General features: G+C 35.3%; 5 protein-coding genes across 5 annotated transcripts; 2 read left to right on the top strand and 3 right to left on the bottom strand.

Annotated features, from left to right (window-relative positions):
• Positions 1 to 25,570: 25,570 nt before the first annotated feature.
• Positions 25,571 to 31,081, bottom strand: LOC127851579 (uncharacterized). Its single transcript, XM_052385417.1, has 3 exons — positions 30,926 to 31,081; positions 29,875 to 30,075; positions 25,571 to 25,732 (listed from the first exon to the last, which is right to left on the bottom strand). The coding sequence occupies exons 1-3, from the start codon at positions 31,074 to 31,076 to the stop codon at positions 25,647 to 25,649; spliced, it is 438 nt and encodes a 145-aa protein (XP_052241377.1). The 5' UTR covers positions 31,077 to 31,081; the 3' UTR covers positions 25,571 to 25,646.
• A 911-nt stretch (positions 31,082 to 31,992) lies between these two features.
• LOC127851211 (ganglioside GM2 activator-like) lies at positions 31,993 to 36,153 on the bottom strand. Its single transcript, XM_052384836.1, has 4 exons — positions 35,969 to 36,153; positions 33,201 to 33,399; positions 32,608 to 32,794; positions 31,993 to 32,215 (listed from the first exon to the last, which is right to left on the bottom strand). The coding sequence occupies exons 1-4, from the start codon at positions 36,042 to 36,044 to the stop codon at positions 32,042 to 32,044; spliced, it is 636 nt and encodes a 211-aa protein (XP_052240796.1). The 5' UTR covers positions 36,045 to 36,153; the 3' UTR covers positions 31,993 to 32,041.
• A 2,289-nt stretch (positions 36,154 to 38,442) lies between these two features.
• On the top strand, positions 38,443 to 42,859 carry LOC127850530 (ganglioside GM2 activator-like). The gene is made up of 4 exons (XM_052383639.1): positions 38,443 to 38,607; positions 40,560 to 40,767; positions 42,140 to 42,329; positions 42,611 to 42,859. Exons 1-4 carry the CDS (start codon positions 38,496 to 38,498, stop codon positions 42,743 to 42,745), a joined length of 645 nt encoding a protein of 214 aa, XP_052239599.1. The 5' UTR covers positions 38,443 to 38,495; the 3' UTR covers positions 42,746 to 42,859.
• Positions 42,860 to 43,558: 699 nt separating this feature from the next.
• LOC127851366 (ganglioside GM2 activator-like) lies at positions 43,559 to 53,127 on the bottom strand. The gene is made up of 4 exons (XM_052385100.1): positions 52,887 to 53,127; positions 52,168 to 52,366; positions 49,853 to 50,021; positions 43,559 to 43,728 (listed from the first exon to the last, which is right to left on the bottom strand). Exons 1-4 carry the CDS (start codon positions 52,975 to 52,977, stop codon positions 43,603 to 43,605), a joined length of 585 nt encoding a protein of 194 aa, XP_052241060.1. The 5' UTR covers positions 52,978 to 53,127; the 3' UTR covers positions 43,559 to 43,602.
• A 7,297-nt stretch (positions 53,128 to 60,424) lies between these two features.
• LOC127849655 (GATA zinc finger domain-containing protein 16-like) lies at positions 60,425 to 63,451 on the top strand. Its single transcript, XM_052382401.1, has 5 exons — positions 60,425 to 60,436; positions 61,250 to 61,300; positions 61,862 to 62,081; positions 62,581 to 63,010; positions 63,244 to 63,451. The coding sequence occupies exons 1-5, from the start codon at positions 60,425 to 60,427 to the stop codon at positions 63,449 to 63,451; spliced, it is 921 nt and encodes a 306-aa protein (XP_052238361.1).
• Positions 63,452 to 72,089: the final 8,638 nt, after the last annotated feature.

Raw genomic sequence — 72,089 nt, 5'->3', positions numbered from 1 at the left:
TAAACTGAATAACAACACTTAAGACATGTATCTTTTAGAAAATCAAACACTTCGCAAAAAACGTAAAGCTTTTCATTAAAGTAAGACAGAATATCGCAATCGAATAGTCCAAAATTCCTTTGGCGCAATGTTTGGAATACTCCTAAACTGACAATTCTTGCAGTAATTTCCATATTACTTCGTAATTATGCTTTTTGATGGTATAAATGCCTTCGCCACTTTCTTTTCAAAGTGTTATACAACTAATTCACAATTGAGTGTGCATTTTTAATAGAAATTTAAAGAAATTGTCTTCGGATAACAATATTAATGTTTTCCTTTCATTTTGGATAACTAACTATATGTATTTAAAAAACGCTTTTTCATTGTTTAGATCTTCATTGCATAAACTATCAAGCCAATCATGTTGAACCTTACATTACTGTACATCGTGCATACACAACCATAAGATGTGTTTACATTGATTCAACAATTATCTGTGGCCTATCAAACAATGTACAGATTGCTAAATTTCTCTTATATTATTAAATTGTGAAACAATATTTTTCAAATTTTAGTTTCGCACCTGTGTCCGAGATCGAACATATCACTGTTTTTCATGAAACTATCGTAACTGATCCAATAACAATTTTAGAATCCAAAATATAACTTTTAACGACTGTTGGGTGTATTCCTTACAATAAATAACAATGCATTTATTTTAACCTTGCTTAACATTAACCATTTCATTTTTAATTTAAATAAAAACTTATTAAAAATGTGTTTATAAATCTGTTCATAAACACTTTAACTGCAATTTACAAAATTGTTTTCTAAAAGATAAGTGTTCTTGCATGTTTCTTTTCCGTTGTTGTTGTTTTTTTTGGAGGGGGGGGGGGGGGGGTATTGCTTTTGGAAAAATGTATGAAGTACACACAAAGCATACATATACGCCAACCATTAATAGAGATCAGTAGCCAATTGTAAAAATGTGAATAACTGTTGGTTATCTTCAATTTTAGGTTATCTTATTTTGTTAGCAAAAAAATAGATATCTGAACAGGTGCACGTTTTGGTTTAGTTTTGAATAAGAATTAGCCTAGGTATTAGACTTCGGTTATCTTTATCCGAATACGGTTATATTTTGGATTGGTTATTAAAGTTATCCATATTTCCGCGCTCCCACCACCCGAACCTTTTTGCACCAAAATGTCACCATGCATTTTGTGGATCCGTTTTCGCACCTCTTTCGAAATTAATATCAAGGCATATACAGCTTTCGAAATGTTGTTATATACGGGTTTGTATATATCGATGTGACTCTATACTATTAAAACAGACTTAAATTACCGATTGGCGTTTATTTTGTTGGCATAGTCCCCGTTTAATCATCTGAATTTTATACGACATCAAGCACAAAATCGTCTCGCATAAATATGATGCTGAGTAATCAACTTATAATCATATTTGACACGAATGCGACACATCCAGTTATTTGTCGTGGCAAATATGATCTGAAAGTCACACAGCGGGCCTATGTTCATAAATATTTCAAACAGTATGAGCAGAATAATTTATCAAAGATCTATATGAAGAATATCGGCAAATGTGCGAGACGAATAGAACGATAAGACCCTCCGACGAGCCAGATAATCATTCTCCATCCACGTCACCAACCTATTATTCTATTTATCATGTCACATTTTTTTATGCTTTTTTTTCACCGTTTATTTACACTGTGAAAGAGTTTAACTGGAGAGTTTTGCTGGAATAATGACGTCATTTCGTCGGAAAAATGACGTCATTTCACAGTAAAACAGAGCGCCTGACGGATATTCGAGGTCACGTGGTCATCTAGCCTTATATATTTTGGGATATTAGGTTACCTGGTTACCGGGCTGATTTAAAGGCATGTGACAGGATAAAGATCGGTATGGTACATACGTATGCCATTGCATGATTTGTGAGTACTTTTACCTTCACATATTTGCGAATGTTAACGAAAGCGCCAAATGAAAACCTGGCTTACGGCGTAAATATGTGCATCGATTTCAACAAAGGAAACACACATGATACGGATTTATTATGTTTTATACCAATGTCACGCCGAATGAATGTACATGTATACATTAATTACCTGACTACTTAAATAGTATGTGTAATCGGGAAATGTTCAACGCGTCGGTCGTACTATAATACTGTAAAAGCAGAAATAATTATATCACAGTATAGATTGCTGATATTATCTGCGTTTTCATAAAAAATGTAATTAGATCGGTACACACAGATTCATATAAACAACATTTCATTTTATTCATGGCTCGTAATGTAGATATCTATTTCAGCCAGACAATACATTTCACCAGATGCCAATAGTGTTTGTTTAAAACAGAGCAACATAAATATTTAATATAAGATAATAAGGTAATAAATTAACGCAATTATAAAGCTGAATATAGCAACGGGCATGTAGAGGCATTTACAGGTGAATATATCGAAGACGCTGATTTAACTCATTTTCGCGATTGTTGCTTGTGTTCCTTACAATAAATAACAAAACATTTAGTTTAATTTTCTAAACATGAACCATTACATTTTTTTAACGTGTTTCTGCTGAAATACGTTTGACACTGTTAAGTTTGTTTTGTATTTGTGATGAGGATCATGTAAGAACATAACTGATTTTTATTCCAATCATCATCGAATTAATTAGAAATTATGTCAAATACACAAACCAGCGACATCAAAAGCCCTAAGGAGATGGTTTATAACAGAAATATATATCATTCACAATGATACAAAAAAAGCAGAAATTAGTGAAAATAGTTATTGATGATTTGATTATAGCTTGGAGGTTATCGATCTTAAAACAGGATGGGTTAGAAAATTTATCCTTCACGAAAGCATACAAGAATTCAAGAGTGCTTTCATCAAATAATTGGCACTGCTTTTTATACTTTCGTAAAGTGTATTTCAGGACAAACACTAACGATCAGCTTCAGTCCATGTAATAAAGCTTGTGTTACTAAATAAAGAAATGGAATAAAACTGACATTTTGGGAGTTGTGTTGACATTAGATATAGTGGAATTCTGTTTGTTATTTTTATGTATATAATTTAAACAGCGCCAAAAGGTAAATTAGTACATTCTAATAAAAAATAAAGTTACAAGAGTATGTGTAAACCTGGTCGTACTAATAAATGACAAATGTCTTATCTCAATCACACATTTATGTACCATATTCCAGTTATCCTTATACTTATATAATTATGATGATTAAACTTTGTTTCATTCAACGTTTTGTGTGTTAAGTAAAAGCAACAACAAATAATCATGCTATGGCCATGTGTGTATCGCCAATAACCCACCAACTCGATGGAGATCCAGAGAATATTAAGTTGTAAAATTCTAATTATTTATTAAAATACATACAAAGGGGAACTCCATTTAAGTTCGTAGAAGATATATTCGCTGCGCTCTGGTAAAACTGTACTAACACAGTCATATTAAAAAAAACAATAATAGGGATAACGTGATAAATGACGTTAAAATATTTGTTATGTAATCTTTATCGTTGGTCATCAAAAGGTGGCTCAATCTTATAAGAGAGTTTCGATGTATCTAATTTTAGCACCAGGGTTGAACATAACATTTCCCCAAAATATGCAATCAGAAAAAAAATAAAGTTACAAAATAAAGTTTAATCATACAATAAATGATTGTTGAGCATATGCAATTGTACGTTAAATGAATATAACTGACGGACCAACCTACAACAAGCAAGCACATTATCGTAAAATACATCTTATTGATACAAATGTAAAAAAAATAAACTTTTATGTTTCTTTATTCAACTAGTTTGCAAACAGAACATCACATTGCGACTTTTGAAATTTGTTAGTTTATCGAATATAAACACCATGGTTTCAATTAATGACGTCAAACATGCAATCTTGTGTAAATAAGAATCACATCATTTTGAGAACTATTGAATACATTTAAGTAAGCATTCCTACACAAGAATGTTCATCATTTATTTGCAATAAATAGTAAGCTGAAATACTGTCATAGAGAATTATTAATCTAATTGTGACGAAGTTATATTGCCTGAGATGAGTTGAATGAACAAATAATGAATTTTAATGACTGTCATCAATCAGCATTATGCAAACGTTGTTTCACCTCAAATGTTGTACAACTTCAATGTAACAATATATGTATTGCTTCGTTTTTTTAATGGTATATATTCTCTTTATGTGTAACAAGAATATAAGCTTTACTCAAAATAAGTGTTGTACTATGGTTTTAATAAAAATATATCATTGTCGAATGTATACATTACTCATTAACACTGAAATACAGTATAACCTAAAGAAGATATTATCATACTTATTTTGTAATCAAAGCATGCCAAGTTTTGGCACAAACTTGACGAAGCCAATTATTTCCTTTCCAATAAATAATCTTTCGGCTGAAAGCTGAACGTCTGTTCATAAATATGTCATCCGCCATCGGTTAATGTCTCAAATAGTTCTGCGTAAACATTGACTCTCGTAAAAAATCAATACATTTGATGTCTTGTTCCGAGACAGTATTTCATAACGATTTAGTATACAGACGTTGCTTGTACTTTTAATGTTGCTCACTGTATGCGTTAATATGAGGTATACTAGTATGTGTAACATACGTGTGTCTCAAAACAATCAACAAGAGGACCCTGATGATTGAAACTTAATACGCCTCCTACATAAATCCAAAATAACTTGTTAGTTATTCTTTCGCGGTTTGTTGCCAGGCAACTGAGCGAGGAGATCAAATCCCACAGGAAACCTATGGCATCGGGAACTCAAATGACGCAGTATGCACATAGACCAAATGCGTTATGTACACATTTAATTATGAAGTATAAAGTATACATGTTAAGCTCATTGATTAAAACCAGTGCTATGATTCAATATTTCTGAATTGTGTTTTCAAATACCAACTTGCCGCGATGAATGAATTCTTGTGGTTTAACAGCTCTTATTAGTTAATATACATTTTATAATACGGTTGTAAATTCACTGATAGTTTCCGGCAATTAATAATCGGAATCTTACATATACAAATAATACTCGTATACTGATCGAAAGCGCACTTTTGTTTTTCCAAACACATCATTCTTCCAACTACGATATCTGTACTTAATTAACTTTTTTTAGTTTGATAATAGTTTCTATTGTGTTAAATCTTGCCGTAATCTCCATTCAAACAGTTTTGAACTTTGTATGCAATATAACAATGCTGCACAAACATCATATTGTATACCTTACCCATACCTGGTTTATTAACCATGCACTTGTTACATTATTTTGTCTAATTAATGACAAGCCCTTTCGCCTGTGTTGACAACTTTTCCAAATGCGCTAAATGTATAAAGATAATCGATAACCGTCACAAAAACATACCTAGGACCCCGGTCTCTGTCATATACTAAATCATTTGTTTGTCAGACAATAGATTTCCTCCGCATTTCCTTTGGATAAGGTATATTCAAGAACGCAAGGATCAAGACAATTATTTATCGACTAAAACGAACCCATTGTGTACACACCGGTCTTACTGACCTGTATACTAACGCGAAAGGAATTGTGGGTAGCACTTCTTTTACGAGTGAAAAGTGAAAGCAAAAGTAGGTCAGGTAATCGTGCTTCTGATTATCGCTATCAGTCTTTATAGAGAATTAAAATCACATTTAAACATGATTTAATAACATTTCTTTAAACAACATTCCGTTTTAAAAACACAATAAAAAACGATTTTTCTTTCATTATTAACATTTTCATTCATACGCAGAACTACTTTGGCGGAAGCAAAATTCCCCAAACCAGTGGAATGTGATGCTGACAATAACGTAGTGACGTCACCATCTATGTATAGAACGAAACGAACCCATATTACTGTGTCTTACATGTCTGATTGCCATCGATGTTAAGCAGACGAAATTTTGTGAATATGCAAAATAAAATCAAAGCATTTTGGTAAAAATCTGATCAATTACTTATGCTAAATCGGCAGTATGAATCATATGGCTTGAAAGAGACAGTTTTATGGCATACGGTTTGGATTATTTTTTTCAAAATATTGCATCGACGTGCCGATATTCATCAGAAACAAGTTGTTCATTTTGTTTTCTTAGACAACCTAAATGTATTATTGAATATCTTACATACTATTCTAAAGAAACAGCAAATGCAACAATACAATTGTGTAATACACAATATAATACTGTTCTTTAGTGAATATAGTATTCAATTCAAACAAGAGAGCTTCATGAGATAAATCTGTACAAAGCATCATGTAGCCAACATATGTTGTTATTGAATTTCAGACAATTCCTAGACAAATATTGACAAAGTCAATAAGGCTTCTTGTGGTAATCTGATTACAGAGGGAGTGTGGGAATTTTATTGAATACAAAGACAAGCCAACATGTAATGTGTGTATACCTCGATAAGTGATTTCATTTAGATTGTTAAAGCTGCATTGTGTAGAGTACGATTATATTAAATATTTATTGATACTTAAATTAATTACGCAATCATGATAGTCGACCTAAAACGATACCCCTATTATATTTAAACATGTTTTTACTGTGTTTTCCTTCGTTACGGTTTCCCTCCTAATAATGGTTCCGATTATTCTTAAGTCCCATTATTTTTATATTCAAATATGTTTACACATACATTTCAAAGTGAATACGATTACTTTACGAAATAAACGAGCTTGTTTTAAAACACATGCATAACTAGTCTGAATAATACATCGTCATCAGCTAAGTTATATTGCTAGTTTTCAACCACATTCCCTCTAGTCTAGGACATTTCATACACTTTACGACATCTCCTGCAGTCAATGGCATCCCCTCACTTTACGACATCTACTGCAGTCAATGGCGTTCCATCAAGTCAACGACTTTCCTTCAACCAAATTAAATTCAATGAAGTCAATGACATTATCTCCAGTCCAATGCTTTCTTAAGAGCGGTTTTGAGCCTAATCACTTATATATCATTCTACGAATATGTGTTGGCTGAATAATGTTGTTGTGCACTAAGCATGCTATTTGGTCAATGACTTCTTCTTTTCACTCATTGGCAATGTTCATTTTGCAGGGCAACTTTGGCAGCGATTATTTGAAAATTTATAACAAACATGTTCATAACAAAATGCGAATTATTCCAACTGAAGTATAAATTTACTTGCAATAAATATATACTCAAATATAAATAGAAATAATATGTATATAACAATAGAATTAACGCAGTAGTCAATGTAATGCTGATAACTAAGACTACTACGTCTTTAAATATTCTTTACAACCTTGGCAATTTAACACATAATCATATCATAAACGTAAAAATATATGCGACATGATGATTGTGTCTTTCTGCGGCACACACAATGGAAATTACACACGCTCTATACATCATAACGCGCTGATCTCTCGGTCGCAATGGTATTTTTATGATAAAGCATTGCATTGTTCAAGGGCGAAGAATGCCATTAAGGACATGACGCATGCTTATAAAGTGCACATATCGACGAAAATATTGATTTACGCGCAAGCGTGTTTTTTATATAGAAAATATAGTTTAAATAAATGTTATATAAGAAATAGAAACAGTAATTCCCTAACATATGTGCGATTTAATTAAAAGAAAACTTTAAAATACCCTCTTCTCGTTATTTTGTGTGACATCTAAAAATGTTTATGCGATAGTACAATTTTTCAATAATATACAATCAAACCTCTTTTAAGACAAACAGCAGAAATAGTTTGATAAACCCTTAGTTTATGCTGTTTCGCTCTAAAACTATAATTTTGAAAATAAACTAATATATTTCATATAGTATATGCCTTTGAATAGAAAGCTTGTTTGTGTTAGCTTTTATTGTGAAGCAAATGAGGACGGTTAAAACAGCTCGCTTTCCGCGATTTTTCAATTAATTGTCTGGGCCTCATTTATTAATACGTCGTAATCGAGTGAATTTTTTGTTGATTGCATGCATCATAACGCATCCGCCAAACATTTTGCTTGCAACGTATTGTCATGGGATTCTGCTAAGCACAGTGTGTCTGTGTTAAACATCGCTAGTAATGCAACAGGAACTAGTTGCGTGGCAACAATCTTGACTGGCCAAGTCACACAGAAAACCGTTTTTACACTGCAAACGTATCTACAATCATGTTATTTCCACAAGTTTTAAGTCATGTTTTAAGTAGTGTGATTATGCCGCAGCAACAGTCATATGCCATACATTTTGGCACTGACCAACTATATAAAGAATTTAGCCACCAAATCAATCAATCTTAGACTTAAATTATGTTTTGAATTCAACGAATATATGCGGGCTTAAAAATAGAGTTGTTCACGGAACATTCTATATGGACCATCATTTCTTCGCCCAAAATACGGCAATGGTAAATTATCAGGAAACACATTCTTTCAGATACGGAAAGGAATATGAACTATGATAATTAAGTGTATCGGCGGAAGGATAGATTTAAGTTATTAAATAAGCACCAAGTATTATTTCAAATGATAAAGTAGTCAACGTATTAGATACATTATTTTATTCACATGTATGATTAATTAAAAGCAAATTTTAGAACTTTCTGCTAATCTTAGTCCCATGTGATCGCTTAAATATGTGTTATTTTGCTCAATTTTTATTGTATGTCGTTGTCTGGTTCTGATAATAAACAAAATGTTTTATACTTTATGCTATTGAATTAAACTGTGTCTTGTGTGTTTGCTTTCATTTTGAAGCAATATAGCGTTTTGAAATATAAATTAAAAACAACGTTTAAAAGGTGTATTTTTGGCAATATGTTTTTATCGGTTTCATTTCTTTCTCCACTGAGATTGAGTAATTTTGGTTAACTGCGTGAACATAATGCGTCTATATATTTTCCTTGCGGTCTATAAAAGGAGATTCGTTTCCGCACAATCTATCAGTATAATATCCCCATTGACATCAAACGGAAATAAGTTGCCTTGAAACAAATGATGAGCGCACAAAAACTCTCACTCTCTGATAACATATATACAAAAGAAAGACTCTCACTTGTACTAGGGTTACATTCATGTTTTCAGCAGAGATGTTGAGTTCAGAACGTGAATTTACTTCCAGTTGTACATTAATATGTGCAAAAATGAATTTAGTACCAAATCAACTGTACATAATTAAATCATTTTTTAAATGGCACACCTTGAAGAAAAAGAAGATTATTTTTCAAAAATACATTTTGTGTGTAAAAAAAATATGTTAAATAATAATAAACTAGTACTTCGAAGATTTGAGTACTTTAATGAATGTTTGATACTATTAAGTATACTTTCTTAATGTACTCCTTTGTCAGAACCAAGTTAATCGTGTGTATGAACATTGAACGATTTAAAATTACGAAGCGATACACTATAACTGATTCCATGGGTTTACTTTGGTAGAAAAGATATTCATTTTAATCGATTTCTGCAAAGTATATTTGGGATTGGCGATTGAAGGTTATGTGATACAGAATACAGTCTTCGAATTCTGGACGTGTAAAGAAGATGTTTGATTATTATGGTTTCCACGTATTTTTGTTCCATTGTATTGCGGCCAGATAATGACCAGCTTCTTTAACAGACACGCGACGTTAACATTTTACGCGCTTATTTCTGAATATGCTAGCGCTACACTTATGTAATTGATAACCTTAGAGAGAACTTTTGGCCGTGGTTACACGGAACCTCGCGAAATTCTTTGGTCATTAGACGGGGAAACTTTATACTATATTCCCTATGGGAAATGCATATTTAAGAACCCGATTATCAGGACAGCTGCGTATTGACCGAACTCGGAGTCATGTGTAGTCCACTTCTAACAGATCTGGTTACCAATGATCTCGTTGAATCTTTATCTAAATAGTGTATACCCATGTACACGAGATGTATCTTTCAAGGGTATTGTATATCCTAAGAACAACTTGTACGCAGAGGTAAATATTTGCATTTGTATTGGGCCCTCACTTTCGATGACAAAGGCACTCAGGCATTAATGTATTTGGAATTTTCTTCAAGTTCACATTAAGGTCTAATTAGCAACCCTATACAGGCCTATTTTGATCTCAATGATATATTCGGTAAACACCCTATAAATTGGCTCGAAATCATACTTTTTCCCTGAAAGTCAAAGGTCACAGATGCGGGTCAATCCATACAGTCATGCAGCGGCAAAAGGCTCTGTCAATAAACTATGATATATGATAAGTATAAGCACAGTTTATAAGTATAACAACCTTCAAGTAATCAAACAAAATGTGTTGCCTGGTTAAGTGCGTGCATCACAATGCATCTTCCGTATCTTTTTCTTCCCCTAAATGGAGTATAACACAATGTTAGTAATGCAACGGAAATTAGTTGCCTGGCAACAATCTTGACTTGCCACATTTCACAGTTTACAATCCCAACAATAAAAATCATCCTTCTTGCACAAGTGTTTAATTCATTCTTTCAGTAGAGTGGTTTTGCCTACGCATCACACTAATGCCTTTAAAATTTAACACTGCCAACTTATATGCAGATTTTAGCCATAAGCATTTTATCTTGAACGGCAGTTTCGTTTTGCTAATCTACGGCAATATGTTGGCTTAATGTTGGATTTGTGAAATCAAAATGCTAAATAGATCACTATATTCGATTTACTTTGCAATGGCTAATTGTCTAGGAAACTCGTCTATGCATCATGATAAGTGTGTCTCTTTCGGCGGAACTTATATTGCAAATTGTATCAGAAATAGCAACATATTTGGATTGGTAGAAATAAAGTTGTTAAATAATGAAATTTCGTACGCATGCTACAAAATTAGTATACTGACTTGATTTACTTCAAAGACAGAATCATTAATGCACGTGTATAAATATTTCACGATTAATAATCAGTTCCCTTCTGAAAACAGAAACGCGACGACGACAGTTTATTCGAGTATATCTGAATACGGTAGCGCTGTAATAAGGACGTTGAAAACCTTAGAGAAACTTCTTGAACGGAACCTTACGAAATTCTTTGGTCATTAGTCCCAGTAACGTTTTGGTATATTCCCTATAGAAAATGTATATTCACGAACCCAATTACCATTACAGCTGTGTATTGACCCAACTCAAAGTCAGACGTATACGACTTCTAAATGGTCTGGTTACCAACAATTTCGTATATGCTGCATCTGAAAAGTGTATACCCATGTTCATTAGATGTATAAGTCACCCATTGTAGTATACCTACGCGCATTTTTACACAGCTTAAAAACTTTATAATAAAAGCTTTTGGATAATGGTATACTAAAATAAAATCACTAGTATCTAAGTACAAATAAAGCATGGAACCGTATTGCAAAACAATTAGTTTCTATAACACAACTTTCATTTATGATTAAATATTTTACATCCTCTTCTAAAGAGACAACAGACACAATTAACGTAAACAAACACACTTTTATGGTATTTTGAGCTTATTTGTAGTGCGATGCTCACAGGAGAAATTAACGAGATAAAGCTGTGAGAAGTCGCATTGCAACCACTATATGTTGTTCTTGAAGTTAGGATAATTCTAACACACATATTTACAATTAAGCTTATTGTGGTAATCTGATATTAGGGGTATCGTGGCCATTTTATCGCATGCAGGGAAATACAATAGGCGATATGTGTATACTATGATTGCTCTTTAAGCTGCAGTGTGTAGTCAACGAATATATTTACTTATTAAAGATAAAACAATACGCAATAAAATAACTCGATCTATATCGATACCTCTACGTAATAATGTTTATGTTTTGTACTGCATTGTTCGGGTTTTGCCTCATGATGGTTAATCTGTTTCCATAGGTAAGTCATTTGTATATTCAAATATATTCTTACGAGCATTTCAAAAAGATTAACGATTAGTACATGAACGGATTTTTTTTAAACAAAACACATGTATAACTACTATGAATATAACATCGTAATCAGTTCCATTGTTAATTTTCAATGACAGTGCCTCCAGTCAATCACATGTCCACCAGTAAGTTAAATTGCAAATGATGAGATAGTAATACTAATAGTTTATGGAAATCCTTGACATCTATTCAGTTACACACACAAAAAACACGAAAATAATTGAGAACATTATGCTCTCAATACTTGATGTGACATTCTTAAAATGTGTCGCAGTGGCGCAGTAAGTAGAGCAACTGGTGTGTGCTTTAAATTCTAAAGCATGGTCACGAATAATAAAATAAGATGGTTTCCATTTGTATAACTTATATTAATGAAAATATAATTCAACATGTTTTATTGTCGACGATATAACATTTGATAATTCCTGACATGTACAAACTAGCATTTGAATTAATTAAAACTTCAATTAAATAGTGAAATATATATTCCTCGCAAAATGGTTCAGTGTCATTCACGTGTACGTTTGAGAAAGTTTTATTTAATTGAATACTAAACATGCCTAAGAACCATTTTAAGAAAATTCTTTACTTCTTTCAGATAGATAAGATGTTGTTGTTTTTAAAGAACGTTGAAGATGAATCCTCGTTTGAGTTTGGTTGATGGTCACAATACCAAACATGTGCGGTTTTCTCCGGGTACTCCGGGTTTCAAACCCACAACACAAGATCACGCCAAAATTAAAATATCTTTAAGTAAAATAACACAAGGCTGGATATTGCAGCTATAATAAAAATAATCACAGCATTCGTACGAAAAAAAAAGAAATTTAGTTAGGGTGCTGGCACACACTTCGTGTCTTCACAAAATACAGATTCAGGCATTGAAGGACGTTATAAACTTCAAAATAGACCCACCAACACAACGTATCAGTATAAAAACCTTCAAGCAATCCAACGAAAATGTGTTGCATGGCAACTCATTTGTACGACCGTCTTCTTTTTGTGGCAGCATATCAGTAAAACAACCTTCAAGTAATTAAACGTAAATGTGTTGCCTGGCAACAAATCTGAACGACCAAATATCTGAGGAAATATATTCATATACTGCAACGTTATATACAAATTCTGCTTCTTTCCATTTTAGCCTTGTCTCATTTTATTAAGATTTTAGCCAATAGCAGTTGTTTTATCGTCATCATATATATTTAACTTTTGGTTTGGCTATGTTCGCGTAATAACGGATTCGAGAACTGACCATGAAATATGGAGCTTTTCTTTAATGAGATCTGTTAACGCTTATGTACTTAAAAATGTTGGAAACTATATACAATATGCGCTAGATATAAAATTTAGATGCTAATATCTCGTTGCTTGAGGGCCAGAAGTGATAATCGGCCCACAGAGTGAAAAATCGCCCCGAAGTCGGTAGGCCTGAGGGCGATTATTCACTCCAGGGCCGATTATAACTTCTAGCCCTCAAGCAACGATGGTATTAACGTTTTTAATACTTTAATAACTGTTCTATTTATTACAGAACCAGCTTTATGTACTTAAATTTTCATTCAATTGATCAAGCAATTCCTAACGTATCTCATGTGACGTAATTTCTGTGACGAAACACAGTTTTAGCTAGACTTTCTGGATTTTAGGGACAACAATTGCGTCGTGGAGGATTTATATTTAACAGTAAAATATTGTTTAGCAGCGAAAGAATCCAAAATTCCAAAACTTATTTCGGATTGTGTGTTTGTCATGCATTATTAGGAATCAATTTTGTGTAATCGCTCTGACAAGTCATTCGATTTCGTAAATCGTGTTTTTGGTTTCAGTGGTTAGCATTCGATACAATCGTTTAAAAAGTGTGATTTAAAATCAATAAAAAATAACGGATGGAATAACAAACAAGGACGGAATAGCACATTGTTGCATGGCCAAACGTGATAATCACCTTGCTTTGACCGATGATCACATGCATTCGAGTCAATTTTGTTACTGTATATAGTAACATAAGTATTAAAATATTTTACCGTGTAAAATATGTAAAACATTCTCTATGAAACATTCCAACTGAAGTGAACATATACTTTAAATATATTCAAATTAAATTCCTTAGGCGTAATCAAAATATACGTAAAGTATAAATATTAATTAGACATATATAACAAACAGATGTATATATATATATATATATATATATATATATATATATATATATATATATATATATATATATATATAATGAATGCATCATTCAAGCCAATTCTTAAAACTAATAAAATTTTAATATCGAATGAAACTGGGGCAATTAAACGCATTATCATACCATGTACTTAAATAAATATGCGACATGAGAGTTGTGTCTCTCGGCGACCCAATAATAGAAACGCCTGACGGAAATTGCACACGCTCTATAGTCTATAACTCATAATGCGCTGATCATGCAACAGGATTGGTATTTAATGAAATAGTTCAATTATGAAGGACAAATAATTCCATCACGAACATAACGCATGCTTATATAGTGAACATACATATATTCACAAACATGCATATTTTAAGCGAATATTGTTTTAAAATTATTTACTCAAAAAAGTAACATCAATTGCTTTACATATATGTGACTAAATTCAAAAGAAACAATCTGCTTTCATTATTATGTGAGACATATACAATAGTATATGTAATATATTGTGTGTCAATAACAGAAAATCTAACCTCTTCTAATAACAAATACTAGTAGATACTTTGTTTATAAACAATAAGTATGTATTGTTCCGCTTTAGAAGTTCTGATTTTGAAAATAAACTAACATTCATTAAGTACAGTATATGCCAAGTTAACAGTTTCTGTGTTAACTTTCATTGTGATGGTAATTATGACGTTTGGAAATGAATATAAATATTTAAAAAAAAAAATAAAACGGTTCGATTAATGCGATGTCTTCAATAAGTTGTATGGGTTTCATTTCTTTCTCAGTTGAGATTGAGTAATTTTCGGTTAAATGCGTGCATCATAATGCGTCTCTCGTATCTTTTCCTCGAACAAAACAGGCTTATGAGACTCGGCTCAGCACAGCGGTTCAGGATAGCACAATGCTGGAAATTCAACGAGAATTAGTTTCCTAGCAGCAATCTGGACTGCACAAATCTCAGAGGACACCGTTCACACAAGCATCTACTAATCATGTTTATTGCACAAGCGTTTAAATCATCATTTCAGTGAAGTTGTTATGCCGCCGGATCACTCAAAAGTCGTACATTTTAACAATTACCAATTCTATGACGATTTTAATCATTTGGCTTATCTACGAAAATATGTGGGCTGAATATTGGATTCGTGCAATGAAAATACCATGTGGAGAATTTTTGTTTGCGTATTTTTTATGACAATCGTAAATTGTAACGGAAACTTAGACTGAAGTTTAAGGAATTTGTGACATGATAATTATGTCACTCGGTTGCCCACATATAGCAACTTTTTAGAGAAATAGCAAACGACCTATTAATCATTATGATCTAATTGTGCACGGCAGGATTGGTTTTTTAATCAAATTGATTTTATCAAGGACGACAAAAGCAATTAAGGGCATAACGCGTGTATTTTGCGTGAAATATACAAATACAGAAACGATCTTGGAATATTCGCAAAAACGAGAATGTAGTACCACCCGCACCAAACATGATTCAACATGTTTTAACACGCATAACTTGAAAAGAAAAAAAGAGATGTATATGTGACACAAATATATTGTGTTTGTAGAGAAATGCATTGTTTAAATAATTATATTCTAGTACTTTGAAAGCATAGTACTTTAATGCAGACCTGTTACGAACTTTGTATACTGATTTGATTTACTCCATAGGCTCGTGTATGTTTGAACATTCAATGATTTATAATTACTTATCATTATCTTATACCGATTCAATGCATTGTTTAATTTGGTCGAAAAGATGTACATTGATATCAGCAAAGTTTGAATCGGAGTGGCGATTGAAGGATATGTGACGCAGAATACAGTCTTGGAAATTTGGCTGTGAAACAGGATATTCGATTAATATTGAATGTATATTACATATTTTGCAGCAAAATAAAGACTAGCTTCTTTCTTAAAATCAACACGCGACGTTTATAATCTACAGTAGTATGTCTGAATACGGTAGCGCTGTAATTAGAGAAATGATAACCTTAGAGAAAACTATTGGACGTGGTTACACGGAACCTCGCGACGCTCTTTGGTCATTAGTCGGGGTAACTTTATACTATATTCCCTTTGGGAAATATATAATCAAGAACCCGATTATCAGGACAAGTGTGTATTGACCGAACTCGGAGTCATATGTAGTGCACTTCCAACAGGACTGGTTACCGATACTACCGTTTAAGATTTATCTAAATATTGTATATCCTTGTAAACGAGATGTATCAATCACGGTGAGGGTACCCTACGAGCAACATGGACACTTGTAAACTAGATGTATCAATCACGGTGAGGGTACCCTACGAGATGTATCAATCACGGTGAGGGTACCCTACGAGATGTATCAATCACGGTGAGGGTACCCTACGAGCAACTTGGACACAGATGCTACGCTTTGCATTTGTGTTTGGCCGGTTGTATTATAAAATAATAATTGATATTTAATCAATCCAAGATGTCATGTTTAATCATGCGTACATTCTGGAGTTTAACGTTGCGTCAGGTACTAAACATTGAAAGTATTTTCGAACAACTTTCATTGCGTTCATAGTATTAATAGAACGAACATGTTTTTGCATTGATTCTAGGACTTTTCTTACACTTCTCAATTGGTCTTGTATAATTTTCATGGTTACATGGTTACATATCAAAAGATTTCTCTTCTTTAATGTTATTATTTTCTTCAATATTATAATAATACATGTTTTTATAATTAAATAATATCATAATGATTTCATATTGTTGTCATAAGTTCGCGTATTATGCGACGATCATACTCCATTGATGTTTTATTAATACCCTCTATCTGACAGAATCCTTATAAAGATATTGAATTTCAATAATCAATACCCTTAAGAATTAAGAAATACAGGAGTTCTTTAAGTCATAATTATTTGTCGAGTGTTTGCATATGTTTTGCTGCACAACACATTCGTCAAAATACATGCAAACATGTGAACTGTGTAAAAGAGATACGCTCGGTCCGTGTCAAATACATCACATTAACAATATATTATTAATAGTTTAGAGGAAAAAAAACAACACTTTATGTATTTATCGAAATAAAAAGCAAAAAAAAGCTATGATTATTTTTCTTTTGGCGTCACCAAAGCATTCTATATGTAAGACAATACCTTTTTGGCTTACTTATCGCGTATTTAGGCTTATCTGGTACAATCGTAGATTCATCCAAAATGTAATCTTGGTCGTGTGTATGTTTTACAGTCAGACTTTTATATTTGCGAAATCATTAATTTGCAAAAAAAGGTGAAAGATCTTGCACACATGTACACATATGCCAATTTATAGGCCATACGACTCACGTTACAACTATTTACACAAAATACGAACATTTTGTTTTATAACCATCAGTGATTATAATACACTTGTACATCTAATATTGTAGGAAATGAAATGACACTCGTACAATTAGAAACACAATGTAAATTAGTATATGTGCTATTGATATGTTCATATAGTATAGTAAAAATACAAATGGATAACATCCATATAATAGCATCCTGGAAAAATTACCATACACATAGTATTTCCAGTATTGGTAAAATAAACGGATCTTCCCTTTTAGTTTCGATTTCATCATTACCTAACATAGACAGATGTACGAGCGATAATTGGATTGATGACAACATAGACAAGGTGTAAATTCATTATTCCCTTCCCTTTAAACAAATCGGTTCTGTCTTCTAACTGATACCTAAACAAATTAGTTTCTATACATTGTGTAGCGAATGATGTTACTATGTGTCAGCATAACACATACATGTATGTGCAAGTGTAAACACTTTGCTCGTCTGTTGTTGTTATTGTATTAATATTTAAATTTACCTCTTAGTGTCGTTCAGGTTGTGTTCTTTGTATTTATTTCAGGTGTTGTACATTGGTACCTCCCAAGCAATACGATAGCCTAAACATTAATCATTTTCTTAACTCCATGCGATCCAAGCTACACAATACAGCTACGGCCTTCCTTTTTCCTCAAAGTATTTCTTACTGGTTACAGTCAAGTCTGTTACATACGCAGTACTAATTTCGTTCCAGTCAAGTCTTGTTTTATTCGTAGTACTAAATTCAACTATTACAGTAGAATGGACAGTCTCAGATCATAACATTCGCGTTTTGTTCACGGCTAAATACCGAGTTATTCCAAGTAAAACACTATAGAAATAGAACTGCTGTCCGATCTATAATAATCGAGGTTCCCCCGCGCATATAGAAACAATTATTCCTTTTATGTCCCGATGATGCTATCTAGTATATGTCTTGAAGCTACAGCGGCATGGATCAATATTATTGGAAAACACTGGCTGCCTTCGGGAGAAGGGAAACCATTCGCATCAAGTTTTGGTACAGAAACCAGGAGTGACTACTGTTAATTTTCATCACATGTTCATAGTTAGTGTGCTTTTGATAAAAAATTCGTTTTACTCTTAACACTATAAACGTTACCTTTATTTAATTGTCGATAGGTAACGATTTACCGAGGGTTATTTCTTAAAAGCCTCGAGTCGCAGTAATAATCGAAATCATCTGAAAGTGCAGAGGGTGTAATCAAGTGATAGTCAAGATGGTGACGTTCATGCCGAGACAGGTATTCTTCTCCGTTGTATACCCTTTGTTACTTTTATTAATTTTTAAATGCCGCTCACTTTCCAGACATATCAGCAAACAGTATTCGCTCTATATCTCGACTTTACTTGCTATGAATTTTCATAGCGGGGACACGAATCTACAACTCCCGTTAGAAAATTCGTAGCGAGTAACGTCGAGATAAAAGGCGAATATTTATACGAAACAAACACTCATCACTTTTTACTGATATTGCTGAAAAGTGAGCGGTATTTAAAAAATAATCAAAAGTAATAAAGGGTATAAAACGGTGAAAAATACCTGTATCGGCATGGTCATTGCCATCTTGACTATCACGTGATTATCCCCTCTGAGTTTATATTAATATATAATTTGTATAGAAGTTGTTAACATAACACACATTAGTTAGTAGATATATTATTATTAGTTATTTGGTTAGGAAATGACTTTCGATTTATAGTTCTTTATTGAAGAATGGACACTGATGTGTTATTTATAATTCGTAAGAATATAACCACAATGGCGGTGGGCATAGTTGCTAGGGACAAAGTGTTTTAGGAAACTAGGGATGATGAGGATTCGAATAATTTTGATTCTATAATAATTCAATAGACGTTTATGCAACTAGGAAAAAAACGATATCATTTCTTAAATTGACATCTTTTTATGGTTGTTTTACAACGATTGTCTTTTCCGTGATCTTCATGAAAATCAGCGAGCATCATGTTATAATATAAGACAATACATATAGCGAAAGTTTCTGTTATAAAACATGCGGTACTTCATTTATTTAAAAAACATAGCATAAAACTGTATACGGGGTGTTTTCATACGTTGTGAGACACTCCTTACATGTGTCGGCAAATTGCACCGGTGCACACTGAATGAATATTATTATTAAAAACAGAAAGCAGTGTGTACACCTATAAGAAGTGATATTGTTATCACTAACATATACACAGACAAGTAAAACAGACGTAGATTCAAATATATCAATTCAATTTCAACTTAAATGATTTAGAACTTGATTGTTTATAAATGTTTTTCTTAAATATTGAGCATACATAGTTTTCTCAAATTGCAAACATAAATGTCATTTCTGCACCGAGCGTCGTTTGCCAAATAGGCAACTGATACCGATGCAATTTTCTGTAACGCTGTACTGGAACCAGTTGCAGGCCACCACTTCCGCTATGCTTTTTTTTCGTGATGGTTACTTTCACTTTGTAGTCACCCTAGTAAAAAAGCATAATGTTTTGGCGATCGAAAATAACGCTATAAAATGCAGTACTGTGAAACAAGTTACATATTTTCTTCAGTTTTCCTTTCAGATTAATTCTTCTTATTTGAACAAAGTATGTTGGATCGCTGAGTATGCGTGTCTACAGTGAATACAAGGGAAATCACTCTTAATGAGTGATATGATTGGGCCACACTATCAAATCTGCCTCATTTCGTAAACTGTATTTACTCTTAGCAATATAAAATAAACGTTTTGATAAATGTCGGTTTCTTTAACTAAGCACAAGAAAGATGTGTCTGCACTGTGACCATAAACAAGGTGCAATCTCACAAAAGTGTATTACCCCTGACTTTGTGACGGGATCAAATAAATAAAGATTAAACGAAGCTTTGTAATACTGTGTTTACTTACATTTACCACTATTTTTTAATCGGGAAAATGTTTCTTTGTCTGTTTCTTTGTTGAATTAATACACAGTGAAAATATAAAAAGGAAGTTGTCCGGGGAAGCGCAGTTGTCGACTTGCTTTTAAGGCGGACCCGGTGCACGTAGTAAGTCATCAACAAATCACTTAAGCTTGTCGACGATATAAAAAAAACTCATTTAACCACCGTTCAATAATTAAATGTCGTGGTTTGACAAAAGGACAAAAAGAAAAGACAAAGAAAAAACGTTTATTTCGTAAATAAAGGCCACCGGCCCAAAATACAGCATATACCGGGGTATTAGTAACAACATATTATTATTTTTGAGTTGTGATTACATCAAGTTTGAACATCAATTTTGTTCTACATCTTTCTTTTTCATTATTTCAGTTACAAAAAAGGCTATGCTTTTAATTTACTTTCATCAGAAATTTGCATAAGATTGCAAAAATTTAGGAAATTTTGTTCACCATTGTACCATGAAAAGATAAACATTTGTCTTTCTTGGTTGAATTTGGGACATTAAAAAAACCCCCATTAAACTCATCTTCAATACATACATTATTAAAATAGACGGAACAATATGTACATATTCGGTGTTCTCTTGAAATTCCTAAATGCCGACCAGTTTCAATTGCTAATTTATGGCTTGAACAACGGAATCTAGCAACTGACTTTCGAACATAAAATGTTATGTCGATAAACAAATATTTTTCCGGGTTTAGCAAAGATTTGAATTATTTGTAAGTATCACATCTTGATGAATTTCCTACAGTTTCAATCCAGTTCTGTGAATTACAATCAATCAATCTTTGTTTAAATGACATTAAGAATAATTCCACGTTTCCTATCTCTTGACTAATCCAAACAAAACCAAATCCATATCGGTACAAAATATTTTTTACAGATGTCACCCAATTAGTTCTTCCGATTTCGTCATGTCGCTTTAACAGTATATAACAATTTCTAGGATATCGATCATCTGTCATACTAATCAATTTACACCAACATTTAACGCATTTTACATGATGCTCTATACACAGAGGTAATCTACCACATTCTCCTAGTACAATGCTATAATTTACAGATTTATTTACACCAAGAAAATATTTACAATACTCGATTTGTTTTTTTTTCGAGAATGTCTGAGAATTCTATTCCATAAATCTCAGAGCCATATGTAAGTATAGGTTTTACCATTGAATCAAACAATTTAAAATATTCGGTGTATGAAAAATATACAAAGTTTCTTTGGTATGATTTAATAGCAAAAATAGATTTTCGGGCTTGAGCTGCAAGTTTTTCTTTCGCTTTTCTCCATGATAATTTAGGTGAAAAAAGAAGACCCATGTATTTATATACAGATGTGACATTTACGGGATTATTTTTAAAGACCCAATGTTCGTATGATCTTAGCGGACCTCCGTTTCTAAAAACAATGATTTCCGTCTTTTGTTGGTTAATTGTCATACCAGTATTTTCACAAAATTCCGATATAGAGTTTAATTGTGATTGTAGCTCGATCGCAGTATCAGCGCAGCTCGCAACGTCATCGGCAAAAAGAATGCAAATTATATCGGAAATGTCTTCGGTGATAAAAATACCCCTATGACCTTTAGATTTTAGAAAGGTAGACAACGCGTTCATGTATAAATTAGAAATTATTGTACTGGCTACGTCCCCTTGCCTAGTACCGATGTTACAATTGAAGTTTTGCGTGACATTTTTATCATTTATCCGTACACATCCGCGGAGATTTGAATACATGGATTTTAATACTTTGAAAAAGCTTCGCTCTAACACCATTTTTACACATAGTTGTAAATAGTTTATGAATAATCAAACTATCAAATGCTTTTTGAAAATCGACGTAAAGCACATAAAACCTGCCACCAGGTTTTCACGTATTTTTTTGAACCATGCTTTGAAGATTAAATAAATTATCAATGGTTGAATATCCCTTGCGAAAACCGGCTTGTGATTCTGCTATTTTATTGTTTTAATATGCCCATTTGCATAGTCTGTTGTATACGATATTGGAGAATATTTTATACATAACATTATTTAAAGATATACCTCTATAATTAGAGGGGTCATCTGTAGCGCCTGACTTATATACCGGCACAATAATACTATCCCGCCAAGTATTTGGAAAAAATCCTGTATTAAGAATCTTATTAAATAAATCGCGAAATAAAGGTGTTATCAGATGCATCGTACTTTTATAAAATTCCGCCCAAAGCCATCGGTCCCTTGCGATTTTCCATCTTTGAGTTTTGAAATACTTTTTATTATTTTTTCGTTAGTGATTTCTGTTTAAAATTTGATCTTGATCCTCTTCAGTTTCGTTAACCTCTAGGTTTATATCATTTAGACTTGGTTGATTGTCTTTACAAAGAAGGCTTTTAAAATAATCGTACCATGCTAATGGAGCTATATTACAAGAAACTTTGTTGTTCTTCTTATTACTACCTTTTATTATTTTCCAGAACAACTCTGGTTTAGTACGCGATAAAACCAATTCGTTCCGTTTCGTCGTTTGATACGCTTGTTTTTTGGCAGAGCACATGTTTTTAAACCCTCTACGGAGTGATATATAGTATTGATAGTCCGATATATCATTACTTAACCGGAATCTTCTTAATGCTGCGTACTTCGTTTGTTTAGCCGCGTTGCATTCGCTATCCCACCACGGTTGATTTACTGAAGAGTCCTTTTCATTAAGATAGTTTGTTTTATAATTAACCTTCATATTGGATGCAGCGTATTTGAATAAATTTAATATTTTATCGATCGCTTCGTCAATATCCGTGCACGCGATTGCTTCCAATATTTGCGAATGTTGAATGTTAAAACTGTTTTCAAATACTCTCAGGAAATCTTGCTTGTGCGCGTCTTTCCATTTATACTTTTCTATTTTTGGATAGTGTTCGATACCGTTATTTAATTAATATTGATTGACGAAGTTAGCACGAATGATTTTCTTTTTGCCTAAAACTATTTTAGAGCTAATAGGCATATGATCAGACTCGTCCCTCATCTCCACGCAAAAATAAGTTATATGAGAAAATAGGCCAGTGGATACAACATGGTAATCAACAACACTAGCGCCTTTATATGTAAGACATGTAAAATTTCCTAAAAAAACATCGTTGCTACGCCCATTTAAAATATGCATACCTTGCGTACAACAAAGTTCAACGAGTGTTTTCCCAAAATTGTTATATCGTTCAGAGTCTTTATTATTACGTGTGCGATCAAAAGGATCCGTGTTATAATCAACATCTATGTTAAAAATGTTATCAACATTATCATCAGGTATATAATCTAATATTTTTTTTGTGCGTGCGTTTAAATCTCCTGCTACGTATATACATGCATCAGCATAAAGTACTCTTGAAGAAGAAATATTGGAGTCAATAATAGTGATACCATTAATCTCATTCATTCGTTCATAAATTGGTGAACCTTCTGGTGATACATAGGCTATATATAACATGATATCTTTTAAAGAGATCTTTTCACGGTTTGGTAAATTGACAAAATTGAAAAAAGTTGTTTCAGATTCGCAAATTTTCGTTTTAGTTATGATATTTGTGAGGCAACAGTATTACTGAACATTTACCATAGTCCAATATAGCCATTATATGAATCTTTTGACGATTTGAAAACCTAAAAATTATAAAGCGTTGCAACGCGAAACGATTGAATAATTTGGAGGGTTTTGTTGTTGTCGTTTAAATTTACGAAACTACGAAGATTGCTTATATAACGTATAAAATACTTACACTGCGTATACCCGGTGGAATAGCCGAGAGGGCTAGTGCGATTTTATTTCAGCTAACACCAGGACTCCGGGGGTCACTGGTTCGAGCCCTGGTATCGGCTACTTTTTCTTCTTTTTTAAATTTTATTTTTGATTTTTTACTGGAGCTTTTAAGATCCAATGTTTACATTTATCAATATAAAGCATTTAATGACAAAATTCAAAATATGCCAAAATCTGTGAAAAGGCCACTTTAAAGAGCTATAAATAGAACTTTTAATATACAGAACAATACAATCCTGATAGTTATGACATATTTGTGAAATAAAGCCATCTTTTAACAGCTCGTTTTTTACATAAACGGCTATTCCACCACTATTACGATATGCATTAGTTACTTTAATTCTCGCAGAGTCAAAACATGTATAATTTGCTAATAAATCACAAAATTCATTGTTTTCTAACCCCATGTATCTAATAGACCTATGATGTCAAATGAAAATAAATAATTTACAAAGTCACAGTTGTACAAGTTTCCTAAGACCACACACATTCCATGTTATAATGGTAATGTTTTCTGTTGGGCCTTGACCTCGATCCTATTCCACCCCGCCTGTTGCCCCGGCTTTCGCTTTCGCCATCGGACCGATCCGCCTCACTGCCATCGCGGTAATCCCCTCTCACCACATTCAGCTGGCTATTGTTCATGTGTGTATGTTGTCTTACGCGGGTATTTCCAATTCTCATAATCTCCCCGGTCAAATCGTCGTACTTGAACACCTCGATATCAATAAATAGCTTGTCAAAACGCAGTGAAGCGTATTGTCCTTGATTTCGCGCTTGAACTAATCGCTTTCCCAGTTCACGCCTGTGTAGTTGAACTCGCTCAGTAAAATCCTCGCGCACGGAAAATTGTGAATGCCTGTCCAAAACTTGTCTTGATTTTTTGAGTATGGTCTCACGGTCTTTGTAGCGAGAAAACTTTGCGACAATCCGGGGTTTTTCAGAATTTGTATTACCCACTCTGTGCGCTCTTTTTATTTCGACGTGCTCAAAATCGGGCAACCCAAGTGTGTCTTTGATGAAATGTCGTACCTTCTGTTCCGTATCCTCCCACTTCTCCCCGCTTGTACCCGATATCCCAAGAAAACGCAGATTAATCCGTCGTGAATGACCCTCTAAACTGTCAATTTTCGAACAAAGGCTATGCATTTGCTTCTTCATTTCTTGATTTTCTTTTATGAGCGATTCATTTTCTGATTTTAACATATTTACTGTGTTACTTATGTCATCAACTTTTGAGTTTATCGTAGATACTCCGAGCGCACTTCGGCTTTCATTTCTCTGAGAAAACACATTACCTCATTGTCCTGGTTAGATCGGTTTGTGTTTAACTGAGCGTCCCATGCACTCGCGGGCGTTGCGGTCGTCTCTGTAGGCCTTGCTACTGTTTCAGCGAACGATTAAGTCCGTTGTTTTTGTGAACGTGGCGGTCCAGGAGTCGTCTCCACATCCCCACCCAGTAACATCAACATAGACAGGAAAAGAGCTAGACGAAAACAGACACTAATACTCCTTTTACTCACACACAATAAACACACTCAACTTCTTGTCTTTTTAGGCATCACAAATAATCCAATTCGTATCCTGTAAAGCACAGTATCGATAGCCATTTTGAAATTTATTCAGATTTTTCGAGAGCGCAATTTTCACGTGCGGCCATTAGCAAGGGGCACAACTCTATCGCTCTAAAACTACAGTGATTACGGTAATTTTCGCTTATATTATTGATGCATTATATGTCAAGCAAATTGATCACTTTCTAATAGGTAAAGAGAGAAGAATACAAATGATTTTATAACCGACAATTGTTTTTAGATCCAGGTAAGTAAAATAATGTATTATACTCACTTTTCAATTAAAAAAAGCATTCATGATGGGCGCAATAAAACAATTGACGTATAGGAATGACTGTTGTTACTTCTGTCACCACATGTTAAATATCGAAAGTCGTATAAGATTTACCAAGAGTGTGGTATGTTTCTTAACTTCTGTGTTGTTTTAAATTACATGTATGCATATGTGTCTTTTAACATGAGCCTGATCTTTGTTTGCAAATAAGATGAGTCATTTAACCAGTTTTAGATATAATAAAATAGAAAATTAAAGAATATTAAATTTAATTTTAGAATGTTCAGCACTTACAATTTTCTTTAAGATTATATTAGTATATACGTAAAAGAGATCTTCATTCCTTATCTTAAATCGTTTGGTAATTAGTAGTACCAATATCAACTAAGCGTGGATAATTACAACTTTATTTGTGAATATATTACTCAGTTTAGATTTAAAGCGATGACAAGTTTTATTGAAAGTTGACATTTTTGTCTCGATAAGTGTGACTTGCGGACATTATGTGGGTATGTCTAGATAAGTGTGACTTGCGGACATTATGTGGGTATGTCTAGATAAGTGTGACTTGCGGACATTATATGGGTATGTCTAGATAAGTGTGACTTGCGGACATTATGTGGGTATGTCTAGATAAGTGTGACTTGCGGACATTATGTGGGTATGTCTAGATAAGTGTGACTTGCGGACATTATGTGGGTATGTCTAGATAAGTGTGACTTGCGGACATTATGTGGGTATGTCTAGATAAGTGTGACTTGCGGACATTATGTGGGTACAATATGATGATATGAGTCGCGTTCTGAGAAAACTGGGCTTAATGCATGTGCGTAAAGTGTCATCCCAGATAAGCCTGTGCAGTCCGCACAGGCTAATCAGGGACGATACTTTCCGCCTAAACTTGATTTTCGGTAAGGAGGGAATTCCTTGAATCTTAAGATACCATAAAAGCGGAAAGCATCGTCCCTGATTAGCCTGTGCGGACTGCACAAGCTAATCTGGGACGACACTTTACGCACATGCATTAAGCCCAGTTTTCTCAGAACACGACTCATATGATGATATATTTGGACGAGTAAACAATTGAACATAATGGACAAGCCGATAGACGAGTCCAATGTAAGCATGAAAGTTGTGCAGAGTTAATGTATTTTATTTTTGACAAGAACAAGACTCGCACAGCTGAAGCACTCGCGTGTGTGCTCGTCCAATATGGTATGTTAGCTGTGTTTTCGTCCAAAAATATTACCGTAGTGTATACAACGCTGTTAAATAGCCTAATAATATTGCTCGAGGTTGCCTTTGTATTCTCTACTTCTATAAGTAACGACAGGTTATGGAGTATTCATTATCACTGTGATATGATAAATATGGTTTAATTCAAGTTTTTTTCCCGAAATTGGAGGTAAGGCCTGATCATCTTATAGTTGAAAAGTGAAAACACATTTTATTTTATTTAGTCAAATAATATATTATATTTTTAATACCCAACAATCTTTAAAAAAAAATAATTAATATAGTCATTTCTAAAATACTAGTAAATGTCGATATATACAGATCAATTAATTTTAAATTAATTTGAACTGCTTAAAACATAATGTAAAGTTTATTGTCATACTTTATCCAAGAGGTATACTTTCACACGACTATTGCTGGTAAGTTTGCATATCTTGACACATTAAAATTGTGTGATTCTATTGGCATCCATTTTCTTGCTGCATATATGCAATTAACTATTGTAGGAAATCGATAAAAATGTACCAGAAAGAACGGAAAAGCTATAAAAACGTATTGTATTTTTATACACAATATTGATGTATCGTATAATAAAAAAATGAAATATAAACATTATGTATAAATGTGTGTGCACTATTCAAACGATACAACCTTATATTGAATTCATTAACTATGATTGACTTATCTAAAAGTATGATCACCTACGCACTATGGTTATTTTTATCAACGACAGGGCCACTGTCCAAAGCAGATGCGTATTTCTTGGAAGGCATGTTACGCCTGGATAAACTGTTACGCTCGCCACTCATGTTGTTATAAATAAACATTAATAGTATACGATGTATGTACAGAAATAAATCTTTGTTCAATAAATATTATATTCAGTAGAGTCAGTTTGCCCGTAACATTGGTTGCACATGTACTCATGTTATTCATTGCTTTAATGTATGAATATTTAATTGTATAATGAATTTCTTGACACAATGTATTTCTTCATAAAGCGTTAATACCTATGTCATTAGTTAGCGATTCCATATAAGAACGAGTTTCAATATCACAGGATCACAACAAATGTTTGATATAATCCTTTTTACGCAACTTTTTTTAAAGAATATTGTATCATTTACTGCACTTATCACATAACGAGACGGTTTCTGTCACTAAACCATTTGAAAAAACTATTATGTTTAATTATTCAACAGATTAAATTTCTTACCGGAGAACGACCGGTCATAGTCGATATCAAGTTGGTCTCTGTCAACTTGGTGTGTTCATAGTTCGGAAACAGAATCTTGGTGGTGAGGTGGAAAGTTCCCGGTAAAAAATGGGCATGAGCATGGGAATACGGGAGAGAATATATAGAATATTATGTGAGTTTTGGATAAAGATCAAGTTTATCATGCGAGGCTTAGAACCAGGGTAGCGCGAGGCTTGCTCATGTTTATACGATCGTTGTTATACTATCGATTTTCATCTGGTAATATGATAAATGTCAATCTCAAGTGGACAGTGGCTTGGAGATTTAAGATTGCAGATGTCGTACGAGCTGCAGAAAATTAGACAAAGAATGATATGCGATCTAAAATTAATCTTTTTACGATGATAATTATATTTTCCTAATTTGTTGTCGAATCACATTTGACAGAAGTTTGTGCGAGCCTCTTCAATGTTGATAGATGACGTTTTCCTTCTTACCAGGCAGTTTAGCCTTATTGGTTCTAGCAGCTACATAATTGATGGATAAGTTTTGAGATTCAATTTGTGTTATTATTGTCTATGGACATTAATCATTGTTCAGCGTTTCAGAAAGTTTACTTCTATTAATACAACAGTCCCTGTCACCAAGGACAAAAACTGTCGATACATGACAATAAGACTTTCAATACATTCATTTAAAATTTAAAATGGTTGCATGTCATGTGTGTGTGAATTGTCGACAAAAGTCATATTGTTCACGCTCTTGTCATAGAATGACGTCATTTTATGTTGGATATTAACTTATAAATGTCACCCTTTTTAAGATTCGAGTAAACCAATGACCTTATTGGACACGCTCGAGTATAAAACCGAGATAAATAAAAATAGTATTAGATTTGTATCGAGTGCACCGAGAAATTCCCCGATGATCATCGCCCAAAGAAGACTTATTCGTACGGTTTAGCTGGATACAGGAGACGCCTCGTGATAGAGAAGACCTTGAGTCTGTTAGTGCCAAAATGTGACGCATCTAGTACAACACACCTTGCTTCAAAGTTTCGTGCAAAAAACGATTTTGTAGGTAAGGACTGAAAAGGGATCGAACATGCAAACCCTCAGTTCTGGCAGCATTGGGTTACCACTAGCGCACTTATCCGCTCGCACAGGGTAAGTTATGCATATTAGCGACGTATACAAATGTTCTTAGAATACGTATAGCGTTCGTCGCGATATGAAAAAATGTCTTTTTATGGGTGGGGGGAGGGGTGGGGGGATTATCCACCCAGAGTGCACCATTAAGCTGAACATGCAAACAGTATTTTTACTTTGAAATTATCTTATACTCACCATGATCCATAGCTGTACAAGCATGACGCTTGAACCCAGCCGTTATATACGCGTTTTGTAAGACGAAGTCTATTGTGTGTCCTACGTCGATTGGCTTTAGAAACTGAACGTCAACTTCAATCGTTTCCAAAACCGGGATAACAATGGTTTCATTGCTGATACTAAAATTGTGCAAACGAAGCACTGGTTCTGCTGTAGTCTCTGAAAATAATTTTATCCGACAGCTAAATGATTTTATTCATTACCTTGCCTTTATCCAACGGCTAGTACATGTACAAAGTGACTACTGTTTTGGCCTTTCACCTCTGGTTAAAGATCAAACGCAGTGAAGAATTGAAGACGATTTAAGTAGTTAAAATCTATCAAGATATTTAATGAGCATTTTTTTACCAAATAAAAAAATGAAAATGTATATTTTCTGTTTTTTTTCTTAAATTAATATCAATGACAACAATCATTACAGTAAAATAAATGAATAAAACATGAATCACTTTAACACACTGAAGTACTGTCGTCTTTTCCAATTAAACACTTAAACATTAATTAATCACGGGTCTCTCTCAACTTTGATGAATCTCCTTCAAACGCACTCTCAGTTTTATAGAGCAGTCTTCAATGTACAAAATTTCAACTTTTACACCAAGTAAATCCAAAACATTCGATATTCGGGACTAGTGCCGAATGTCGATGTCAGAGCTAGCTCGACATTCGCCCCAGCTCGATATTCGGGACTAGTGCCGAATGTCGATGTCAGAGCTAGCTCGATATTCGTCCCAGCTCGATATTCGGGACTATTGTCGAATGTCGATGTAAGGGCTGGCTCGACATTTGCCCCAGCTTGATATTCGGGACTGGTGTCGAATGTCGATGTCAGAGCTGGCTCGATATTCGTCCCAGCTCGATATTCGGGACTAGTGCCGAATCATTGAACAAAATATTAACGTTTTAATAAAAAAATTAACATAGTTAAAAAATCGATTTTCCCAAAAGCTTTTTACGTATAATCATTGTTCCAACATTCAGTAAAATTTAATCTTGAAGTTGAACTTACGGCATTCGTGAACTTCAAATTTTAATGTCGCCGACGCCAAAGAAATTACCAATAAGACATGCAATATGTGCTCCATTATTCGTGCTTCCTCTCGCGGTGTTTGTTTGATAAACAGTCTTATCATTAGGAATGTTCTCGCCATGTAACCCATCTATCTGTTTGGGGATTTGGAACCTTTTCTCCGTGATATGCTAATAATAAAATTGTTCTTATTCAATGGAGATAATTTATAGAGCCACCGCTTTACAATAAAGACAGACAAGAAAACGATATTGATATTTAAATGCCTGCATGTGTAATTCACATCAATATAACCATGAGTTATATTTTCAGCTAATAGACAGAAAAATGCAAATACCAATACATGAGCCAGGGCTACTCAAATACTATTTCAGTACCTTATTACTAATAACAATACTTAAGTCTGGTTGAGTTTCGTGTCAGCAGTGTTTATATTTATGCAATTCAGTCAAAGTAAATTCATGTCCAAGTGAATATTTGCATACTTGGTCATACCTATTTCGCATAGAATACTTTATAATTAATAATTGGGAAACGATCAACTAAATTTGTTTACACGAGTTATGTACATTTCATGCCACAATAACCGCAATTTGAAATAACGATTGCGAAAACAAGTGTTGAATAATGGAAACACATAAAAGTACTGTCACCAAATTCAAATATTACATTATGTCTTATGTCTTGGTGTTCGTTTATCTTTAAATGCATGTTCGACTGGGTGTACGGATATAATCATCGCCGTTTATAATCCACAACAAAGTGTGCGTTTTAACCCCCCCCCCCCCCCGGAACATTTAATCCCCATTGGTGCGTTGAAAACTCATATTTTAACCAGTTCATACAAATGCGCACATTGTTTTCATATACAGAACCGAAACGAAGTCAATAGTTTTTATTCTTACTGTTTTAAATAAATGTGCAATTAAAAAAGAACGTTATTTTACAAAGATTCGGAACTTCTTTGCGGTGAAAATGAGTTGCATGCCGCTAATTATGTGAACAGTAAGACGGGCGATCAAACGCAAAAGAGATTAACAAAAGGATTCCCTGGTATCTTTTTATATTAATAAAATCCGCTTTATAACAGCCAGTTTAAATGTCAACAGTGAACGCAACACCGAAGGCATTCCTCTTGGAAACCCGCTTCCGGCCGAAAAGACAGCTGATACCGGAACAGTCGGCCGCCGTGGTAAATTGAACGTCATAGCATGCGACCACTTCCGATGTTCTCGTGTTCTTGATGGTGAAATGCACCTTGTAGTCGCCCTGCAATGTGAATCACGTGCATTAGGTGATAAACGAAATCATAGTGTGTATTAAATATAACTTAATTCGATCGATATCGGGTTTTTTACCTGACAAAATGTTCAAACTTAATATACTTTTTGTAAAACAACCTTATTTAGAATCGAATACTTAACCTAAAATTGTAGTTATGAATGCATAACGGCTTATAACTGAAGCGTTTTGGTGTGAGTACAATGTTTTATAACGAAAAGCAATCATAAAAAGGAAAAAAAATGAATTTTTGTTTTTCTGTTTCGACTTCAATTATATTATTGCACAATCATTGAGAGAGACGATGTTCATATTTTCAGTTGCGCATGAGCTCGTTAATATATTGCTAGTCACATTAATAACAATGAACAGAGTCAAACCGAGGCCAGCCACTTGAGGAGCCCGCTAAGTTCCGGTATCTGGAAGGTGGTGGGATTGAGGTGGTAATTTCCGGCATCGAACGGGCACGCGCACGGGAAGTCCGGGGAGGAGGCAGCGATCTCGAGGGGGCAGTGGTGCGTGTTGTTGAATTGCTGTCCACTCAGGATTCCACACAGGTCGTAGGAGCTTGAACCAAATATATGATATATGAACTTCGCTCTAAGAAAACCGCGCTTACTGCAGGTCCGGTCAGAATGATCAGGGACGACACTCTCCGCCAAAACTGTTTTTTTTGCTAGGTAGATTCCTTCTTTAAAACATACTGCCCAAGTTAATCTGGTACAACACTTAACGCACATGCATAGAGCCAAGGTTTTTCAGAACGCGGCTCAAGTGCAAAGTAGATGTCATAGCGAAGGAATTCTACATAAATATAGTCATGAATTTTAACTATTTCTTTGTTTATGTTTTCATTTTTCTATGAATGTTAGCGAGCATCATGAAACATCGCACAAGGAACATCATTTAATCGAAAATTCGTTTATAAGTATCACGTTCAGTGGAAAAAATAGTCTGTTGTAATACACATTACCAGCTTCCAAGGTTCGATATGCAGGGGACGTCAACGAAACCGAACAACACGTGAGTTTGAACGTGGACGTCTAACGTATAGCTTCCGTCAACCGGCCGAAGGATCTGTACGTCGACATCACCGGTTTCCGGTCCTGGGATGTGGACGGTATCGGCGCTGAGATGTGGGTTGGAGAGATGCAAGATAGGGTTCTGTGTATCTGATGGGAAAAAAATAAACACACATCCATTTGAGCAAGCTTCACCCACCACGCAGAGCTAGAGTTAATCATTAATGTCACATGCGCAATCAAGATGTGAAAAGCAGATGTTTTGCACTTCATAAAAAAATAACGTGTTTGAGTAGTTTAATACATAATTATTTTGCTGGCATTATCGAACTTCAGATTCAAAGGCATGTTCATTGCAAACATTACGCCCGAGCAAAATTAAATCATGCGGACCATTATGACCTCGAAGCGCTCACCTGCGTTCGAGTTAAACCAATTGCCTGAACTTGAACTGATTGCCTAGTTTTTGGACAAATGTGACTTGGCCTAGTTATTGCCAAAATTAACATTATGTTTACGTTTAATCAAGATTGAGGAATGCGTGTAGAAGTAACAATGTTTTACTTAATGTTGTTCAGATTCAAACTCGGCTACATATAATAAAGATCAATATTCCAAATGTTGTCGAGATTCGTCAAGTTCAGGTAAGCTTATGATAAAAAGTAATCATTGGTATTTTTAATTGTAAGCCTTCACATATAGATGTGTGTTTTTTGGAAACTTTAAAAAACGGCGTCATGTTGACTGTTCTACATATAAATAGTATGAATACACATCTCCCATAAAGAGATGGACAAACAATATAAGTCGTTTTATTTTCGGTTAGAATTTCATGGCATAAAGTCCAAGTATAAAAATCAAACGTCACTGTGTTTAGAAACAAAATCGCACTAGCCTATTGCTCTTCTTTGATTTTGTTGTATTTCACTATCTTGCTAACAGCGTTTCTAGTTTCGAGTTGTGTTATTTGACGTCACTTTCTTAACTTGATGGCACGCACTAGCAATATGTAGATCAAGGTGGCGAACCTGAGCACGTACTGATTCTCTTATCTTGGTGGTTCTAGCGTAAACCAGATTTTTGCAAGTGATAATAATATTATTTATTGTCGTCCTTTGACGTTTATGTTCATTTCTAATTGTTTCATAAATACCTGTTTTAAGCAAGACTAATTATTTTACTGAATTAACACAATCAGAGAAATCTAGCGTACGCTTCACTTGCTGATAACATAGTATTTGGCTTCAACTCGTAAGGCTAACTTGTTTATGCATCCCTGACTGGTCATATTACAAACATGCATATTTGTGCCTTGCTATGTGAAAAGGGGCTTTATTGAAAGAGCGTAAAATGTCGTCCCAGATTAGCCTGTGCAGTCGGCACACGCTAATCTGGGATGACACTTTACGCTTCTAAGGCATTTGTCGTTTCCAGAAAGTCTCTTGTTTGCAAAAATCCAGTTTAAGCGGATAGTTTCGTTCATTATAAGCCTGTGCGAACTGCACAGGCTAATCTGGAACGGCACTTTACGCACATGCATTAAACCTGCTTTTCACAGAGCACGGCTCATTTGTAATTATTACATACCTAAAGATATTCAGAGTTTAACCCATTTATGCCTAGTGGACTCTCCCATCCTTCTAAATTGGATCAATTCATTTCCAAAATTAGGAATGTCTAGAATATGTATTTCTATATTTAGAATATTTCTTAAAGAAATTTTATAAGCAAACAGCGTAGACCCTGATGAGACGCCGCATCTTGCGGCGCCTCATCTGGGTCTACGCTGTTTGCCAAGGCCCTTTTTTCTAGAAGCTAGGCATAAATGGGTTAATGCTGATTCAATTTCGGTATACAGTACTATGAGAGCATCTGGATATAAATTCCGTATGTACCGTTTTAAATTCGTATCCGTATTCATCATCTTTGAAAGCGAATAACTTTAATGTGCTGGTTCGTTGAATACGACATCACAAATTCATCTCGTGCAATACAACCCACAGGAACACCACTGACATGTAATATTGCCCATGTTCATGTACTGTGAAGGATTTTTAAGTTTAGTTCTTTTTCCTCGCATTGATGTAACTGTGATCCACACGCCTTCCATTATATAAAATACTGTGATAAACTGTATGGGAAATACAAACTATATCAGACTGTATGGGAAATAAAATATAAATAGTACATAACCTTTTTGATTGAATGTAACACATAGATTCGTCCAGGTGACAACACAAACGTTTACAAAAATTATTCTTTATTACAAATAACCCGTTTGAAACAAAAATAAACTTTGTAGAACAATCACAAATAATAACCCTCGAAAGAATTGAACATGCAAGTGAAGCAATATTTACGAAGCAAGAATATTTTTCAGTACACAGTTGTATGTGATAACCTATCATAGCCCATTACATCATGAAAGAACATTTCGGAGTTAATCAACACATTACTGATATAGACAATGGCAATATTTATAATGCATGGTAACCCTTTGCATGCTGGGAAATTTGTCGTCTGCTAAAATGTCGTCTGCTGAATTTGTAAAATAAGCATTTTCTTCATTTTTTTTCAAAGAATACTATCAGAATAGCAAACAGTTTGGATCCAGATGAGACGCCACGTTTTGTGGCGTCTCATCTGGATCCATACTGTTTGCAAAGGCCTTTTAAATTCGGTTCCCGCACTGAAAGGGTTAATACAGGTAAACACTTACGGCATTCATGCAGTTGAAACTTTAACGTTGCGGAGGCCAGCGACAACGCTGCTACGAAACACACAATATGCTGCATGTTTATTACTGGTGGACTTGTTGCGGACGGATCCAACAGTAGACTCGACAATGACCCGATTGCAGTGTGTAATCGAACCTCGCAATCTTGAAAAGGTCAAGTTCGTGATATACGAAATTTGACTATACATCTATTATCATATGCATTCTCTTCATCTGTGTTTACATTAGGAACTTGTGTGTTTGTACTGTTATCGCAAACATTGCTATGACGTCACGAGTGTGACATGTTCTCCCTTTTAAAGCATACGAAAATAACCCAAAACAAACCCATCAATGCGCAACCTGCTGAACTTAGCGGTCAGCATACTATTTTAAAATGTGTAACATAAAAGGTTTCAATTGGCCAGACTAAAATTGATATCTATAGTCCACTATTAAATCCTTTAAAATGGCATATCGAAGGCACGATCCCCCGGTGGGTAACTTCCCAAATTTTAGGGTAGGGATGTCCCGCTGACACTTCCGAAATGTGACCCATTTTTATACCGGAACTCTGATAAAGGTGACACATTTTGATACAAGATTTTTGAAAAGGCATTCCCATTTGTATACGATACCATTGAGAAAGTTGACCCATTTAAATACAAGAAGTTTGATAAACTGGACCCATTTAAATACTAGAATTTGATAAAGTGGACACATTTCATACTAGAATTTCAATCTCTTTCATATCAATATAGTATACTTTATTGAATGTGCTATTATATCTTTCCCGCTACTGAAATTTACTTTTTGATACCCATTTATATACAAGAATGACATTTATCATACCAATTTTGATACTGATACTTTCAAATCTACATGCATTTATATACAAGCAAATTTCTGATTTCAATACCCATATCTATACTTAGATGCTTAAAACCATAACCATATCTATAATTTTAGTCGAAAAACACACCCCATAAACTCGGCACACCCCTATATACCCGTATATAGGAAGTTACCCTCCCCCTCCGGGCCCGATCTAGTATAACGTTTTTAAGAACAATATTATTTATTAATTAAATTGTTGCGGAACATATTTATCTTTTTTTATACGCTCAATTCAATATATTTTAATTATAGAATAGTGTCCAGGAAGATATTTGCGTGCTCTGAAACCCCTGTAGTAAAAATACCACTTTACGCATACCACTGCGGGGAATCACGTGATCACAAAAGTACATCGTACGCACAAAATGGCGGGAAAAGCTCTCGCTTAATGAAGAAAATCAAGGTATTTTCATAATTTATAATATCTTAATTAATGATAACTATGCGCAAAGTACCCGCTTAGTCTCCTTATGTACTCTAGTAAGTGTCGTTTTTCTTAGATTTCTGTAGTTTTCTCAAACATTTTCGTCATTAAGTGAGAGCTTTTTCCGCCATTTTGTGCGTACGATGTACTTTTGTGATCACGTGATTCCCCGCAGTGACATACGCACTATCGTTACGGCAGTGTACGGTATTAAAGGAGCTGTCAACCAGATTGACGAAGAAAAAAAAGTTCTAAAATACCTTTTATTACAATAATTAGTTTATATTGATTAAAATATCACGACTGGTATATTACATTACTTGAAAAAAAGTTGTAACGTTTTCATATTTTCAGTATATTCGGTAATAAAATTTAACGATGTGAAATCGATAGTACATCGCAAAAAATAGGTGACATAACGATATACACACTATAAATAACGCAAGGAGATTGATCATTTAATATATAAAATATATACAATTTACTACGCATGCGCATTTTGCATTCGTGGGTTTACCACGTGACGTTCAAGTAATGTAATATACGAGAGAAAGTTGAACGAGTGCTTCAAGTGTTTTATACCCTAGTCAGCAATCAAAATGCAATATTCCACGAGTATGACCCCGATAAAGGCAGTTCCTAAAGAGTTCTCATGACGTTTGAACTACCTTGCCGCTTATAAGGCCCAGACACATTTCGTGACTTTATAGCGGACATCGTATCTCCTGGCGAGACTGTAAGATTGGTCCGGTTGTTCTGGATCTATTTGACCGCATATGGTTAAACGTATACTCATGATGCATTTTCAAACGTGCGGACGCATGGTGGCAACACAACAGATAAAAATGTGGAATAATATAAAATAATGCTGGATAGTAAATTAACAAAGCAGCAATGTTGTTTTGTTGTTAGTGTCTAGTCCCCGATATAAGATGTTGCTAAAAAAAGAAATTTGTCGCCGTGGTATTGTTTATCTAAATAACTCAAACAAAAAACAAAGACTCATTGCTCTGTAATGAAACGGTTGTTTATGTACCGCATTACAGAACCCGAAAACCAAGTCACAGTTGAGACTCCATTAATTAGAGATAATTAAAGATAGCCGCTCCCAAATTAGAAGGATCATGTCATTCCCAATTACTTATCTGCGGCTATCTTTCTGAAATCAGGTAACGATCCGCTTGAACTGAAAGCTGTCCATTTATTTTTATGCGTCACTTTTCGCTCAGATTTCTACGCTCGAGGATGCTGCCCATAGTGTCTATGTTATGTCTTGTTGCGTTGACCTCGGCGACGCTGCCGTTTAAAATTACAGATTGTAGTAAGTTTCACCAATTTGTGACTGTATTTTTTCCTTTTTTCTTGTTTAATGAAGTATGTAAGCTAATGTGCAAAGTGATGGTCGGAAATATTGTTTTTCATCTAAATGTTTCATTCAGTGTATTTCGAAGAATGCATATCATTTGAATGTCATGTCGGTAAAAATATGGTAATAGTCTTATAAAAATGCTTTAAAATATGAGCCGTGCTCTGTGAAAAGGGGGTTTAATGCACGTGCGTAAAGTGTCGTACCAGATTAGCCTGTGCAGTCTGCATAAGCTAATCAGAAAAAACTTTCGAAGTTAGGAGACCCGATTGTTCATTATCCGAAAAGTAGTCTTGATACATTATATGTTGCATTTAAACACCGGTGGTTAGCGTGTGGCTATGATATTAATTAGTGAAAACATCATTTTGAATGATAAATAATCATATTATAACGAAAAATTAACTTTTTTGAAAAAAAAATCACTATCAAATATATATATATAACAAGGTATGCAACTCAAAATCACCCCAAAACAGGGTGCACCGCTTTGAACAGCCATATCTTCATCAATTGTGCAGCGATTTTCACGATCTTGGTCTTATTCAGCGCAGAAATGAATTTCCTTTCTGGAAATGTATATGTCTTGCAATATTTTTACAAATGCTGGGTCAACTTTTAAGAAATAACACGATACACAACTCGCATGATATGAAATAGAAAGTGCATCGCGAAAATAGGTGACATAACGATATACACACTCTAAATAACGAAAGTAGATTGATCATTTTATATCTAAAATATATACGATTCACTACGCATGAACAATTTGAATTCTTGGGTTCACCACGTGACGATGATGATCAATCTACTGGCGTTATTTATAGTTAACTGGTAGTTACCTGGTAGACATACCCAGTAAAATTTATTACCTAATATACTGAAAATATGATAACTTAACAACTTTGTTCAACTAATGTAATATACCAGTCGTGATATTTTAATCAATATAAATTAATTTTTGTAAAAAATACGGTATTTTACAACTTTTCTTTTCTTTATCGTCGTGGTTGACCGTCCCTTTAAGTACATAAGTGCCGTTTAGATTTTTATTATATCCAACCATTACTTCAGGACTTCAGCAGTTTCAACTGGAAATTGGCAACTATGGTATTTTCTTAGATTGCTGCGCTATTTGACCTACACACGTGAACATTATACATGCATATTATTGTTCTCTTCTTTATGTCTCCAACTTACATACCACAAATACACCAAATTTATCCATAAAATACTGTGCATATTTCGATAACTGCTTATTTCAAGAATAAAATGTAAATGAGTTTATCGCACACCCTTTATATGTTTTCCATAAATTATGACAGGGTTCCACAATTTGCCCGACCAACATAGTGTTGTCATGTTATTGCAAAGACTTTTTTATTTTTGAATGGACTACTACCATTTATTAAGACCACTCCGTGTTTCAGCCAGTTCGCATTCTTTACAAAAACATGAAGGTGTAATATATTTGCTTTCTAAGTAAATAACCAATTAAATTACTGTAGAAAAAAATGCGAAAATCGACTGTAACGATGACAGCATACTCGGAGTTGTAGCCACTTACGCATGCTTTAACTTGATAATATATACTGTTTAAAGCAACAATCAATTTCCCTAGGTCACGTTTGCGGACAGCTTTCCAAAGACGCGGTTTTTGTTTCGAGAAAACTGGGCTTAATGCATGTGTGTAAAGTGCAGTCCGCACAGGCTAATCAGAGACGAAGCCCCACCCTCCCACCTTAAGTGGATCATCATTACACAGAGACTTCATAAAAACGATAAATTCCATCCAAATCTGGGTAGTCTGTGTTGACTTCACAGACTAATCTAGGACGACACTTTACACAGATGCATTAAGCACAGATTTCTCAGAACGAGGCTTACTAATATTCGATGTCTGTTAGGTACCAGCCCAAACAAGATAGTGCGCATTGAAAATGTCCACCTCTCCCAGGACCCAGTCAAGATCCCGGGCAATGAGACGGTGACCGCGGACGTTACGATTCTGCAGAGCATTGCGGGGACCGGCCATTACAACGTCAGCCTGAGGATTCAGCGCCACGTGTTTAACGGATGGGTTGAGGCACCTTGTATTCATGACTTTGGAAGTTGGTAAGTAAAAATATGACAGCGTGGCCTCGTTCTGGAAAATATGGATTAAATGCATGTTCGTAAAGTGTCGTTCCATGGCATAATGTGCACTCAGCACAGGCTAATCAGGGAAAACACTCTTCGTCTACACTGAGTTCTCGTTAAGGAGAGACATCCTTTAAACGAAAATAACCATAGACCGGACAGTGTCGTCCCTGATTAGCCTGTGCAAACTGAACAGTATAATCTGGGACAACACATTTAACTTGCATGAAGCCAAGTTTTCTCACAATGACTCGTCTAACGAGGAAAGAATAGTATTTTAAAATAGTCCCTGAACCTTACATCTGTCATGCAAATTACCAGTGACCCCAAAGTCAACTATGTGAATGGTCAATGGCGGCTTGTATGCCTTATTATTGATAAATAATGTCTTCGAGTCAAGTTAAATCTCATATGATAAAAATGTACAGTGCGAACCGAGAACAAAATGGCCTTCTTAGTAAGATTAAAATTAAACGAATGGGGAATATTATTTGACTAGCGTGTTCCGGTGGGTTGTGTCGCACGAGTTGATTGCGTGATGCTGTTTTCCCCAAATCAACAATCAATGAATGCGATACAACTCACCGAAACTACCCCGTCTAATAATCTATTTAAAACATACTACTTTACTATGAAAACAAAATAAGAACATCCTTAGAAACAAGAATTTTGAATTTATAAATACGTCGTTTGATGTGCATTGTGTGTGTCTGAAAAAAGAACGGAGGTTTCCGAATATTGCCCGGAACATTGCTTCTATAACACATAAAAACTATTCATCTTTCCTATTTTTTTAAAACGAACGGATGCCACCTTGTAAAAAACGGTATTCCTATCCGGTAGCTTTAAATTAATTCTTGAAATAATCTATTTTTTAAGTACCAATATGTTAAGGTTTATAGTAAAATATATGATATGTCGGTCACACTAACATACTTTGAACATGTTGATAGATGTCCATACGATGCAATGTTTATAATGTTTATAATTGCTTATTAATAAACGCGGATTTTTAAAGTCCCCAAGAATGTAAACTTTATCTCCCAGCTTATCAGACAAAATAAGTGAATTCGTTAGATCACAATTAAGGTAGTTTTAATAAATGTTAATAAATACATGAATGAATGAACGAGGCAAAAACACGAAAGAAAGGGGACGAACGAAGGAACGAAGAAATAAACGAAAGGACAATTGAATAAATAGTATAGGAATTAATGGCAAAATGAATGGTCAATCAAGCAAACTTAAATACAGAGGGTCCGAATGAAACGATTTAAAAACACGATCCAAGGAAATAACGATCGAACGAACCAAAATACGAATAAATTAACAAAGCTCACAATTTCAGTTCGTATGACCTATGCACGGTTCTCAGTGGAAAGCACTACCAGAACACGACCCACCACTGTCCTATAGAAATCGCCGAGACTTCCCCAGACTTCGAGTGCGCATGCCCATTCCCAGTGGGAACGTACCATCTGAACCCAACCACCGCTCACATCGACAACTTGGCGAGCTACCTTAAATGGCTGGCGCAGGTAATCACGTGTCTAAATTACTTAACTGACTAACAACACAGTGGTAGGAGCATGTTCTATGTCTTACTTCGAATCCCTCTTCCATGAATGTAACTCAAAGTGATTGTGGACACTTTGAATAGATCAGTTGCATTAGCTTGTTCGGTAGAGCGCTGAGCTCTTAATAGCCGTCAGCTTCCATGTAGCAATAAGCTTGCATGTTTCTCATTTGATGCCCACCGTGCAAATGATAAAGACAACGCCATTTCCGCTTTTTTCTCAATTGATGACTTCATTTGCAGGGCGACTACAAAGTGGAGGCCAAGATTTTGGACACGACCACCCACGCGGAGGTAGGCTGCTTTATCGTGCAGGCCACCACCGCCTCGGATTGCACGGGTATCCAGTGCATCTTCGGGAAGAGGCACGAGAAATAGGCCCGGACGATTGGGGGTCTGAGACGCACGAGTCAATTCTTTGTATTTTTGATGTTGTTTTGAATACAAGTCATGAATAAAACGATTGGGTTCAAACAATACCTAGCAAAGGTGTATGTATTTATTTACCTATTTTACAACTGGACTATTATTATAATATCAACGTGTTGTATATGAAAATGCTAATGATATAAATGAATTTAAAAGTAAAGAAGTTTGTGAAAAAACATAATTTGTTTTTGTTTAATACGAGCTACAGAATTCTGTTTCGCGATTTTAATTAACTAATTTGTATCGACTTGCTCATTGGTTAACTTGCGTTTTATCATCAAAAGAACATTAGTCTGAACTTGTTTTTATATTTGATGATTCGTCTCTATGTTATACATACGTAACTATGTATGTTCCAAGTAAAGAATGTAATAATATAAACATTTGCGTTAACTGGTTTTACATGTTAAGTTTTATACAAAATAATATGTGTTAGTTCGTGAGAAAGCTTGCCATACTATAACGAACCGATACTCGTTAAAAAACGATCAACAAAGTCATGTGTTAACGTTCATCTGTCAAATACGGCGGCTTGCGTTCACAAATGTCCAACATATGTACCCAAGCGTCTTAAAGGTCGCACATGCTATAACACATCCCTTTGAGATCATCATCTGCTACCAGTCATATCATCACATGGTCAAAAATGGTCACGAGTGCGAATCGGTGGTCGCAATGAGACAACTGTGGTAAAAAAAAATCAATGACGATTGGTGTTAACCAGTCGTAATATGTAGTCATACATTGTCAAATCTGTTAATAACCTGATGCATCGACCCCAAATCAACCTCATTCGTCATGCGTGGTCACCAGCCCCACAGTGACCACGGGGGACTGATGGCCGCACTCTGCACTGTAAACTCCACTCTGTAGCAGTTGACCTCCTCGCCAGAAGTGATGTTCACCAGACGTCCGGTGACCCGGAAGTCGCCCTGGAACATAACACCGTCGTGTAGAGCTCGATATTAATATTTCAATCCATTTTCCAAGAAATTACGGTCGTTCGGTTAAATGGAAACATAAAACTTTTGTACAATACATCACTGGTTATCAGAACTCAAGGTCGATTTTGATCAGCCGATATACAACTATTAGCAATACAGAACTACAAAAATAAATCCATTTATAAATCCATATGCGGTCGTTTGTAGTACAGACAAATATTCTCCCGTCTGATTATGCTTTCCATATTCATTGTGAATCGGCACGCTACATTGTAGTTACAGACAAACCGATTAATAAAAGTCACGACAGAAAAGATTCGGATAATTTTATTTACGTATTTTAGACAATAACTGTGCCATGTCGGACCGTATTTGGTACAAAAACGAATATGTACAAGTTTGTACCATATTCGGCCGAATATGGTACAACTGTCTAATTGTACCATATACGTATCTGCAGTTTTGGGGTAAAATGCCTGACCGAATATGGTACAAACTTGTACCATATTCGGATGAAAAATGTACCACATTCGTTCCGAATATGATACACACTCATCATCGTAATCATCATCATCATCATCATCGTTATCTCATCATCATCATCATCATCATCATCATCGTTATCTCATCATCATCATCATCATCATCATCATCATCATCATCATCATCATCATCATCATCATCATCATCATCATCATCATCATCATCATCATCATCACATCAATTATCAACACCCCAATGATCATCATCGTTGTTATCTTTACCAACACCACCATCATCATCACCATCAAAACCAACATCATCATATCCATTATCATGATCGTAATGGTGATCACAAAAGTTTTTTTTGTGATGATAATGACAGCGATGTTTTCGGTCGATAATGAGGATGTTGTGATGATGATGACGACGATGAGAATATCATCATCATCATCGGCCAATAAACATCGCCATCATCATTATCACAAATATTTTGTTATCATCATCATCATTATCATCATCGTCGGCCGATAAACATCGCCGTCATCATCATCTAAAAACTTATCATCATCATTATAACCATCATCATCGTCCGATAAACATCGCTGTCATCATCATCCCAAAACGTTTGTTATCATCATCATCATCATCATTATCATCATCATCATCATCATCACCACAATCATCAAACCCCAATCATCATAACCACTGTCATCATCATCACCACCACCATCATCATCACAATTTTTTTACCATCATCATCATCACAAATGTTTTGTCATCATCATCATCACATATTCATTTTACATTTTGTATTTTATAATTTGTTTCATTCAAGAGATTCAACAAACTTGTACTTTTTTCATTTATTGGTATACTGACAGGATTTTTCAAAGTAATATTGAAGAACATAGAACAGCATTTGAATTTTAATCCAACATATATACATTCATTTTAGTAGCAGCCAAAATATCCCAAATGTGCTTCGTAAAAAGTTACCAGTAAATGAGCAAATGACAACAAATTTCCGGTAGAAGAACATAATCATCAATCACAAAAATAACATAACAGGTTTCCAAACACCGATATACATGTATATTTCACCTGTAATGTCTGTACATGACATCTATGATATCATACCAACCGATTCCACTAACACGCAAACGCAGCCATGCGTTTGCCCATTTTGGCCCCTTGATGATTTCTTTTATTGCCGAAATAAGACCGCTGTTTTATGCCCGCTCTTGTTAATAGGAAACGAACGCTAACAGGATTTCTGTTACTAGTATCTAGTCCAATATCCGGCCGAATGTAAATTCTAGGTGTTTGCAAACTCATTGACCTTATTAAATCTCTAAAGGGTTTGCCGACCTTCGCCAACACAAACTGGATTGACGGGTTTGATTGTATGCAGAACTTAAAAATTTCAACTTGAATGTGAAGTGGTAACATCAGAAATGGAAAAGTCGTTCGCTTCTGTGCCCTCCTATTGTTTATCATATCTTGAAGCTCTTTCAGGGCTGAACACACAGAGACGTCACCGTTGTCGCCAGAGTCACCGTTGTCGCCGGAGTCACCGTTGTCGCCAGACGCAGCGTTGTCGCCGGAGTCACCGTTGTCGCCGGAGTCACCGTTGTCGCTGGAGTCACCGTTGTCGCCGGAGTCACCGTTGTCGCAAGAGTCACCGTTGTCGCCAGACGCAGCGTTGTCGCCAGATGCAGTGTTGTCGCCAGACGCAGCGTTGTCGCCGGAGTCACCGTTGTCGCCGGAGTCACCGTTGTCGCCGGAGTCACCGTTGTCGCTGGAGTCACCGTTGTCGCCGGAGTCACCGTTGTCGCAAGAGTCACCGTTGTCGCCAGACGCAGCGTTGTCGCCAGATGCAGTGTTGTCGCCAGACGCAGCGGTGTCGCCGGAGTCACCGTTGTCGCCAGAGTCACCGTTGTCGCTGGAGTCACCGTTGTCGCCGGAGTCACCGTTGTCGCAAGAGTCACCGTTGTCGCCAGACGCAGCGTTGTCGCCAGATGCAGTGTTGTCGCCAGACGCAGCGGTGTCGCCGGAGTCACCGTTGTCGCCAGAGTCACCGTTGTCGCCAGACGCAGCGTTGTCGCCTGACGCAGCGTTGTCGCCAGACGCAGCGCTGTCGCCAGAGTCACCGTTGTCATACGACTGTTCTAAGCGTGATATTATGTCCTTGTACACGCGTTGATTGATACGGATACTAACGTAATGCATGCCAAATCCTTCTGGGAAATACCCCAATGCAATTGTTCCAACATCACCATCGAACTTTCCATCTGCTGACACAATTGATGAGTGTTCTAGTCCTCGGGTAGAAACTACCAGGCACTGCAAATTATATTCTCTCATAAGTGCAATGAGCGTGAGGTTGTCGCCGTATGTCCCATTCTTAGACATATTCTTAACGTATTCATCAAATGTTTCATCATAGACAAAAGTTTCATAGAAATATCTGTTTTCTACAATGTGATGGACTGCTTCCTTACGTAAAGCATCTACGTCTTTGTATATACCAATTTTACCAAGTTGATGCGATATAGCAGCAAATTGACAATTTCCATCCGGATTTGGGTCCATGGCAATATTCACCCCATCCAACAACTGCAGATTTTCATGGTGTGTTAAAACATGATAGTACTTAGTTCTGTGATTTTGTTTCTCTGAGCGGTTCTGTTTTAATGAATGTTTTTTAATTTTTCGTTGTTTCTCTAACGCAACAGTAAAGCTAGTCATGTTTTCGACCCCAACCGATTTGCTTACGAATCCAAGTTCGGGTTTGTTCGGTACTTGAAATGACACGATATAAACACCATTTCGTTTTACTTTTTCTACCTTGCCTTCGATAACATATCTTTTGGTTGGCACCCTGGATTTTCGAAAGGGATAGCGAATTAATACTGTCTCTCCTACTTTGTACTTGCTTGGGGAAGTTGCGTTTTTCAACAGCGACCTGTAAGCCTTTTTATTTGCTCGCCGTATGGTTTTCTTTATTTCACGAGAACTATGACGTTCTTTGGTAAAAACATGACTTCTTCCGTAGTAGGCTTCAAAGGGCGTGAGACCCCCAAGAACTCGTTTGAAACTTGTGTTTATGGCATAGGCTAAATCTTGAAGCCCTTCGACCCAGTTAAATCCACGTTTACTTTTTGTTGCAAATAGAATCTTGGCCTTTATAACACTGTTTGACCTTTCACACTTGCCCTGTGATTGAGGATGATACGGCCTACTATTGATCATTTTGATGTTGTACTTGTTCAACAAAAGTTTCATACTAGGGCCTTTAAATTCCAGTCCGTTGTCACATTGGATGATGTCAGGGGCAAGGTTAACCATCAACACGTCCTCTAATGCCTTTGCAACTTCACGCGAACTCTTCGTTTTCAGGGGTTTTGGCATAACGTACCTAGAATAAACGTCCACGACTTGTAGAATATAACTGTATGTGGACCCCTTGTAGCTAACACTTTGATTTTTCATGTTAATTATGTCAATCTGCCATCTTTTGCCTGGTTCCTCTTCTGTAATTGTCTTTGGCTTTGGCTTGTTTGTAAATCTCGGATACTTCTCATGGTAATACTTGCTATTGTACAGTATTTCAAGGATAGCTTGTTCCGAGAACCCCGTGTAATTTACTTTCAGTTTGTTGTAAATAACCCTTGCTCCACATCCTTTGTTTTCCATGAACATCTTCTCAACAAATCTAGGAAGATCTTCTTTCACAAGGACTTGCTTTCCGCCACACAATAAAGAACCCCGGTCACCAAGCTCGAAGTCCTTACGTTTTCTAATCATGGCCAAACAATTATTCTCTTCAGGTGTCCGTTTCTTCACAGGGACATCGAACGATCCGTTTAAACATCTGACAATAATGTCGTACTTCGACCTGGGCAAGCACCCTAATTGCTTCCTTTTTCTCCTAATTGCTTTCTTCATCTGAAATAATATAATAAGTTATTATACATTTATACTTCATTAGTTAATAGAGCTTGTATTGAACACCGCGTGTCGAAAACGAATGTCTCACGACATGAGCTGAGCTAAAATCACTCGTCTGATAGCTCCGCTAAAATTTACAATCCGAACTTCCGGGCAATATGCGCAATGAAAGTAGCAAGTACTTCATGTAAAGTTTCATTGCAATCCAACCGAATTCAAATTCAGGGGAAAAATAGCGGGCAAACTTATGGCGGTCAACGGACAAACGGTCTGTAGAAACCAATGCTACGTGGATGGAAGGGATATAAAGAAGGGGCCCTGGGGGCCTAGGTCGCTCACCAGAAGTCACGACTAGGCAGGGTTCGAAGGTCAAAGACCTATAAACTCCATAAAATTTAAAATGTTCAAATCTACAGATTACAGGAGCTCGATCTGATTTTGGTGGAAAATACACTTTCGAAAAATTGACTGTAGCTTAAATATTTTAGCAGTTTAGGAGTTACGCACCCGGAAGGAATGCCACGGACAATTGGATAGACGGACGGACAACTGCAAATGCACTCTGAGGGGGGGGGGGGGCATAAAACATAAAAATCAATGCATGTTAAAACATCAATGCATATTAAGACAACTGAAAATTAAAATTATGTACAGTACTTACTGTCAAGAATTCTTTTGAAGTTTGAAGAAAGTTTGGATTTCAATTCTTTCTAGTCGAAAATCACAACTTTTCTTGCCGACCGCCAAGTCAAATATGGTTACTGACTTCTGAGTAAGACTCGTGTGCAAAATTCCCGCCTTTTTAAAGCGGCACGTTATCAAAGAAAAAATCGGAAACTTCAAAGCTTTGTCGGCTTCTCAGCAATATGACGTCGGAACGACAAATCAACTTTACAAAGTAATGTTTAGGAATACAGTCACACCTGTCTAAAGCAGCCAGTCAAACAACCTTATTTTTGGAGAGATATATTCATTTAAAAGAGCTAAAAATCTCTTAAATCGGATTTTGGTGAAAATACACTTTCGAAAAAAAAAGTTTTAAAAATTTGAAAATTGCTATTAATGATCTCCACGAAAGTATCTGGCCCGCCCGGGAATCGAACCCAGGCCGCCTGCGTGCCAATCTGACGCGCAACCGACTGAGCTAGCCGGCGAAACAGCTACACAACCAGCAAAATCCATGTAAAGTGTGGTTAGGTTAGCTGTTTCTGTTACTGCTAGTTACGACGACGACGACGACGACGACGACGACGACGATGATGATGATGATGATGATGATGATGATGATGATGATGATGATGATGATGATACTTTTGTCACTTCCAATATTAGGTTAATACAATGTATTTGAGTTTGAAAAAAAGTTTACACATCGGCAGACTATTTCATTTATTAAGAAATACATAATTTATGTACCATATACGTAGGCCATTTTCATTTTTATGAGTTTTTTTGGTATGTACCAAATACGTTTTGGCGAGCATAGAAAAACTTATTCCAACCGAATATGGTACAATGTTTGTACCATATTCGGTCGAAAATTGTACCATCTTCGGTCCGAGTATGGTACATTTGTACCATATTCGGCCGAATATGGTACAAATGTACCATATTCGTTTTTGTACCAAATACGGTCCGACAGTGCCATTTGACAAACGACCGGAATAAGATGTCTTACGTATGCAAGAAACGACCATGGTCCTCTGACGTTCGGAACGCTAAACGGAAATGCTTGAAGGCTGTATTCGCCATCTCGAAATGGGCACGTGCACGGGAAGCTGCTGTCTCTTAGTTGCCCTGGACACTTATTGTTAAAGCGACCCAACAGTTCGCAAGCGTCGTAGGAACTAGAGTGGAAACACATGATACAGATTACATATACCAGGCAAATATGTGTCTTGTAAGCATAAGCCAAAAATCCAATCCGCACCGAATGGAGAAAAGCATTGGAGGTCGATTCCTTCTTGATGTTATTGTTTTGTTTCAGCTTTTTGTCATTGATTGATCGATTAAAACAAATGCATTTTGGAGCGAAAGTAGAAGCTCCATGACACAACAGGACACGAACTTTTCTGCTTAAGAAATAAACTCACTTTTCCGCTACCGCAGCCGTATACAGATTACAGTAACGTAGTGACGTCATTGCTTGTATACAAAGCCTATCCAGAGCTCGCGCTACCAACAACACGTTTAGCCTTTACGTTAGCCCCAAATGTTACATTCGCATTTGTGCCAATGGAAGTCACGCGCCGAATGTACTAGTGTACCATATACAAGTTTCACTGGGCATTCATTAATAAAGCACATTCAATATACATGTACTCACCAATCAATAGAAATACTGTAGAAAAGCAATTATTACACGTGATGTGGTGTAATTCATGCTGCGATGTATAGTTGTAAAAGTAAGTGTTCTTTTGTGGTTTTGATGGTTAATTGGTTAAGTACACTGTTACATTCAAAGCCACATAAACACTAAAAACCCACAAATATTTCGTAAAATATTTCGTAAAATAAAACATATATACAATCAATGCAATTTTAATTTCCCAAGATGATATCAAAACATTTACGAGAGAACGCGAGATGGGCTTCGGAGAGCGTCGGAAGGACGAGGTAGTTCTCATGAATAATCATGATGTTATTAATTAGCGGAGCTCAAGCGAGGAGGACGGTCCTGCTCTTAGCGATTCATCAAGAAAAAAAGAAAAGAGAACGTGCAAAAAAGAAAGTGTTTGTGGGGCAATAAATAACTGTGTTTAGGAATCTTTCTTTATCTTTAATTTGGAGCGCACTTGTCAGATTTTTTCTATAAGGTCCGCGCGTTCGCTCGTCAATGTTCGGATATCGGCTCCGGAAATTAAAAAGAAATATCTATTCTCACGCAAAAAATATCAAAAATACGATCATTTTATATCTCGTTAAATCTTTGTTACGAGACCACATCTAGCGTCGAAATTTTGGTTATTGCTTTAAGAAACACTGATTTTGTATGGGTTAACTTTATTTTGTGAAATATTTTAAGAAGTATTCGTTGATTGTGAGTGTTTATGGTGCTTAAACCAATTGTTCTTGCTTTATCCGTTATAACTCACAACAAATTTAATTTATATTCAATTTACACATCCACTGTTAGATGTGCAATCTTCAATACCTTGTTTTTTCTGGGCTTTTATCGTGAAATGTTATGCTGTATAACTAACAAGGGGACAGCCTGTTGTTGACGATCATGGGCGGAGCTTCGCAAGAAATAGTATGCAGCATTTTAATTTCAAATGATGATACATATCACTTAAAAGCCTTGTTAGATTCGAACTTTACCGGTCGGTCGTAATTTATTGTAAAAAAATCCAGGCCAGATTATTACCGTTAATCGAAAAAAAAATCAAGAATAGTTTTTTTTATAAAATATAGCATTATAGTTTATTATCAGGATATGTATGCGTTTTTGTGTAATGCTCACGATAAAATATTGAAAATTATACGTTAAATAATTTCACACAAACATCACAGGAGCGACTGCTAATGTAAAAAAATAATTTATTAAAAAAAATAATGTTTTAATTAAAGATTTCAAATGCTACTCAAGACACTTTATATACAATATCTGTTAGTTTACTGGGTACAATCGGACGGTACAGGCTAATCTGGTACGATACTTTACGCTCATGCATTTAGTCTAGTTTTCAAAGAGCGCGGCTCATATATTGAGCCACGCTCTGATAAAAGGGGGTTTAATGCATGTGCGTAAAGTGTCGTCCCAGATTAGCCTGTGCAGTCCGCACAGGCTAATCATGGACGACACTTTCGGCTTTTATGACATTTTTCGTTTAAATGAAGTCTCTTCTTAGCAAAAATCCAATTAAGGCGGAAAGTGTCGTCCCTGCTTAGCCTTTGCGGACTACACAGGTTAATCTGGGCCGACACTTTACGCACATGCATTTAGCCCAGTTTTCTCAGAACGCCACTCAATTGAACTGCTATAATACGCACCAACTTCCAACTCGAGATACACAAGGGAGAGCGAAGTAGTCGATGAAAATGAACTTTTCAACAGTGACGTCCAACCTAATCCCCGACTTTACGGGCCTGTGTATGACCACGGTGGTTGGAGCTCGTACATGGCCCGGGATCCGGACCGGATGATCTAACAGTCTGCCGCTGACAGTGACCACTCTGTTAGGACTGGAGGCTTTAATAATCATTAATTGTTATCATCAGATTACTGTATAGCCAATGTTTCATGGGGGGATTATGCGTTGGTATTAAGCACGTCAGTATGTCTGTCTGTCCGTCGATCCTTCCGTCGAAACAAAACGATAACTAAAAGAGATACTTTCAGAAGAGTGTATGTATATCTTAAATGCTATATAAGATGATGAATGCCCGTTCATTTTTAAATATGCGTTCCAATTCATTTGAAAGTATACGATAGAATGTTTCATATAAGAAAATAATATTATATGAAACAAGTTACAACGGAACTTGGAAGGAATACGTATAAAGGACAATATTTGAACAGTGGAATACATAAAAAAACTTATCAGACCTAACAAATAATATAATTTATTAGTTACAAAACTTGATTGTTGTTTTCAACGTTTCTAAAATCTGCGAAGAAATCCCTTTAAAAAACAATCATCAGGCAACAAAACGCGTACGTGGATACAAAAAAAAACATATAAAAAAAGAAAAAAATGTAATAAACTTACTGCAGTCCGTCAGTCTAAATGGTGTGTATCCAAGATACCCATTGGCACATAGAACTATCACCGCGAGGTTAAACATCATTTTCCGACACATGTTTTGAGTGAGAAACTACGAGAATCTACATCAAAATATCGACCGAATTTTGGTAAACTTTCGTTAACCAGAAATCCAGGTTATTCTGCAAGTCGCTCACTAACATGTTTTTGATCAACATTAAGCTCGCTCGTGTTAGACATGGAACGGCAAGATAGCAGGTTCGATTGAGGAAAAAGGTTCTAGCCAAAATAAACATTTATTTAGCCATGACCGGTTAGCTGTTGAACTCGTACGATAAAAGGTTCATGCGCAGTAAAAGAAGAATGCCATGATGGCTATGAAGCGCTCACCTGGGTTCAAGCTTCATAAATTGAGTCGCGTTCTGAGAAAACTGGGCATACTGCATGTGCGTAAAGAGTCGTCATAAATTAGCCTGTGCAGTACGCACTGGCTAATAAGGGACGACACTTTCCGCTTTTATGGTATTTTTAGTTTCAAGGAAGTCCCTCCTTTCCGAAAATCAAGTTTAGGCGGAAAGTGTCGTCCCTGATTAGCCTTTGCGGACTGGAAAGGCTAATCTGGGACGACACTTTACGCACATGCATTATGCCCTGTTATCTCAGAACACGACTCAATTGTTTAATACCTGACGAAAGTGGTTCTTGAACCATTTAACACATATTAAAAATATCAATTCTATTATCAAGTTAATCATTCGGACCATGTTTCATCAATATTAATTATTGCATAAACTCTATCTATAATGCCCTCTGGCGGGGTGTAGAAACTTGGCAAAAGGAGGGCTTGAACGGGAGAAATCGTGTATTAACAATGCGATTTACGTGCCGTCCAAGCCCTGTTATGTGTTTTTCATATCCATAATCTGGTCCACGCGCAGTTACTTCTCTTCTCCAGCCTTTGACGACTTTCCAAGCATAAATGGGGAACTGAATAAGCACCAGTTTCCTCATGCATGCAGGGATTATGACTATTTCAATCCACTTTTCAAGTTATACCACTTGCACTCTCTTGACAACAGCTTTATTTCATTGGCAACGTAAATGAAGTTAAGGTTATTTACTCAACACTTTCAAAAGTCTATGCTGTAAATGTAAGTGTGTATGTACCTTTAAAGGGATCTTTTCACGTTTTGGTAAATTGACAAAATTGAAAAAAGTTGTTTCAGATTCGAAAAATTTCGTTTGAATTATGATATTTGTGAGGAAACAGTATTACTGAACATTTACCATGGTCTAATATAGCCATTATATGCAACTTTTGACGATTTTAAAACCATAAAATTATAAAGCGTTGCAACGCGAACCGATTGAATAATTTGGAGAGTTCTGTTGTTGTCGTTAAATTTGTGACACTACGAAGATTGCTTTTATAATGTATAAAATACGTCACCTATGTGTACTCGGCAGAATAGCTGAGAGGGTAAAATCGTTTTAACTTCAGTACCTCGGCAGGACTCCAGGGGTCACTGGTTTGAAACCTGCCCGAGGCAAAGTTTTTTCCTTTTTTTAATTTTATTCTTTATTTTTAACTGCAGCTTTTACGATCAAATGTTTACATTTATCAATAAAAAGCATTTAATGAATAACTTCAGAACATGCCAAAATCTGTGAAAAGGCCCCTTAAACGTTCCTGCTGTAAATTCCAAAATAATTCCCCATTTCTTACTTTGCGCGGCTGCATTTCAACTCTGCATTAATCCACTGTTTAAACACATTTTAAATCGAAAACTGTCTATCCGAAGGTAAAGCCTCGTCATTTCGGATGATGACCGAGTGAGGCATATGTAAAACACAACCTTGAACTGTATTGAATTAATCGAATTATTTGTAGATGTCGAATGAACAAAACATATTGTTTTCAAAGTTATTTAAAATTATTATGGTATGTGTGATTTGTTTATGCAATAATAGCGAAAATACACATTTTCTCGGACATGATCATCTGCGGGCGCTCTCAAAATCCGTTCCGGATTTTTCGAGCGCCCGCAGATGATCATGCCCTCAAAAACGTGTATTATCCCTATATTCATACACGTTTGTTTCTATGTAAGTTGTTTTTGTAAGATTATACATTGGAGGCGACCTTGTGTTTGGGCAAACTTAATCCAGATTCAACTTTATCTAGATGGTTTCATGAAAACTCTCGGACCAATTTTCGTTAGGATTGGGTGATAAGTGTTGACCTTATTTTGGCACATGATATCCAGATTCAAATTTGACATATATATGAGCCTTGTTTTGAGAAAACTGAGCTTAATGCATGTACGTAAAGTGTCGTCCCAGATTAGCCTGTGCAGTCCGCACAGGCTAATCAGGTACGACACTTTACGCTTTTATGGTATTTTTAGTTTCAATGAAGTCCATCCTTACCGAAAATCTTGTTTAGGCGGAAAGTGTCGTCCCTGATTAGCCTGTGCGGACTACACAGGCTAATCTGAGATGACACTTTACGCACATGCATTAAGCCCAATTTTCTAAGAACGCGTCTCATATTGTCATGACAAACATTTGAATCACGTGTTATTTCGAGTAGTGACCCCATTTCTCGACTAGTATTGTGTCTTTACAGGATAAGATTCGTCTCACTTTAAAAAAATTCCAATTTGCAAAAAGTCTAGAGTTTTAACAAGATTCTCAGATTTTACCAAGTGAAATAGTTTTTATACGCATGCCCAAGATTCCAACTTGGTCTTTATATTGTAAAAGTAAAACAATATGACCACGTTTAATCAGTATTGCATTATAAATGTGGCTGTTAGAGTGGTAACAATGTTTTTTGTATGAGACTTTACCCAGTGACCTTGTTATTGGACGACCGTGACCCAAATTCAAAATAGGATAATACAGATAATATTATCTGGATAATTAATCTGACCAATTTGATTACAATTAAATTATAGTTGTTTATTTTGGTATCAAGGTATTTTCATCTTTAACCTGATGCCCGTAAGTTTGGAAACAAATGATCGAATAAAATTAAGTATAAATATTTTCAATAAAGTTTCATAAAAATTCTATAAAAAAATAATCTGGTGTTATAGTTCTTGTACGCTTTTGACCCAGATTCAAAGTCGGCCTAGTTATTATTACACATTCTAACCAAGTTTCATCAAGATTGGTGGGAAATGAAGCCTCTTATGCAGTAACGAGTTTAAAGCAATCGTTCAACGCACGACACACAGCTCAGTTAGCTAGGTGTAAATATCTTAGCATTTTAAATATTGAAATACAATTATATTAATACTAATGTTATGTATATGATATGCATACTTGAGACTTTATATCATACAAAAAAGGATACAAACAAAACAACTTATCTAAGAATTGATAAGTGCATAGTTTTGCCCTGACACATATCGGAGCATGCTTCATTTAGACTTGCAAATGTGTTTTCTGCATCATCAAAAACAACAAATCAAAGAGGTATGGTAATGTCTCATGTGGGGTAGGCCATGGTGGGGCGCTAAGGCTGTCCTGTAACAATCGCACACATAGAGCTCAGCGTCCAATATACTAAAACAACAACCAGACAATGTGCCTGGAATATGGCTTAAAGGCAAGCCAGCAATATCGTAACATTTCAAATGCCTTTTAAATAGGTAACCATTATATGCAAATAGATGTTAAATTAATACGTGTCAGGGATCCACACAAGACAAGCATTCTTTGCTACGTGGTTTGTATACTCCCGGTCAATGAGAAAGTAAGAGTCTGTGAAAGGGGGGTTAATTTGATAAACATAGTAACCGAACTGTCAATGATGGTAGTTTCTGGAATACGTTGATGTTGATGGAAAATTCTTGATCGACTGGTGGCTGCAACTGAACAATTAGCCTCTTCTGTGGCTTCCTGAACCAGACCAATACATATACTTTCAATAATCAAAGTTTAAAGCTTTGTAAAACATGAATTTTACCCTGACACTTCTCAGCCATGTTCAAGGACAAATAACCAAGGGATGTGCGGGGATGCAAAGTGTCCTTCACATCTACAATTCATGGTGATACCATATTTGAAGTTTTAATTTAATCTCTATGAAAAGATGGAAGAAATTTGCTTCACATACTACCAACATTTTATGCCGACACCCAAACATAGTTTGTTTTTGGCAATATATTAAAATTAAACAGTTTATGTTGATGCTGTTAAACAGTTTAAAATGAAGGTCTGTATTGATATCATACAAACATCTGTTGTACACATGCACTATTGGTCATTTTTCAGTGATTAAACCATTTTCTATCAATATATCTATTGACTGTTATGCATTTTTAATCTATAAATGAACAGCGTATGTTAATAATGTCTATATGTATCATACATAGTTCCTACTTATTTGAAAAAGTCAGTTACACAATTTGATGGCTTTAAAAACGCTTGAGACAGCCCCTTTACAACAATAGTTCTAGCCATAAATTCAACTCGTATACCAGACCTATTTTGTGCGAACAAAGTGAATATTTGCGCCGCATTAATGATGTCTATATCCAAGCAATCGGTTGATTGACTTGGTCATTAAATTAAAAAAAACATAAATAAATGTGTCTGACTGCGTGTCTGTCAACTGATTTCCGAATACACAACATTTTATGTTTCTTTAAATAATAATATGAAATAAAGATTCACAGTCCATGAAGATATCAAAGCAAATATAAGTGAGCACAATTGTAACCACACTAATAATTGTCTCTGTTTAAAACCATAGTGTTTATATTAAAAGATAAATAACTACAAATGCAAACTAGCAACTTTAAGAGAAAACTTCTCTAAGAGACATCTTCAACGATTACAAAACACATACATGACTTGTAAGCATCAATTTGAAATACGCTAATTCGTTATTGTAGAAGGTAAGCTTATATCTGTTTTACCATCTCGTATACCACCAAAACATCATACATAATAATTAGGCATGAAGCAGTTAGTCACCCACTCAAACGCTCGAACGATTTTCACATGCTCGACACCGCATACGCATTTGACAAATAACGCACCCAACAAGAGACATTATTATTGTATTTTATTACTACGGGTGCCATGTAGTGTATACTGCTTTTCGCATAAAGTGTGTAATTTCATTATAACCAAATTTAAATCAATTAAATGTATCGCGTTATCTTTGTGGTAAAACCCAAATATAGTTGCATGTTTTTGTTATAGTTAAAAAAATGTCAACTACGTTAGTTGCGAATCAACAAGGGCCGGCTGCTCAAGATTTAACGATCAGTACAACCAACAGCCTTTTAAATTAGGACACAATATAAATTCCAATGAAAAGCAAGCATTTTTCAAACTTTTGATTGTTTTAGCATAGCTTATTGTTTACAGTAGGCGCATATATTCGATTTAAAGCATAATTTACATGAACTTCAAAATGTCTATCAAGTTTGATCCACATGGTCGTTAAAGATTTTGAGCAATTCGACCAAGAACAGCGGTTACATTGAAAAGTCGGACAAACGTACGCAAACTAAAAGCGAATTTCTGACATGATGCTTGCTATACTTCATCAAGACAAGGATCACAACTGTCATTGTTAGTTTACTAATAAATACGCAAACGAGGTCCCGAAGCTGGTGACATCTTGTGCAAAATGTAGTTTTCAATAGATATTTGCCAAACTTTTTCTCTGATAATGTTAGATTCAAAACTATTTTACTGGTAATTTTCAAATCGGAATTATTTCTCCATTTTAGTTGCTTATCAATCAGTTAACACATTATTTTTCATTCTAAGGCGTGGATATCAAATACGCTATATAATCAGGATGAACGTTTTTGCTTAATGGCCGATATGAAATTATAAACTATAATATGATTGTATTTCTTTGCTTCCGTATTTGCAAGCAGAAAAATGCAAGTCGAATTTAAACGAAAGATTCCGCGCTCTGTTGATTTTCGACAGAGATACTTAAATGTAAAGACTTCTCATCCTGGTATAGAAATTCTTTGATTTTAATGTCTTTTTCGATAAGAATAAAACAGGACTGTAATATCTAGATAGGCTGTGGTGTCATATAAATGCTTTATCTGCATTTAGGACAATGAAAAATACTTACGGGTTGTGGACTTTTACAAGTGTTTTGATATTAAATTGTTTTGGTAAGTAATTTGTAGACGTTTACATATATGATTTTAAAAATACTAGCATTATGTTTTATTCCACTATTTATAAATAATACAATTTATTATACACTGTGCCAGACAATTATTGTGCCTCTATATTGGTACTTAATGCTTCACTAGATATAGATTGATAATTGATTTGAGTTGTCGTTGTTATGCATATTTCAAACATTTGCTTTGTTCTGTACATTCGAAACGTTGAATATTGAACGATTTGATGTCAACAGCAACTGTTACGGAAATATATCTTGGTTTATTAACGCTGCACGTAATATTGTTGTCAGTATATATAACAAATATCTTTGATGTTTGAGTTAATTGCATCAGGTCTAGAAAATGAGCAAGGCAAAACAGTCGCATCGTTGTTCTTATACATCTACGTCGGCTTCTACTTCACAATCGTCCGAAGATCATTTTCTTCTCCTTTTATAATGGCTGTTACGATTTGTCTAGCTTGAATAAACATTAAATACGAGTAAATGTAATATTTACATAAAATATATGTACGTAAGTCAATTAAAAAAGAAGAAAAGGCCGTGCTCTGTGAAAATGGGGTTTAATGCATGTGCGTTAAGTGTCAGACGACACTCTCTGCTTTTATAATATTTTTCGTTTAAAGATAGTCTCTTCTAAGCGAAAATCCAGTTTGGGGGGAAAGTGTCGTCCATGATTGACCTGTGCGTACTTCAAGGCTAAACTGGAACGACACTTTTCGCACCTGTATTAAATCATCTTTTCACAGAGCACGACCCACAAATTATTATATTCTAGTTCTTTAAATGCTAGTTCATTGAATGTGTTTATGCACCACTCGCAATAAAAAGGTCTATGTATTTTTATACTTAAGGCTAACAGTGTTCAAACGCCTTTAAGATTCAAGATTTTAAGTTCAGGTTGAATCAGACAACGGCGTACATTGCATTGGGTATGGACTACAAATGTAAATCAGTATTCGGTTATACTGTTAATTGTTAGGCTTGCACCTTAGGCTTAAAGCGGGAAATGTGATACCTAGATCCGTTTCGTCGCTATTCGCGTAACAAACGGTGCATACAATTCAATGCGAACCATAGAATTAAACTTTAGTCACCATATTGCATTCCATTCTTTACCAATACGTGTTTTTCATATAAAAAAAATCATAAACATACTTTGTTGTTTATATTCAGTTTGTTTAAATTTGAATTCGTATGGAAAGAAAACCACGCATTGATGAATAAATGAATTAATCAAGGATTTAATTGATACATTTGTTCACGAACAAGCTAACGAGCAATTTAATATTTGACTGATGGTATTCGATATCTAAGGAATACCCGGCCCTCTTATGCTTTTCTGATCGGTCTGTTTAGCGCAGTGATGGAAGACGAGGTATTCACCGAGGCGACCCGGGGGCAATTTCAGCTCCCGGTGGTCACCAAACAAGACACATTGGCTTTCTCACGGGCACTCCGGCTTCCATAAACAACAAAATAACACGTGAAACATTGAAAACGTTTCGATAATAGCTAAAAAGCTGGAAAATTTGGCTATACTAAATAATTGGTCCCAGTTTTTGTGAGTCTAGTTACTAAGTTAGGTAGGAGTGAGTGCTGGGATACACCCCAGGTCCACACATAATATCAGGAGCGGAAGGACCTCGTCAACTTCGAATTACACAAATATAGGTGCAGAAACACACACGCTCACAGCAACACGCAATCATACTTTATCATATTAGCGAAAATACCATTATAAATACAGTACTGCTTTTTAGGCGATTAAAAGGTCCACTGTATTACAGTCACGAACACGTGCTATAGATACAACTCACATGTTAGAAACATTATCTACTAGCTAGTTTGATTGAGGGGTTTTATGCCGATGTTTCAAATTTCTCGCTGTACTACATCTACAACACAATATAGTCAGTGTCGCTTCTGGAACGCGACATCTTTGCTATTTAGTCAGGTACCAAACACACGCCCGCAAACGCAACGTTTTGGGACGAAATTCATCTGAACATATGAACTCGATAAAATACATATTGCAGTGAACCGCTAGTTTGTTTTTCCAGAAGAAATCCATGATTGTTTTTAGGATGTTCAGAAATGAAGTCATTTTCCGTGCCCTGGTTCTGACGTTGAGCGCAGGTTCGAACTGGAATATAGAATTCTAAAAGTTTGTCCATACTTACTATTTCAGTGGGTTCGAGCATCCAGCAGGTACCCGCAATCATTAGCAATGCGTGCTACGGTACAAATCCCACCTGCGACTTCTTCAGCCTTCAATGCTTGAGTAACTCGATCATTCTGTTTACAAACCTGACTGCGGGAAGTAAGGATGCTATGGTAAAAATATTGCATGGTTTGCCATCTTTTAAAATGTTGATGTCGTTGTACTCTAGTCGTCTATGACCAGAATGGATGGCCTGTACCTAAGAAGTATGAATTCAAAACGTTTAAAGTGCATAAACAATGTATAAAGAATACGTACGACCATTTTCTTCTGGCAATTTTTGTGCGACATTTATAGGTGTTATTCACATATTAATTGCACCAGTTGTTTCAAAATATGCCCCAATTAATATACAAATTTTATCAACTTACACAGAAAACTATATACACATTATAATAAATATGGTCAAACACTTAATATTCACAAATAAAAAACATACAAATATAATCAGTATACACATACAATCAATATGACAAAATGACCAATTTAGAAATAATAAGTATACACATATAAAACAATGTATAAATTATTGTATAATCAATACCACAGAATCCATTTTAGAAGATATGACACTTGTAGATGTGCCCACCAGACAACCACTGTGGCAAAACACCTGACTGCTGCAGCTACAAGGACACTGATCCAACGGCAACATTCACACTGGAGCACACGTACCAAGCTTATCAAAACTGCTCCGGACGCACCAACTGCTCATACATACAGGCGCCTTGGCAGGTCATCAACACCACCACAGGGGCCCCGTCATCGTATGTGCAGCTAGAGTATGTGTGTGATAACGGTAAGTGGCATAAACGAAAACGTAACTGGAGAGTCATGGACTGTTAAATTGCACATTTTGAATACTATGTCCGGTCGCATAACATATGTAAGGATCAGCACAACAAGCAAACGTAAAACGCTTACATCGGCTACATTTTAAAGGTAACACAGATGCTTTATGATTGTTCCGGGATGAAGGCGTATAATGCTAAAATAACGATTCAGCTACGTACAAAATTTTAACTTATCTTACTTACAAAAGTTGTTGACAATATTTATATTCATGCATAGTGTTGTACTCTGCCCACCCTTGCACTCAATTTGCAGTGTTCTCTCCTTTGGTTTACATACATTATTCTGTATTCATATAAGCGATACAAAAATCATCATGTGTATGTTTGCATTGGGCGATATTTGATAAATCTGTTTTTACGTAAGCAAAAATATTAAATCAACTATAATTATGAATAAAGGGGTACTCACGTGATACTATAATTACAAATCATCTCTATCTGTAGTTGTTGACAAGATGCCAATGTGTGGAGGAACCTTCAAGATAACGAACAAAGTCACCAACTCCACCGATATCTGGTTCGACGGATCAACAGAGACCTTTGATCCAACTAAAGCAAGCAAAGAATGCAAATGTTCGCTCACTAATCTGCATACACAGACTTCGACAACGCTCATTCTTGACTGGATAGACGTGCGTCTGGAGAGCCACTACCGTGACGTCAACGCCTCCTCGGCAATGTGTTCCAGCGCTATATTAACGACCGAGGGATTCTTTCGGCGTTGCAAGGAATCAACCGAGCATTGGAAAGATAACTTTATATATTATAACTTAGACCGCCCACATAACATCACCTTGTCACCTGGACAGACAACGGATGTGCTTTTGAGGGATATTCACAAGAACGGTGCACGTGACTCACCAGCCATAAATTGGTTCAAGGCAAGAGGTAACCATTGAATATTATATACTAGTGTTACCGGTACGAACGCTAAAATTGTTTGTATATGCATGTGGATTGCTGGAGTAATGTCATGTTAGATCTTTGTATCTATTAGCCAAGTACAGCCATTTTGACCTTAAAGAAATATTGCTACTTTATTCATCCATGTCAGACTTAATCTCAGTTATCTGCTTTAATTAATAAAGTATAATATTTGTGTTCCAGCCTATCATGCCATGCTGCTGAATATCACATGCGAAGAAATTATACCCGCCGTATTTACTACAACTACATCAACAACCACTACAACTTCACCAACAACAACTACCCCACAACCAACAACAACACAACCAACAGCAACAACACAACCAACAACTACACCACAACCAACAACAACTACACCACAACCAACAACCCAAGTTCCGACAACTAAGACCACTGATGTCTCCGTAGCTGAGAAGAAAGGTGAAAATCATATTGCGTTAAAAGTCATCGGATTTAAGTCACATTTTTAAATAATTTAATACATTATGAATGTAACCTGTTAACAAACAAAACAAAACATTAATATTCATGTGTCATAATAAAATAAATAATAACAACTATGGTTTTATTAAAATGTTTATTATAGGGAAAAGTAATGTTGCAGTGGTTAAGGGGCACGTTTAATCTCTAATACCGTACTTTTCTGTACTATCCCGGATTTCTTTGTGCAGAACTCGCAACGTTTTAGAGAGGTCTGTCTGTAGTCAACGTTCATATCATAAACAACATAGTAATTATATAAACAGGTATTGATAATAAACTTGTTCGGAAAATACTGTTCTTAATGCATGAACATCCAAGATAAGCATGTACACTTTACACTAGTATGGCATTGTTCGTTGAACATCCAAGATAAGCATGTACGCTTAACACTAGTATGGCATTGCTCGTTGAACATCCAAGATAAGCATATACATTTTACACTAGTATGGCATTGTTCGTTGAAAGACAAGTTCATATATCTTCTTAACAAAAATTATGTTTACGCGAAAGTGTCGTCCCTGATTAGCCTGTGTGAACTGCACAGGATAATCGAGGATGACATTTAACGAAATGCACAGTTTTATTAGAACGAGAATAATGTTGATATCAATTTCTCTTTTTACAAACAAAAACTGTTTTTGTTCTAGATCTTGATTTCACAGTTTCCAAGAACGATACTTACATAGTTTTTGTGTACTTTCAGAGGGTGACAAGATGAATCCACTGTATTACCTGGCCATCTTCGTTCCTATCGGTGTCGCTCTCACCATTGTTGTCATCTTTTTAATCTGGTGTTACTATAAAAGGTTAGCAAATTATTATAAATCTATTTAATGAGTTTAATTTGTAGTTAACGTTTGTTTTTAGTGTTCAGCCGATAGTAAACATTATTTTCAGATAAACGTGGTTTACTTATTTTATGACGTATTACAGTAGTTTAATTCTTTGTGTAGGGGGCACAAGTGGTAAGCGTGTGTCTATGATATTAATTAGTGAAAACATCATTTTCAATGAAAAATAATCAACGAAAAATCAACTTATCTAAAAAAAAAACACAACATATTTTTCTATCAAATAATTATATAAAATAACAAGGTATTCAACTATACATGACCCGAAAACAGGTGCATCGCTTTTAACAGCCATAACTTCATTAATTGTGCAGTGATTCCCATGAAATCGGTCTTATTCAAAATAAATCGAATAAATCGAAATAAATCTCCTTTCTGGAAATCTACATATCTTGTTATATTTGTACAAATGCTGGGTCAAATTTTAAGAAACAACACGGTAAGGAACTCGCGATGCACCTTTTTTTCGGGTCATTTTGAGTTGAATACTTTGTTATATATATATATATATAATATATATATATATATTATCAATTTCTATCTGATGTGTAACTGCAAACTGCAGTAAGGCACAAGCCAGGGTGACGTTGCGATTTTGATAAGTGCAGCCATCGCAGAACAGTATCACTTTATCTATTCCTGCTAGATCTAAGTTTTCCAGGTAGTCAATGATACATGATGCAAATGTACTTGCGCAAAGTTCTGCAGCTGTTTCATTCCAGAAGTAGCACACTACTTTTTTGTAGTCAGATCAAAGAATGTAAAGTTGTGACAACACAGTTTTGTTCTAGAAAACAAAAACCTATGTATTTTTTTATCAAACGGCACCGCATCCAGGTATCTAATATAGGCTATTTTGGCTTAGTTGTTTTAGACATTTAGCTCTACTTTCGTTTTTGTAGTATTATTACACAAAGACCCTAGCATATGAACGACCAAATCATGTATTTTTTGGTTGAAAAAGTACAATTGTTGCCGATGATGACTTTATGCCGATTTCGAGGGTGACTAGAATCGGCTTGAAGTCAAACCTGGGTGACAAGAATTGGCTTCATGTCACCCCCGGGTGACTACAATCAGCATAATGTCACCCGTGGGTGACTAGCGTCGGCTTGAAGTCACCCTAGGGTGACAAGAATCGGCTTGTAGTCACCCCCTGGCGACTTGTGGGCCATTTCAGGTGGGCAATGACCCATTGAGCCTCACTAACCCTAGTCCTGCAGGTTAAAACTAATTAACACAAACAGCGGTTATCCGGAGTACAATGGACCTTTATTTTATTTTACTTTATTTAAAGCAGACAAGATATTGTGTATTTGCAAAATAACCAGCGCAGGAGGATTAATATGGTTTGATTATAGCAGGTACTATTATAAAAAAAGAGCTTATGTGAACATATTTATTGTTAAAAGAAATACAGCAAAACATGGTAATTATTATTAAACGGGCAAAACAGTCAAATACATGTAGATTTACCAACATGATGAAACACAGTAAACTATTAACATTGAAACACAAAAAACTATTAACTATGTAACTAACATTTATATTTCTTGTCTTGTGAAAACTGTTCTAAAGGTATTCATTCTCTTTAATACACAAAACTTAATTTTTTAGGATTGTGTATTAAAGAAAAGGAATAACAATTCCTAAAGAAAAAAATTCACAATGAACTATTTAAATCGATATTTGTATTACTTTTTCATAATACTCTTGTCTGATAAATATTTACAATGTATTTAAAAATGTATCTTATGAATAGTGTTCTTAAGGTATTCCTTTTCTTTAATACACAACACTTACGTTTTTACTTCAATGTTGTGTATTAAAGAAAAGGAATTCCTTAAAAAATAATTCACAAATTAAATACATTTACCAACAAGATAAAACACAAGTTACTATTTAAAATGCAACCAACATTTATATTATTTAAAAACAATGTACTGGTGGCAAACAGCTTGAGTTTTATCCATAAATTTTATTCGTTCGTGGCTTTTTCAAAACTGTTTGTTTGTGTATAGTTATAATGTTATACTGGTGCGTGTATTTATACCGGTATAAAATTGTGATTTGTTTTACATAAAAGAAGTTTCATCACCTTAGTACACAACCATGGTAACGTTACTCGCAGCTGCCAGCAATGCATTTAAGTTTGGTTTACAATTCAAATAGCTTTAAAAAAATGGAACATTGATGGCAAACCATCACAAACTTTCACAAAGTGTTTGAATTCAGAGCAGTCATTCCCAGTCGGCAGTGCCGATATGATGCAGTTTAAAAGTAAACGCAACCGTACACCACGTGTCTTCGTCACTCAGCATGCGGCAACTCACCATAATATGCATGGTAATCTTTCGGGATTACTTCTTTGATTTGCTGCAGATGTCGATACTTTGCCCGTTTAAGTGACAATGGCCTAACGCGCAGCGGTGGAGCGCGTTCGTCAAATGATGGTGAGACATTTCTTGACTTACGTATATCACCGAAATCACCATCACTTTAGTTAAGCTTATACATTATGTCGCACTTGACAGAATATTTCAGCACACGAATATCTGTGACGACTGGAGTCCCCACACCATGACCTGGTCTTATGCTGTTGTAGTAGGTTAGGTTTTAATAGTCCCTGTAGAACTGGTGATCAACGTACTTGACGCTGTATGGATTATTACTATCTGCTCTTGAATCTCTGATAAGCTCAACATACGTCTGGGGTATATACACATCTATTTTTTATCTTTCTTCCTATTGTGGCATGTATGCTATCACACTCGAGGCACGTGTGTCCTTACTCTAGAAATTTCTGTTCAATTTCTATCTGATGTGTAACTGCAAACTGCAGTAAGGCACAAGCCAGGGTGACGTTGCGATTTTGATAAGTGCAGCCATCGCTGAACAGTATCACTTTATCTTTCCCTGTTAGATCTAAGTTTTCCAGGTAGTCAATGATACATGATGCAAATGTACTTGCGCAAAGTTCTGCAGCTGTTTCATTCCAGAAGTAGCACACTACTTTTTTTGTAGTCAGATCAAAGAATGTAAAGTTTTGACAACACAGTTTTGTTCTATAAAACAAACAACTTGCCTCTAACTTTGGGCAGAAAAGAAGACTTTGCAAATCCATCGTTACTACTTTAACTTTGCCCTCAGTGGAAGCTTTTTCTTTGTCATTTTGCTTTTCTTGTGCGGCTTCAGTTTTACGCCTTATGTGATGACTGTACGTTTCATGGTCTACAGTTTTATTTTTGAAACCTGTACAGAAAGCCAAGATAGAAAAGCTTATTAAATTGGGTCCTGCAATAGACTGGCTAAGTGTACTATGTTTGTCATGCTGATACAACTCGGACAAACTTGAGAACTCAGTTTCTAAATAAAGTTTTGAGGTTCGGGCTCTACAATAATGAGACGGCATTCTGGGCACCTCGTTGAGATACTTCACAGCTGATTCTCTTGCCTGTGTGTTTTATTATTAGCACGAGGTTTACTTGGTGTTGGTGTCGGAATACCATGTTCAGAATCTTCTTCAGCAAGCCAGTTGTACAAGGTATCCTCCTTTAGGGACATTGTAGCTAAGAGCAAGGACTTGCACACAACAAAAAATGGCTCACACTTTGGGCAATGCATCCCGTTTTCACGATGATCGTCTAGATGATCGTAATTGAGAGACTCGTCCGGAAATGACGGATAAATAGATTTCAAATGATAGTAACTCTCGCAGTCATCAAACTGACACCGGACATACAATTGACCATTTGGCAAATTGATTAGGTATGGTCTAATCTCCACAATCTGTTCTAATATATAAATCAGATTCCCAAAGTTTGGTTTAAAATTGCAAATGTGACATTTATATGTCTGCAAATTTGTCTCAAAGTCACTTTCTGTGTCGCTTTCTCCACTCATGGGTAACCTGCAGCAAAAATAAAAAGATGCAAGTAATGTGATATAAATCCGCTCACTGCTACAGTGCTGCGCATTATTAAATTGACATGATTACTGGTTCCGGTCCGGTTCCACTCAAATTCCGGTAAATTGAAATTGTGTCGTTATTTCCACCATATTATGCAATATTATCAGAGATGTACATAGCTTGGAGCCTAGTGAGACGCCGACTAAGGTGAGACATTGAATTACAAGGCGTCTTAACGGGATCCAATTTATATACAACTCTGATAACGATATATAACGATTCGGTACGGTTCCGGTTATCATTTCAATTTACTTTAGTTCAGTACTCTATCCATAGCATAGGCAAATATCCTGGATATGAATTCGATGCTAGATTACTAGGAATCACATTCAGACCCGACCTGTTTGCCACTCGTATAATAGTTTACTAAAACCTAGGATGCTTTACTTCTTAAAGCCTTCTATAGCACCGAATGAAACCATTTAAACAAAACATGATATTTTTTCTATGTGGTTGACGGATTATTGGAATTTGAGTTTCATCTTTTGCACCCGATCGTATTACTGTAGACAATTTACCTTTTTGCGTTGTATCGACATGTAGAAAAAAGATAGATCTATCAAAGGTCAAGCAGTTTGGATCTTAACAATATGCCTAAATTTCTAACATCACATACAGACCCAAAGTGTTTATAATATAATCAGATTAAAATAGATGCAGTGCTATGTACTGCTATACATGTATATTGAAAGACAATAAATATTCCACATTCCTTTATTGAATCCAAACGAACTACAGAGAAAAAACCAAAACGTGTGTAGATTTATTGTTTACTTTTATATTTATCCTTCTTTATTCCACATAAAGAAAGTGTGCACTCATTTTTCCATATTGCAAAATCACAAATTGCATACTTGCGAACCTTTTAACGTGCCAATAATGAAGGAAAATTAATAGATCAACTAGGGTAAGAGTGCACTCTACTTGGGTACGATCTTGTTGGGGGCAAATTATTGGACTTGTTATTCGGAATATATATAAACTTTCCGTACGTTTTACGAGCTTAGTTTCAACAATAAATCAAACAAGAAAGGATTACATGATAATTAACAGTTGATCAGAGCAGCTCGACAGTTCGTCTTACACACTATTTTCCCAAACAGATGCAATAACCTATATTATATTATATAAAATGCCGAAGCTACATATGAAAATGCAGTATGAAGTTTTCAAACAAAAATATAAAATGCCGGAGCTACACAATTGAATTGAAAACACAGTTTAATTAATAAGTTTGTGCCATGTTTCATGCAGAATTATTTCACAATTATAACACTACAATTAACATCTAAAAACAATCGCATATTCATTGTTTATGTCTATTTCTTGGCGCATGGATTTGACTTCTTCAGACTGACATTTTAAATGACACTTATTCGCCTGAATATGATTTACAACATGGTTTCTAGAACATATACTGCATCAAGGATACATACATTAATGAAAAAGTATAAAAGCAAATTATTTAATCAACTAACCTTTGTGTTTGAGTCGATTTACCAGCACACTTTTCCGTCCGGCATTTTTTGTTGACTTTTCTTCGCATGGAAATGCCGGAGCTGCATTCAGTGCAGCTTCGGTATTTTATATGATAGAAAAAATAGCCAATGGAGTTCCAGCATTTTATCACATGTTCAGTTTTACAAGTTTTGGTTGGTTTATTTGAATGGCTACCGGGCAGAAAGAAGCGGGAATATGCGTAGCTTCGGAAAATAGGAAAACCCCAAAATGTCAAAATTTGCAGCTCCGGCATTTTATAACGACGGTATCGATATATATATATATATATATATATATATATATATATATATATATATATATATATAAATACTATCGCGACCGTTGGGCGAAGCCGAAATTCAATTTTGCAGAGTTAAGTCGACCTCGACCATTATGGCGAAGGTGACTTAATTCTCTTAATTAATTATTAATTACCTGTTAACTATTCCGCTTTAAAAATTAGTATGCTTGTAGAGCATGATATAGCAAGTATATTGATACATTTGAAGACGTTTTACAATAGAACATGCATTTTTCATGATTTTTCTTTAAAAAAAGTATGTATGTGGTTATGAAATCCAGCCTTAGGGCGCATTTTAAAATATGTGGATTTTATTCTTCTAAACCAATAATATATGTTTTCGGTTGGACCCTGTAAAGAACAAGTTTCGAACGCTGCAGATGTCTGTACATTTTACATTTCGTTGTTTTGTTGTTTAATATATAAGAAATACATTTCAAAATTTCGACTTGTCCAAAAACACTTAGTTTTCTTTTCTAAACCGGAAACTGCTACGCAGTTAATGGTAGCAATTACAGACTTAAGAAGCTCAGCACCTTAACGCTGATTTTGATCTTGCTGTGCTTACCAATTTTAACGGTATATAGTCATTGAATTCAAATTCGAATATTAAAATTGTATTACAGCGTCAACATTATATAACAACAATTATAGTATGAGTCAAACTAATTCTTGGGTCGTTTTAGTTGTGTTGTTGGTCATATTACAGATTGATTGTGCTAAAAAGTTTATTTTTACCATTTAAAACGAAAATTGGTCTTATAATTGTCAATAGTTGTTTAAAAATATACAAAAGTTAGAGCATACTCGTTTTTTTTGTATTACCATTTTTTCAGCGAAATTTAAAACATGTCTTTATCTGTTCTTCAAAAATGCTTCTCGTCAATAACCCGTTTGAAAATTAAGAACAAAAATGTCTGAATGAGCGAAGTTTATAAATATTTTAATCTTCGTTATGAGAACCTCCTTTTGGCTAATTCAGATCTTATTTTGATTTTGACAATGCTATTCTCGCAACATATGTGTGTATACGTGTAATATGTGTTCAGTTGTATTGCCAAAATGGCTGTTATATATTTATTTCTATATTTAAATGAACCCTGCATTATCGAGACGTCAAATAAATGGAAGCTTTTAGGGTCTTTGACTAAAAACTTACATATGGGCATACCTATAGTACAGTCAGGCTCCTTTTCATTGGACAAATACTCGTATACTATGCTAAAATCCAACACGGCACATAATTAAACATTTAAGAAAACGGTTAAAATATGTATAAAAATATCACAACTTCTGAAATTTTGTTGACATACATGCTCAGAATTTAAAACGTAAATTTAGTATTAACAATTTAACAATTTTAAACGTAAGATCAACATTTCTATCCTATAAAACGCAGGAGCAACTTCAGATTTAACCGTAACAATGAACACATAGGTAGTAAAAGTTATGTAGGCATGCTGTACACAAAACATGGTCCCGAATGAATTACAGTTTATATGCGTGTAAACAACAATCATATAATTCTCGAAATATGTTTAGAAAAGCGCTTAGTTTGGAATTCCCCATTATGCTGAAAATTCACACACATAGAAAGTATCAGTTTGTCCATGAACTTAAATTATCCGACGACAAAAATGAAAGCGTTCAGGTACTTCGACTTAATGATCATTTAAGGGCAAACCCATTGTAGTCTTCTTTTCGTTGGACAAATACCTGTATGCTATGCTGAAATATATCATGGTATATAATTATCAACGGTAATAAAATATATAAAAGATATTACAATTTTCGTCATTGTGTTAAGGCACATGATCAGTAATTACAGGTGCTTTAAACATAACATTTATATCCTAAATAAACGCTCGGGCAACTAGAGTTATACTCTTATATATCGAATATATATTTAGAAAACGTTATA

Source organism: Dreissena polymorpha, chromosome 11 (assembly GCF_020536995.1).
Source record: "Dreissena polymorpha isolate Duluth1 chromosome 11, UMN_Dpol_1.0, whole genome shotgun sequence".
Taxonomy (NCBI): Eukaryota; Metazoa; Mollusca; class Bivalvia; order Myida; family Dreissenidae; genus Dreissena; species Dreissena polymorpha.
This window is presented reverse-complemented; position numbering and strand designations above follow the sequence as displayed.

Coding starts and splice junctions, on each gene's coding strand:
- LOC127851211 (XM_052384836.1), bottom strand. CDS start 36,044: ATGCAGCATATTGTGTGTTTCGTAGCAGCGTTGTCGCTGGCCTCCGCA. Junction 33,400..35,968: donor GTTTCAACTGCATGAATGCC/GTAAGTGTTTAC, acceptor TTTTCCCATCAG/ATACACAGAACCCTATCTTG. Junction 32,216..32,607: donor TCCTCAAGTGGCTGGCCTCG/GTTTGACTCTGT, acceptor TTCACATTGCAG/GGCGACTACAAGGTGCATTT.
- LOC127850530 (XM_052383639.1), top strand. CDS start 38,496: ATGCGTCACTTTTCGCTCAGATTTCTACGCTCGAGGATGCTGCCCATA. Junction 40,768..42,139: donor ATTCATGACTTTGGAAGTTG/GTAAGTAAAAAT, acceptor TCACAATTTCAG/TTCGTATGACCTATGCACGG. Junction 42,330..42,610: donor ACCTTAAATGGCTGGCGCAG/GTAATCACGTGT, acceptor CTTCATTTGCAG/GGCGACTACAAAGTGGAGGC.
- LOC127849655 (XM_052382401.1), top strand. Junction 62,082..62,580: donor AGAGTATGTGTGTGATAACG/GTAAGTGGCATA, acceptor CTCTATCTGTAG/TTGTTGACAAGATGCCAATG. Junction 63,011..63,243: donor GACTCACCAGCCATAAATTG/GTTCAAGGCAAG, acceptor TTTGTGTTCCAG/CCTATCATGCCATGCTGCTG.
- LOC127851366 (XM_052385100.1), bottom strand. CDS start 52,977: ATGTGTCGGAAAATGATGTTTAACCTCGCGGTGATAGTTCTATGTGCC. Junction 52,367..52,886: donor ATTTAGACTGACGGACTGCA/GTAAGTTTATTA, acceptor TGATTATTAAAG/CCTCCAGTCCTAACAGAGTG. Junction 50,022..52,167: donor GTATCTCGAGTTGGAAGTTG/GTGCGTATTATA, acceptor TTTCCACTCTAG/TTCCTACGACGCTTGCGAAC.
- LOC127851579 (XM_052385417.1), bottom strand. CDS start 31,076: ATGGGTTACATGGCGAGAACATTCCTAATGATAAGACTGTTTATCAAA. Junction 30,076..30,925: donor ATTTGAAGTTCACGAATGCC/GTAAGTTCAACT, acceptor AATTATTTTCAG/AGACTACAGCAGAACCAGTG. Junction 25,733..29,874: donor TTGTACAGCTATGGATCATG/GTGAGTATAAGA, acceptor GTTTTCGTCTAG/CTCTTTTCCTGTCTATGTTG.